Source organism: Monomorium pharaonis, chromosome 3 (assembly GCF_013373865.1).
Source record: "Monomorium pharaonis isolate MP-MQ-018 chromosome 3, ASM1337386v2, whole genome shotgun sequence".
NCBI classification, from domain to species: domain Eukaryota; kingdom Metazoa; phylum Arthropoda; class Insecta; order Hymenoptera; family Formicidae; genus Monomorium; species Monomorium pharaonis.
In genome coordinates this window covers 32,139,349-32,211,437 of record NC_050469.1, presented here as the reverse complement: position 1 = coordinate 32,211,437, position 72,089 = coordinate 32,139,349, and the positions used below count along the sequence as shown (strand labels likewise).

At 31.2% G+C, this 72,089-nt stretch overlaps 4 protein-coding genes and 2 long non-coding RNA genes across 11 annotated transcripts in view; 3 read left to right on the top strand and 3 right to left on the bottom strand.

The window, feature by feature from the left end:
• Positions 1–5,982, bottom strand: part of LOC105838514 (dolichyl-diphosphooligosaccharide--protein glycosyltransferase subunit 2) — a 10,783-nt gene extending 4,801 nt beyond the window's left edge. The window contains exons 1-7 of the mRNA XM_012684130.3: positions 5,851–5,982; positions 3,783–3,991; positions 2,836–2,961; positions 1,910–2,070; positions 1,140–1,279; positions 683–1,058; positions 1–54 (exon numbers count right to left, since the gene is read on the bottom strand). The exon at positions 1–54 is cut by the window's left edge and continues 126 nt beyond it. Of these exons, the coding sequence (XP_012539584.2) occupies positions 1–54; positions 683–1,058; positions 1,140–1,279; positions 1,910–2,070; positions 2,836–2,961; positions 3,783–3,991; positions 5,851–5,860 (1,076 nt within the window). The 5' untranslated portion in view covers positions 5,861–5,982. The remainder of the gene's footprint in view (positions 55–682; positions 1,059–1,139; positions 1,280–1,909; positions 2,071–2,835; positions 2,962–3,782; positions 3,992–5,850) is intronic.
• A 3,194-nt stretch (positions 5,983–9,176) lies between these two features.
• On the top strand, positions 9,177–23,156 carry LOC118644819. The gene is made up of 3 exons (XR_004962596.1): positions 9,177–9,512; positions 22,091–22,255; positions 23,020–23,156. It is a non-coding gene; the product is annotated as an uncharacterized LOC118644819 (long non-coding RNA).
• Positions 14,558–35,491, bottom strand: LOC105834209 (death-inducer obliterator 1). Of its 4 annotated transcripts, XM_012676517.3 has the most exons (16): positions 35,291–35,491; positions 34,043–34,178; positions 32,965–33,237; positions 32,108–32,358; positions 31,402–31,570; positions 31,010–31,321; positions 30,524–30,927; positions 30,256–30,439; positions 28,181–28,636; positions 27,180–27,304; positions 24,319–24,623; positions 23,035–23,276; positions 21,986–22,429; positions 20,560–20,699; positions 16,638–19,232; positions 14,563–15,709 (listed from the first exon to the last, which is right to left on the bottom strand). In XM_012676517.3, the coding sequence occupies exons 2-16, from the start codon at positions 34,167–34,169 to the stop codon at positions 14,831–14,833; spliced, it is 6,906 nt and encodes a 2,301-aa protein (XP_012531971.1). In that variant the 5' UTR covers positions 34,170–34,178; positions 35,291–35,491; the 3' UTR covers positions 14,563–14,830. The 4 variants fall into 4 exon arrangements, with proteins under 4 accessions (XP_028047353.1, XP_012531969.1, XP_012531971.1 ...); XM_028191552.2 differs by lacking the exon at positions 35,291–35,491 and adding an exon at positions 35,070–35,265 and having other exon boundaries at positions 14,558–15,709; positions 30,256–30,927; XM_012676515.3 differs by lacking the exon at positions 35,291–35,491 and adding an exon at positions 34,625–35,054 and having other exon boundaries at positions 14,558–15,709; positions 30,256–30,927.
• On the top strand, positions 35,423–36,339 carry LOC118644820. The gene is made up of 2 exons (XR_004962597.1): positions 35,423–35,533; positions 35,638–36,339. It is a non-coding gene; the product is annotated as an uncharacterized LOC118644820 (long non-coding RNA).
• Positions 36,340–43,936: 7,597 nt separating this feature from the next.
• LOC105834210 lies at positions 43,937–62,424 on the top strand. 3 transcript variants are annotated; one of them, XM_012676520.3, is made up of 9 exons: positions 43,937–44,072; positions 45,833–45,987; positions 47,253–47,381; positions 49,013–49,096; positions 49,368–49,595; positions 51,540–51,743; positions 52,116–52,307; positions 53,632–55,103; positions 56,778–62,424. In XM_012676520.3, the coding sequence occupies exons 2-9, from the start codon at positions 45,967–45,969 to the stop codon at positions 57,436–57,438; spliced, it is 2,991 nt and encodes a 996-aa protein (XP_012531974.1). In that variant the 5' UTR covers positions 43,937–44,072; positions 45,833–45,966; the 3' UTR covers positions 57,439–62,424. The 3 variants fall into 3 exon arrangements, with proteins under 3 accessions (XP_012531974.1, XP_012531975.1, XP_012531972.1); XM_012676521.3 differs by having other exon boundaries at positions 47,250–47,381; positions 56,796–62,424; XM_012676518.3 differs by having other exon boundaries at positions 47,250–47,381.
• Positions 62,425–65,741: 3,317 nt separating this feature from the next.
• LOC105834208 (Golgi resident protein GCP60) lies at positions 65,742–71,749 on the bottom strand. Its single transcript, XM_012676512.3, has 4 exons — positions 70,450–71,749; positions 67,821–68,959; positions 66,783–66,842; positions 65,742–66,667 (listed from the first exon to the last, which is right to left on the bottom strand). The coding sequence occupies exons 1-4, from the start codon at positions 70,691–70,693 to the stop codon at positions 66,560–66,562; spliced, it is 1,551 nt and encodes a 516-aa protein (XP_012531966.2). The 5' UTR covers positions 70,694–71,749; the 3' UTR covers positions 65,742–66,559.
• Between the last annotated feature and the right edge of the window lie 340 nt (positions 71,750–72,089).

The window sequence follows — 72,089 nt, the reverse complement described above, 5'->3', positions numbered from 1 at the left end:
TTGTAAAAACCGCGATCGGGTTTCACATTCATAAGATTCATTGTAAACAAAGTCCTGTGTACAAACGCAACACATTATTTCACATTAAAAAATAAAATGTATAATATGTATAGTAATGTATAGTAACATCCAAAATATTTGGTGTCTAACTATTCAGATTTTGTTCTAAAATAATCTTTTTATTAATATTTATTTAGTCAAATCTGGAATTTAATATAAAATAGATTTATCATAGATTGTAAGAAAAAAATTTTTATTACAGTAAAAAAATTTAAATAATAGTATCTGGCAAAAATTTTTAGAATTCTTTATATACATAAATTCTGAAATAATTTAAGATGTATTATTCTAAACAATCGAAGTAAATATAAAATGTTAAAGTTTAAAGTATTTTTCAAAAACCTTCACATACAAAAAATTTCTTAAAAATATAAAAATGTCTTCATATTAACAAAAGGACTTTATTAGCACTAATTTTAATTAGTTATATAGTTTCGACCAACATATATAAGAAAATTAGCAAAAATATTGTATGTTGAATTTCTTAACTTCAATTATATTTAAAAAAGTTAAAGGGATTATTCAACAATTATTACTATACCCCAAGGTATAGCTGGTGTCAGCATGACAAAGCTGATCCAGTAAAGTATTGGGGATTACATTTAACAGTGTGCGAACTTACTTCTCTGTCGTAGATGGCTGCAAATTCTCATTGCTAAGAATAACGACGTCGTCTCCTACTCGCGTAGCGGAATTTGCAATAACTTTCGGCACGTTCGGTAATGCTTGACCAAGAATATCGCAAACCTTGACCGTAACCAATGGTTGCTTATTAGATATAATAAGCCCTCCCTCGGCTAGTGTTATGCAAACAGGTTTTTCAAGACTCTCGACCGCTAAAGCGGTTAAAGCGGACAGCAAATTTGTAACACCCTTCGTCGTTTGCACAGAACGCCGCGAGAGAAGATAATTTCCAAATTTGACAGTCTGTTGAAAGTTTAATGGTGGCTTTTTCTTTAACGAAGTCGATAATTTAAGAATACCGTTAACGAGAAAACCTGAAAATTTTATTTTAAAATTAATTAAAATAAAAAATCAATTTTGGAATAATACAATATAAGTGAGAAGTAAATGTATACTTGTTATAGAAAGACCGCCTTCAAATTGCAAGTACTGGCCATCCACCTCATCCGCTTGTACTACAGCATCTTCGATACGATCAAAAGCAAATGCGGCTGGCGTACCTAAATCTGCAGCAATGTGGAATACGTATCCCAAGCTAATAACATAAAATTTAATTAACTTATACTGTTCATAAAAATAGCGATCTATAATTTTCAAAATGTATTATTCAGTAATAATTATTGTCTTCATATTTTATCCAGAAGAACGAAAGTATTGTAAACATCATTAGAATTATTATGTAATTTATCATAATTGCTAACATATTATTTTATTAAAGTTAAAAAAATTAATATAATTTTGTAATTAAATTACATTAAAATTTATAGTTTCTAAAAGTAATTTAGTTACGTTAAAAGTTGCACAAATAAAAAACTAACTCAATTAAAAGTTGCACTAATATTAATAAATTAATTTAAGTTAAAATTAAAAGTTAATTTTGAAAAGCATTATATTAAATTTAAAGTGTTTATATTAAATTAAAATGTAATTGTGTTGCTTTATTGCGATGTAATATTATTTATGTGCCATATGGATAATTATTATCCAAATTTGTAATTCTTAGGGCCATTTCACGTACATTTCCACAATTGTAAGATTTCGACCAATCATATTGCTTAATTCAGCCGTAACCGATCGAATTAATTAATCGTATTGCTCAATTTCTTATGATTACAGTTACAGAAATATACGTGTAATGACCTTTATGTAATGCATGATAACTTACTTCCAGAGACTGTCATCTTTCCTTAAAACTGCTTGAATTGATTTAACTAACTTGTCGATCCTGGCAGAAGGTACCTTTTGCGACAAAGCTGTTAAACCATTCACTGCATAGTACAGATCAGAAAGTGTAGAAGTATCTTTCTGTATAACATTCGTCAATATCTGTAAATAAATAAAATAATATATATACTGTGTTACATACAAATATTTTTTTATTTCATTCAGAAATAATTGTTGTCTTCATACAGTAGAACGAAAATTACAGATATCATTGTGCTACATATTATCAAGATGTTATTCAAATAAACAATAAAAATAAAACATTTAATAAACAATTTAGTAAGAAATGACTATGACATCGTCTATTATGTCAACAGACATTGTGTAAATTTGTCAGATTTTTTTCTTTGCTTTAAAATAAAAAAAAATAGCACTCAGCAAGACAAACTCTTAGTTACAGTTTAAAAGTAGTACATTAAATTATCAATATAGTACGCCGAATTGAAGGATTTATGTAAGTGCAGTATGTAACTCTAGCTCACTGAAAGTACAGAATTTGAAAAATGTATAAACACACAATTTAAAACAATGTACTGTCTATTGTTAATATTCTATTGTCATTGTTTTTTATAAAAATAACTCATACAAAACATACATGAATGTACGTAGATGTGTATGCTGCATTTTATTACTAATCAATTGTTATTTTACATATTAAAAAATGATCAAAGAAACAAGTTTGTCAGAAAAATGAAAATAAAATTTAAATTTCAAAGTAAAATTCAAAAAATAAACTCAAATATCAAAATTTTTTAAATCTATGATTTTCAAGGATAAAAACAAAATTCTTTGAAAATTTCAAGTTTTTGGAGTAATAAATACCCTGATTATACACATCATGTAATTTTGGTTACTAATATACATCACCTTTGTTACGATATTTGTAGAAAACTCTTGACAGCCTCCGATTGTTTTCCATGTAGAGGCAAGATAAAATGCCGTTTCAGGTGTGATGTTTTCCCCATTGGATTTTATTAAATATTTGCAGATGGCCTAAATAACAAACGTAGACATTATTAATATAAAAATTTAAATTATCATATGTTGCAATTAAGAAAACTCTACATCAGAAAGACTAATCAAATAATCATAATATATCAATATAGCTTTTTTTCATCACAAAATAATTTGTATACGTTACCTTAAAAAATAGTTATAAGATCATTGCACTAATGTCGCTGAACATACAGTCACCAATATAATTTAAAAAAATATTAAAATAATGAGGCTTTATAACAATAAATTACAAATTAATTGATATTTTTAAATCTAATTTTCATTCAGATTTAAGAATATATTTTACTTGAAAATGTTATAGAATTGTTATTTTTATTTGTTCATTCTCCTGGCCCCTCACTGCAGCTATATTGAATTTATGACATCACATGTGAGAAATATGTTAACAGTTTATATTTTTACATCCATGCTATTTGTAAATAAAAATTTGGATAAAATAACACACAAGATCATTTTAATACACTTCTAAAATATAGCAAACACTATCCTTTTTCTTAGTCAATAACCATAAAATAAATATGATACAAAATTAATTTTTGTCTGTTGTAAAGAGAGGAAAACCTTCTTTTTATGTGTACAATAGCTACTATAGTTAGCATTCGTCATACTTCGTGAGTTTCAAAAGTACATTTCACAAGTTACAGCATCAAAATACAGTGACCAACAAAATGGTACAGGCACAAAAGTTAAATTGCCAACATATTATTTCTCACCTATGACATCACAAATTCAGTGACAATGGTAAGAAGCCTTAACTGGTGCAGTAAACCTATATAAAATGAGAGAAAAAAAATTACATCTGTTTTCGATATAGTTTCTCCAAGCAGCTTATATCCACTGACAGCATAGTACACTGACGATATATCATCTAATTGAAATCCCGATTCAAGGATATTCTTCAAGCGTGCTCTATCAGCCGTAGACAAATAAGAATTTGTTGATTGCGTAACTTCTGAGAGCACAGAATGTGAACATAGTGCCGTCAATACCAATAGTAGCACAGCAGCTGAAAAAAAATGCTTTTTAGAAAAATAAATTTCTTAAACACTATTGTGTCTGTGTGTGTGTATACACTGTATACACACACACAATAGTGTTTAGGAAATGTATTTTTCTATGTGATATATATATATGTATATATATATATGTATATATATACACACACATATACACATATTTTTCATAAATAAACATATCACTTAAAATTATTCATATTCATAAATAGCTATAACATAAATATAAAAATCTACATAAATTATTAAAATGTTACATTACATCAAAATTGTTTTTGCATGTTTTCATAAAATCTTATACATATAATTTATAAATTTTAGAATATGCAATTTAACCTTTTGTTGACACACTGGGCGTAAGCCACCTATATAGTAACTTTAATACTCTGTACCTTTTCCTTTTCTGGTTTTTTATTTATCAAAACAGCCTTTACATATGCAAAATAAATATCTTTTTTCAGAGCCCAACATTGTACATTTCACAGTTATTTCAAGATAAACATTGTTTATTAAATATTTTATTATTTATAAACTTAAATATTTCCTGGTTTTCCTAGTATGTATAAGCTTTATTTTGGATACTGTAGATCTGTACTCGAATTAATAAAGAATAAATAAAATAAACCAATTTTGATAACGGTAAATATAGTGATTTAAACTATTTTAAATTAAAACTACTTGAGAATACTTGTTACATTTTCAAAGACTTTCAAGGACTTTTTCCTAGAATATTTTGTATTCTTTAGTGTAATGTTTTCTATTGAAAATTATAGATTTGCACAAAAGGTATTTTTGAGCACTTAAGATTTATTTTGATTAAATAAAGCCTTCTTCACTTATGTCTAATCTACAATAAAGGATTTAAGCTTTAAGAAACTGACCAATCACTGTAATTTTTTATCAGAATATTTAATTGTGATTGGTCAATTTCTTACAGCTTAAAGCTTAAATCTTTATTGTAGACAAGGGTTTATTAATTTATATTCATATATCACATATAGGTTGATTTATTTATTTTACTATAATTTTACATTTTAATTACTATAGTATTCTTATAATTTCTCATTTAATAACTTTATGTGCTGATTTTAATACTTTCTTGACAAATTAAGATTAAAATCAAATTTAGTAACCCAAAAATAAAATATATATTTTGACGCTCCAAGTCAGTACTTTATCTGTCCCTTTTTTTAGATATCTCTAAGGCCTGGTCTACAATAGCTGGAGTAAGCATGGAATAAGATGTAAGAGTAAGGTAATTTTCTTCTGCGCTGTGATTGACCAAACGTTAAGAAAAGTAGGAGTAGGAGTAAGACAAAATAAAAATAATTTATTTCGCTTACGCCCTTACGCCAGCTTTCTTACACTGGATTAATCCTTTTACGCCTAGTCTTAGTTCTTACTCTTCTTCTTCTTTAAAGACCCCGGTTGGATATCCGACTCATACTTCTTACTCCATGCTTACTCCAACTATTGTAGATCAGGCCTGAAAACCAAAGATTTTTTTTCAGCAATGCATATGTCTAATATAGTTCATAGAGTTAATCCAACAAAATCGCGATCAAGTCCGACTGAATCGAACAAGAATAATCAAATTTAGTAACGTAATTGCTTTAAATAAGACCCGAGGAGACATATAATTTTATTACGGCACGTGAATAAGGCAAATAATAAGCAATATATCTGTAAAACCATGTAATGATGTGGACAAACGGCGCATAGAACCCAAAGAACCGCTGTTATATCAAAGTATAAAGAGCCATACTTTTCTTTACATCACACAATTTCGTTAAAAGACAAGCGTACAAGCAAACGTACTAGATAACTACAGATATTTTCGCGCGATACTTACATAGAATCATATCGAATTAAGAGTCGCCAAGCAATCCGGCCGCCACGTCGGACTTCCAAACAAAATGGCTCAACCTTCATTGCGCGTGTCAGGAAAAATGGATGGAGCGGATGCAACTGTGCAGCATTACAGCGAAATGGAGCCAGTGTTGCCAGAATTGAAAAGCTAATGTAGGGACGGAGTTCATTCGATCAGGGCAGCAATCATCATGTAAAGGCCCTCACACATGAATTGACATAACCGTAACAGTAAGGTTTCGACCAATCACGTACTTGAATTAGCCGGTTACGGTTATGGTCGCCCAATCCGACGCGTCAAAACCTTACGTTATGGTTATGTCAATTCATGTGTGAGGGCCTTAACTTTTTTCTTAAAGCGGAAACGTGAAAAGTGAAAAGTTGGTAACCCGACAATTTCCTCAAAAAATGGAGGAGTGATGTTGGTACTAACGAAAGTCCGTAGGCACTAAATTTTAATTTTTGTGATTAGTAAGGCCGGAATTCATAGTCGAATCTTATTCAAGTTCCAGCTTAAGCACGATCTTGAGACGTCATTGCTCTAGTTTACACTGAGCACTTGGTACGCGTATCAAGTAGTGAATTTAAGCTGATCAGCCAATGCTCTAGTTTACACCGAGCACTTGGTACATTGACTGATCAGCTTAAATTCACTACTTGATACGCGTACCAAGTACTCGGTGTAAACTAGGGCAATGATTAAACACATTCACTAGTTATTTACTATTTGATACGTGTACCAAGTGCTCGGTGTAAACTAGGTCATTCACTAGTTAAGGCCCTCACACATGAATTGACATAACCATAACGTAAGGTTTTGACGCGTCGGATTGGGCGACCATAACCGTAACCTGCCGTAACCGGCTAATTCAAGTACGTGATTGGTCGAAATCTTACTGTTACGGTATGTCAATTCATGTGTGAGGGCCTTTATTTACTATTTGATACGCGTACCAAGTGCTTGGTGTAAACTAGTGGTCTGTTCTTTCTAGCTGCACTGTTGCAATAAGTTAGAATGAGAAAAAATATACTTGTCTTACTTTAACTGATTGCACCGGTGCAACAGTGCAGCTAGAAAGAACAGACCATAGTCATAAGCTGCATAAGCATAGCATAAGACCAGTGAACCAATCAGCTCCCAGCATAAAATCGTCATATTGATACACGTAAGATGCTTATTGGCCTAGAGCTCTTGTGCTATGCGATATATAGTGGGTGCTTTCCATTTAATGACACAAGTCGATACAAGTGTCGTTCTATCTTTGTTACTCATTGAACATAAAAAAAGATAGAACGATGCTTGTGTCGACTTGTGTCATTACTAAATGGAAAGCACCCAGTTTATGTTATTAAAAATAGTTTAAAAGTTAAAATTGAGGTTAAATTAGGTTAGAGGTTCGTTTTTTATTCCTGCACTGCTGCACTAGTGCTATAAGTTAGAATGAAAAAAAATATATTTGTCTTATTCTAACTTATTGCACCAGTGCAGCAGTGCAAGAATAAAAAACAAACCTTACAATAGATTAAGTTTATTAATCTAGCTGTGTAGAGAGTGGACTTTGCGCATACGCAGTTGGAAAATACAAAATTTAGTAGAAAAAAATTTTATATCTCGGGAATTAAATGTTTCCGCAAGTTAACACTTGGGTATTCCACTTCATTTAGGGTCGGTTGTTCCAACTTCTTGGTGAACTTATCTACCAGGTAAGCATGTGTCTGTCATCATTTCTTTTCTTAAATAAATAAAGACAAAATATATTTACCTGTTAGGCAAGTTTACCAAGAAGTTGGAAGAACCGACCCTTAGTATGTACTACATGTCTGTAAAATTTCATAAAAATTTGTGGTAGGGTCTATTCAAAAGTCTTACCAATTTTTCCTTCTTAAAAACATATGTATGTGCACTTGTTATGTACAGTGATTAATTGATTACATACATCAAGTATCCTGTGTAAGTTTCAAATAAAATTTTAGAAGAGGAAAAATTATCTCAAAATTAAATTGGGAAAACATTTTAAAGGTAAAAAGTTGTTTTACATTATCCTTATATAGAAAAGTCATTTTTTAGTCATAAAATTATAAAATCATTATAAGTTCTTTAAGTATTGACATTTTTATAGAATACATTTTAGTAATGAAGATACACTGCACTTTACATATAAATGCGTAATTATAATACAATAAGTGCTATTACTCAAGTGCGTAAGGAAAAAATGATTAAACAAATCACCAATTGCAAATTTTTTTTATAATCAAGATTAATATTAATAACAATATGTAGTGATAAAGTACAATATCAGAAAATCGCGGTAAATGTGTACAATAAAATAAGACAGCTAATTTTCTTAGAAAATAAGTATTGAATGCAAGAGTGTGTACAAGTGTACAGTAATGTGTGAATATTATATATGTTAAATTATGTAGTGATACGTGTTAGTTGCATATTTGAAATTAAATTGCTAAATTAATCTGATAGTATTATGGCCTGAAGTTCTACAAATAAAAATACAAGTTTTTTTACGTCATTAAAAAAAAATTGCAAGTGTTACTTTGAAACATGCGTTCGTAATTATTTTGAGCAATACCATTCCGATGATCGAGCTATTAAAATTATATTGTACATAAATTCGAGTCGTACATTTCTTTTTTTTTTTATCTTATGTCTGTACACACACGTCATATTTTGTACTTTGCTATGTAATCAATTCAATAAGAGCATATAAGAAATTGATGAGAATATATGTATAAAAAAGTATACTATTTTTCTTCTTTCAAAAAAATATAATGAAAAAACTCGCAGAATATTGAAAAGGACAAAATTTACTTACATTTCAATATCATATATTAATATGAAAACTTTTAATATTATCGATATTCTTCTAAATCTCTTTGAAAGTTATCAGAATTTAAATAGTTTCGAAGGATTCGTAGTAACGAATTTTACAATATAAGTCACATCATTATTTATCATACCAATACTCGTAACTCTTACAAAGTTGTTAAAGGGTGAATTAACGATATTAGAATTGCGCTATGTTACATTATACGCATTTTAATGATATTTCATCACATATACAAAATTAAATACTCCAAATGTAGTATCGATTCCCAATAGCTAGAGTTATCGTGTTATGGAAGAGAAAGAGTAAAAGTTAAAGTTACAGCAGTAGTACATACTTTGTGTTTTATATACATATACATGCATGTATACATGACACGCATGTGTGTATGTGTGTGTAATGTAGATTATATATATATATATATATATATATATATATATATATATATAAAATGTATATCTTTATATGTACAGGATGATTTCAAATACAAAAAATTGAAGAGAATATTTATTCTTATTACTCTTATACAAGACATAAAGAAGAAAGTCTTGTAAATGTATACTTCTTAAATTGCTTCGTTGAACACTTAATATACTATTATTAATATTAAATTTATTTATACGCACACTTAATATAAAACTGTTTCACCAATACAGGGAAAATTTTTAATATATATGTGTGTGTGTGTGTATGTGTGCATGTGTGTACATGTATATACTAAATTTGAATAAAATATGCCTTAGTGTTTTCCAGATTTTCAACAAAACATGTGATTTTGACATAATCTAATTGTAAAGGACTAAAGGTATAATTATTTTCATTTAATTTAAATTCAAAAGAATAACCAAAACTCACAAATTAAAAAAAATACTAATTCTTACTTATTATAAAAATGAATCTTTAAAGCAATCTTTTTTAATTTGTGATTTTGTTAATGCAAAATGTTCTTTTCTACTTTTTGATTTGAACTTAGAAGCTTACATCTCTATTCTATCAATAATAAGAAAAACTGCAAAAATCTGTTCTTTTTTTTCACATAACTAAAAAATGCCAATTTTGAGTCATATATGTCATTATTGTAGCAAATAACATTAATTCTTTTCATTCGAAAATACATCAAAGAATATCTCTTTCAATTTTTTGTATTTATTTAGGAATATATATATAAAGCTATAATAACTATATGTATAATATCTATTACTATATAATATTATATAATATTACTATATAATAAACAATCATTTCCTATAATTCGATCATTTAGAATTCCTCTGATTTTGATGTAATACGAAAAATTGTTCGTTTTAAAGGGGCAAATATTATGATAGGTAGTATTTTTTATGCTTATTATTTTAAGAATTACGAGATCATATCAATATTTTTTTTTATGGGCGTATTTTCACTAACTTAGCAATGTAGTTCATAAAAGAATAAATTCAACTAATGTATGTTTAAGTCTTGTTTCTTGTAACGATCTTAAAATATTCAACATATTTTATATGGTTGAATTTGTTGTCTTTTTATAAGTTACATTACTGTGTTAACGAAAATATGTTCCATCCCATTAAAAAAAATATTGATCTATAAAATAATCAAATTAAGAAATACTCTGTGATATTATGCAATATGATATACAATATTATATATGTATCATATATGTATACAGCAATATATTGGATATGTATATATCAAATGCGCATATATACATCAGCTGTCTTGTATATATAATTCGACAATCTACTTTCGTGTGCGTATGCGCGCGCATGTGTAACTGGAATCAGCGTTTTATCGGAGCAATATTGTGCGCGAATTATATACACCGCTACTTGTTTTGAAGTATAGAATTTAACATGTTTGCGTTTTCACATTACAATTGCTTATGGAAACCAGAGGCATAAAAAAGATAAACCGAACGAAACTTGAAGAACACATAAAAAGAGGCGGAATTGACAATAAAAGAAGGAAGAGAAAACTGCGTGATTCAAAGAAATAAAGCAATTGTTTTTTTTTTTTAACCGATCTTTATTATTTGATGTTGAATGTTCGATCTATTTTTACTATACCTATGATGGCTCTTCCGAAAATACCGCAACTAATATTTTCATTTTTTTCAATCAGAAGTACTTTGAACATATTAAGAATAATTTAGTTATGACAATTGAATTAAGAGGATGCTAAAGTTGTTCTGTTTTACCAATCAATGTGATTAATTTTGATTCATTAATCGTTTGCGTTTACAGAATTAAAAATACTTTTCCATAATGAAAATACAAATAATAATAGTTGGTATGTAACGATGTTATATGAAAAATAAAAAAGAATTGTAAACTTGTAAAATTTGTCTTACTTTTTCGTACGAAATTATTACATGCCGACTGTTATCGTCTGTACTTTAAATGTGGAAAAGAATTTTTAATTCTGTAAAGATAATTAAAAGATTAATAAATTCAAAATAATTACATTGATTGGTAAAACAGGATAACTTTAGTATCTCCTTAAATCTCCTTAAACTGTTCTTTGTTGGGTTTCTATCTACAAAGAAAATAATTTAAACACAATAGCTTTCATCATGTCCAAATTACCTTCAAATTTTGTAGCTGTATATTTTAAATATGTTATATATACTTATTAAATACATATATACTTAAAGATCATATGTACGTGTGTTACGTAATTTTTGTCGTATGTGTGTGTGTGTGTATATATGTGTGTCTACATATACTTTTTTTCGAAAATCTTTATCGGTTTTCTTTAAGACAAAATAAAATGATATTGAAGATATCTTCGCATATTTTAATACGAGAAAGCCACGGCTATCTTTGCCAATCAGATGAAATTCTTAATAAAATATATTACAGAACTTGTTTAGAATAGCATATATATATTTACATACATGAAGATGACGCGATTGCATTCGCAGAGTTTCGTTTCGCCGACCTCTTCGCTTTGGTATTTACAAGAAAATTTTTTTATGAGCGCGTACAGATGTATTTCACACCAAACGGAATTTTTAAACATTGCTAATGCAATCGACCGCCTTAGTACTTAACATCCATCCTTTGTATTCTAATATTTTTATAGCGTTTCAATATTTTTTTGACTCTGTGGTCGTATCGCTCTTAGTTACTAGAAAAGCAGATACCATTAAGAATAAGATATTTACAAGAACAATAATTCACTCCCAACGCTATTGATTCGACACATGCACGTACAAGCTTCGCGTACATATTACGAATGCATCGATATGCATACACCTTCCATGGTGGTATATTCAACTGTAGATACGTCGACGTCGTGAATAGTCTCAGAATTTATATATGATTCTTAAGTGTTCTAAGGAATAAAAAGATTCTTTACATTAATTCGAGACAAAAAGCCCCGTATATCATTATACATTGTGCCCTAAATGTCGCGTGGCAACGATTAATGATAAACTCTCGAGATCGTTTTGGGATCAAAATCCGAACACTAAAATGTCGAAACAGCAATGGTTTCTAAGTGAGAAGAGTTTAACCCTCAATTGTACTTGTTTGACAAATAAATATTTCAAAATCTTTAACAAAAACTGTACGAAACAAAATTAAGAAAAAATCACAAATATTCTCTAGAAGTTATCAATAAAGTCAGAAAGTTTCGGAGTTAATTTTTATGTCACATATATGTGCTAATAAGAAAAAAGTTAAATGTAAACTACATTTGCCTTATTCGAAAATAATGAAAGACTTTAAAATGACAAATCAAACTGTCTAAAATTCGCGCATTCTGACATAATACATCACGGAGTAAGATATTCTCAAAAACAAATTTTATTTTTACATTGATATAACTTTGCGTACATCTTCATTGGTGTTTAGCTCAAAAATTTTGAAAAAAAAATTTTATTATATATTTTTTGATTTCTTTCTTTGAAAATAATGTTCTTGTTTTATATTTTATTGTTCCTTATATCATATTAATGGTTTTAGGATTCTTTCATATTTAAGAGGTAATAAGTAAATCAGTCAATGTCATTATCAGTTTTTTTTTCCGGAAAAAACAAAAGCCTGGTTTTGTTCCTCGATATAATAAATTTTTTTCGGGAAAATTAAGAACACTAATCTTTGTCATTATTATATCTACGACGGTTAAAAAAAAAATATATATATATATATAATTAATGATATCCTTCGCCATTTTTTTTTAATTAAGAGCACTTGGGTCATATCAAAATACTTCAATTGTGACAATTATGTGTTATTCTTTGACAAGTTTTTATCTACAAAAAAATAATTTAAACACAATAGTTATTATAATATGGCATATAATATATAAAATTTAAAGGTAATTTGATCATAATGAGAGCTATTGCCTAAATTATTTTCTTTATTGATAAAAATTCGTTAAAAAATACTAAGAATTGTCATTGAATTATTCTACCTTCTGAGCGTACAAATTTCGGACAGTTCAATCGATCAATTTTAAAATCTTATTTAAAAATCAATGTTGCTTTGATGCTGGTATTAAGATTTGAATCTTAAAAATTTATTAACGATCGTCATCACACCGAGTTTTGGATACATATCATAGCTTTGAACGCGATTTAATTCTCAGTCGACATATCTTACAAAACCTGCTTTTACACTCCTTTCGACACGTGAAAAGCATCATCAGTAAACACTCAATTTCATCTAGTCATAAGGTGATTTTGTCAAAATTTTGCAAAAAAAAGGATATAAATTTATTAGTTTTTTCTTATTCTTCTCTCCTTTTCCCTATTTCCTTCATCTATTGGGATTTACAATACATAGCAGACCAATTACAACTGTTTTATGACTAAATTCCGATTATTTTTTAAGTAAAGACAACATTCTAGAAGATACGATCCTTTTTTTCACAGAATAAAAGTTTCAAAGAATTCGTTCTAGTGTCGGCAGACATGAGAATACGATGGATAGAGAACTGTGGAAGGAATATTATTTTGTCCGAGTTTTTTCGCAGACAAAATTCTAACACGCACATATCATTGAAGCACCGCATCGTAGTTTCTTTTTCGAGAATACATTAGCGGAATAATGCCTTCTTGCTTAAAATAGTTCTGCTTTCCACTTGCACATGTGTTTCATATATATATGCAATATAGAAAATTGGAAGATTTTTAATTTTAAATGAGAAGATATTACTGATGGTTGTGTGTACTCGAAGAAACTTTATCTGGACATCTCTATATTCGTCACTGAAAATATTCAGTGTTTTTTTTTTATTTTAATTCAACAAATGCTTACGGAAATACATATATTCGCTACTGTTAAGCACGCTAGTCTCACGTATACAACTTCATTCATTTATTTATTCTCTCTCTCTCTCTCTCTCTCTCTCTCTCTCTCTCTCTCTCTCTCTCTCTCTCTCTCTCTCTCTCTCTCTTTCTCTCTCTATCTCATACTGACATTTTCGCATATATGGGTGAAATGTAACCGGAAGCCATCCCGTAATAGAAAGATAGAAGGGATCGAGATGAACATAAAAGTCCAATATTGTCTTGGGTTTAGGTCCACCAATAATCGAGATATTAATTTTTAAAATTATGCGAATGAGAGCGCGCCGAGAGAAGAGCTCAATCTGCTCGAGCCATAACACGGAAGAAAAAATTTATCGTGAATATATGATAAGCTTTCATTAAATTACTGTTCACAATTACGATAGAAATTAATTAAATTATTTGCCGATTTTATACGTTAATATCTCGATTATTGATGGACTTAACCCAAAACAATATTGAACTTTTATGTTCATCTCGATCCCGTCAATCTTTCTATTACGAGATGGCTTCCGGTTACATTTCACTCGGTGTATGTATATATATATATATATATATTTTGTTTTCATTTGTTATTCATTAGCATACAGCCATATATTACAGTCCTACTCGGAAATAGACAACGGAAAGATCGTCTTTTACTACATAGGTTACAAATTACAACAAAACTCGCGTTTTTATCGCTCCGTTAGATCGTTTTTTCTTTCGCGCGTAAAAAAAAGTATATTGTCACTCTGTACACGATAAACGTTCACTGGATAACGCACGTAAAAAGACGCATTACGTCGCCATGCTCGCGAATCACGTAAACTCCAGGATCAGAAACCATCTTATTCGGATGGCCTTTGACCCCAACGAGATTTTGTCCTCGGTAATCTAGAGGGCTCACCACTGTCGCTCAGCTTCCGCTTAACGTTCAGCACGATCCCGCTCTTAGACGAGACCTTTGAGTGAGATGACGTACTCGCTATCTTAGAAACATCCATCGTCGGCGGAGTTGACGGAAAGGAAGGGAAATCTTCGTCCTCGAGACCGGGCGGCTTTGGTTGTTCGGGGGTAAAACTCTTCTTGAAAGAATCCGAAGAGCTTGATTTGTACGATTTGTTCGCCTCCGTCAGCGTAGGTGATTCTGTTGAGAGAGAAGACGGGAGAACTTGCGGTGACACCGGTGCCTCGCTCGCAGAAACGGCAGGTGGCGTTAAAACGAGTAAGGATGACGACGACGATGTGGAAGAGGCTGACGGTGGTGGTGGCGGCGGTACCGGTGGTACCACGGATGCTACTGTTGCTGTTGTTGTTGCTGTTGCTGCCTCGACCGCGGCCAATTCTTCCTCGGCCTTTCGGATCAAATCAAGGTCACTCAAAGTACTCAAAGTGCTTCTGTTCTCCTTGGGAACTTCTGGCGGCGTTTTCTCTGACTGACTGATCCTGGAGGAAGATGAAGGCGAGTATCTCTCTGAGGTCTGGTATAGTGCGGGTAGAAACGACGCACTAGGCTTAGACGGAAGGTAAGGGTCCACTTTTGAGGATTCCTGCCGCTTGACGTTTGCCAGGATTTCTTGTAAATTCGGCGGTATAGTGATATCCGAGACTTTATCAAGAATAGGCTGCGCGAACTTTGAGATGGGCGGCGGAGGCGTAAAGGATCGTGCGTTTGACGGACTGTAAGCTTCCTCGCAGTCGTCAGTAGGCGGATCGAGTCCCAGACCCTGAAAGAATCATAAATTAAGAATAAAGATCCAAAAGTCAATTGAAATGCCAATTGACAGGAAAAACGCGAGTGTTTCTTGACAAATCCGTCTATTTCACCAATGCGAGATTATTTGACAAATAAGAAAAAAATTGACATGTAAATCTGTTACACACAGCTTCAATCAAAAACTTATCACATAAATATTTTTTACACATTCTGCATATAGTTAAGATATCTTTCGATAAAAATCATCTGTGACAGAAGATATAGAGCTACTAATAAATTTGTACTTCAATGAACACATCAAATAATAATTTAAATACTATACAAGACATTTTGGTTGAATTAGGATCATTTATTTTAACTCTAAAAATAAAATTTTAGACTTAATTTATTCTATTTTTGGAAAAATATTTAAATTTTTTTAAATAAAATAAAATTTAAAAACTATTTTCAGTACTTTTTTAAAATTTGAAAAATTTCATATAGTTAAAAAAAGTGGTCTTAATCCAGATACTTTGTATACCCAGGTTTTTAATTTCAGGTATTTCACATAGTTGTATCAACATTATAGAGAATATAATGATCGTTAAATCGCGATATTACACATTCCTCGTGGTAATACACACACATGATCGTTATATCATTTTTTTTAATATAGGAAAATAAGAAAAATTATTTACAATTTATTTTCTACATGTATGATTTTGACTAAATTCTCTTATACTAGTTAAACGGTAAATTTCAATTTTTCATGATGACTTCACAACGGCTTCAATGTCTTTAAATCATTTAATCAAGTTTTCAGAAGTAAGAATCTAAAGCAGCTCAGGAGATGGGATCGGGATATGTGATAGAATTTAATTTGTACAAGACAAACGAAAAGACGCAACAACATAATAATAATCGAGATTGCGAAAAATAAGTCTAATGAAGATTCTCACCGGCAAAGTGGGCGTCGCTTCGTCGAGGAATGACGAGCTAATGTTCTGTATTTGTTGCCTCTGTTCTTCGATCTGTTGCTTTTGCTCTTCGATCTGCCGATTCAACTCATCCATTTTTCTTTGTAACTCTGTAGAGTTTTTACTAGATGAAGACAAAATGTTGACGGCGTTATCAATCTGAGTGGTTTGTAGATTGTTCATATCGTCGTCCATCTCACCAGGGCTATACGGCTCGTCTCCATCATCATCCAACGTGACTTTACCTGGCGACGAAGTCAGGTCGATCTTCGATGATAATTCCGGTACGATTTTGCATATTGTCGCGGTATCTATGACGCCGCGCGACATACCTATGTGTGCCTTGTTCAAAGATTCTAGGGTCATTTGCGTCACCGTCGCCGCTGCCGTTGCCGTCTTTTCTTTCGTCAACTCTAACGTAGCGGTTTTGTACAACATGGGGGATGAAGATGGCGATGGTGATAAGGTTTTCTCCTTCGGCACGCTGATTAATGGCGGAGTATAACTCCTATCAGACGTCTTGGGTGTTTTTGTAGGTAATGCCGGTGGCACGGTCAACAGTCGTTTCTTCTTATTACGAACTATAATACCGAGAAGTAGATGCGGTCGGTGCTCCTCAAACCCGGGACCGGTGAGCGGCATCAGCACCGGCGGTATCGTACTTTGATTCGAAAATGGCATTATATAAAAATCTTTAATATTTTTAGAAACATTACCTACAACGCCTAAACGACTTCTGCTATTCAAATAGCTGTATAGAGTTATGTAAGGAATCTTTTCTTCGTCATTGGCAGCCGTTAATCTGATGACTAGAATCTCCTTCGAGCCACTTCTTTTCATTTTCGAGATGTAGTCCCAAACGGTTTCGTGGCTAATCCTACCGACAACGTCGACGGTGTCCGGTAAATCGTCCATGAGGTCCTTGGCATTGCCGCTTACTTCCTGTGCGGTTATGAAGAACTTTGCGACGTCGACCATATTGACGAAACCGCGCCAGACGGTTTGCCAACTACCCTTCGCCGATGTTTCCTTGTCCGTCATTTGTTCCTTGTCCCTTTCAGTTTCCTCGTTTATGTCAGGCGTCTTGATCGTAACGGTAGAACTGGGTTCTCTGTCCGACACATCAGAATCGTTCCCATCAATTGTGTTTGTTGTCGCTTCGTCCTCTATGTGCCGCCAGAGGCGATCCTCTATCGGTTTTTCCACAGGTGCTGGTGAAATTTCCTTTTTCTTCTCCGTTTCCTTTTTACTTCGTTCCTCTTCTCGTTTATCAAGATCTTTGGGTTCTCTACTGCCGCTGTGATTTCTCGAACAACTATCGTTACGTTTATGCCTATCCTTCTCCCTTTGCCGATCTCTCTCTCTACTCTCCTTTCTGCTTGATTTATCTCGATCTTTAATCCGATCCTTATCCTTCTCTCGTTCTCTGTCCTTGTCGCGTTTGCTCTCCTTGTTCCTATTCAACTTTCGCTCCTTGCTCTTGTCTCGCGTTTTGCTACGATCCCGATCTCGACTATGGCGATGCTGACTGCGACTTCTTTCTCGTCGATCCTTGTTCTTGGACTTAACGCTGTCGTGTTCTCTCCCTTTCTCTTTGTCCTTCCTCCTTCGTTCATCCATGCTTTTGGATTTTTTTGTTTCTATTTGCGTCTTTAGTTTATCTTCATTGCTCTTATCCTTCTCCAAATCGTCGACCGTAGAACTTATATTGTTTCCATCATTCAATGCGGAGACGATATCTTGCACCGGTGTTTTAGGATCAACATGATCGATTCCGCCGTCATTCTCGATTATCTGTTCGCCCTTGTGAGTTTTGACGACAATCGATTTAGCCTGGGTCATCAAGTCCAGTTCATTTTTCTTTATCATTTCTAACTGATGCTTTGTCTCTTTCTCACGCCACTCAGCCAATTCCTGACTGGCCATTTCGTCCGGACTTAATCGTACTACAGCGTCAGGTGTTAATGAGCGATCTGCGATTTTCCTGAACAACGTCAGATTCTTGGTGTCTTTTATATTGAACACAAGACTCCTGTACTTCGCTTTATACTTAGAACCGGTGTCCTTGAAATATTTATACAGTTCGAGTTCTATGTTGAAAGCCAAGTCGGCAATTTCTTCATCGGTTAATTTCAGATCTTCAGTCGCTTTGATACGACTGGATAGTAATACCGTCAGCGTTTTACGGATATTCACTCGTATAGGTTCCGTTTCTGGTTTTTTTACCGGTGTCAATTTAGTTTGTTGTTTCGATTGAGCTGGTGATGGCTTTCCTTCTTGCTTTTTAATCGACGTTGGTTTTGGTGAACCTGCCGCTTGGGTTTTTGTATTCGTGACATTTTTCGACGTTTTTGATATTGTGGGACTTTTTCCTGGCGTCACGGTAATCGTCGTCTGTTTTAGTGTCGGTTTACTGCCCGACGATACGCTTGGCGAAGACGTTGATTGCTGTACAGCGGGAATTATTGTGATTTTTTTGTTAGATGCTAGAACAGTTTGCTTTGATCCAGGTGCCTTCGTATAAATCATCTTTGGCACGTTTTGCGTTTTAACCGGCGATAGCTGTGTATTTTTTGCCTGAAAATAATTCTTTTCGTTAATTTTAAAAATATCTTACAAAAATCTCTAAATAATCTGGAAATTCAAAATATTTTTCATATTTTTACATGTTTATAAAATCAATAATAAATAAAAATCTTCAAAATTTAGTAATAATTACAAATTTAAATGGAATTTTAATCAAAACATTTCTAGTTATCGGAATTAGAATTATCTAGCTAACTTATAAGTTAACTAGAGATTTCTTAATTTTGTATATATTTTCCGACACTCGAATAATAATTAAAATTTAAAAAATTTTTGTTTATCGGTTAAAATAATAAATTTTAGTGCTGATAGTAGCCTAAAGTATTAATTAAAATGGCAATTTGAGTTTTTTATTTTACTCTAGAAATTATGTCTTACTGAGAAATCATGGTCATACCATGAATTGCGATCAAATTAATTTATTGTTAATATTATTATTCGTATTATTATATTTAAAAAATATAAAAATTAATCTTCTAATAGAGAGCAAAATTTTTTTTTAAATATTTATCAATACTCTATTTAAAAAATCTAAAAACTTGTATAACAAAGTAAACAAAATTTCTCAAGCTGAGTAAAAAATACCTAATAAATATAGTAAAATAATGAACTATCAGACAGAAATTATTTCATCATATTAGTAAAAGCAAATAATTTGCATTCTTCTATTTATCACATGTAACATAAAAATAAAAGACATTGATGAAAAAGATCAGCACTAATTATATAATTATAATCTTATATATTATGTGGTATAATTATATAATTTTTAAATATAATTATAGCACGAAATCTCTTCATAGAATATAAAATTTTCTAACTTAAAAGTTTTCTTACATGGAAATGTCATGTGGTTGCAACATCTACATTAGCATAATTATATACAAAATGCATTTCTTAAACTAGATGAATTGAAATTAGATCGATAATTAATTTTATTAAATTCAATTTGGATAAATGTAGAACAAACAAATGTGTTTACAAATTATTGATTTCAAAAACAAGTAGGTAACTAACTTACTAAAACAAAATGATAAAATAATTTCTTGTTGTGTATGGAAATAAAAACACACAAAAGATATTTTACATCAACAAATGTGTGAAATAATTCCATTTTCATTTATCGTATACAATAAACAGAAGCAAATAAATCATTTGCTTTCTAATAAAAATAATTTTCAAGTCAAGTTAATATTTCAATTTGTTTATCAGGCATTTTTTGCTTACTAAATATCATCTATTTTATTCCGATTTTTAAAAATAACATTTTATGTAATTTTAATTTAAACTGTATTTAAATTTGTTATTAAATACGTACGGTTTTTCCAGTTGTTTGAATTTGCGTGACAAGCTTTCCACCTATTTGAAGTGTATTAATATTATTAGCTTCTACTATTTCATAAGTTGGATTCTCTTTCAACCATGCTCGTAAATTGGATCTTAGAGGAGCATCTGCACCTAAAATAATAACAATTTATGTATATCACATATAAGAGTGCCCCATTTTAATTAAAGTAAGCAAATATTTTGAAAATTATAAAAAATACGAATAAATGTTTCAGATAAAAATTGTATAATCTATTCTGCATATAAAAGTATTGAAGTAAAAAAAAATCAATAGTTTCCGAAATATTTTCTATACTTATTTTTTCTTATTTCATTATAAAACCTAAAATATATTGTAAACCATTAATTTTTGGTAACCTTAATACTTCTATCTACAAAGTAATAAGACAAAACAATTGCTATAAAAAATAGTTGTTTAAAAAATGCAATTTGCGATATACAATTACATATCTTTCTCAAAGAGCAATATTGTATTCTTTTACATCAACTGATTTACCTCATTTATCTATACACAAAAGTATTAAAATACATTTATCAATATAATAATAATATACAATATATTTTATATTAAAGTATTAGAATAAAGTATATAAAATATCTCGTAAAAAAAAACTATTGTTTTAACTACAACTATTGTTTTATATATGCAGAATAATTAAGAAGAATTATATATTACGTAATAATATATTACGTAATAATTCTATTTATATAAAAAATAACTTTTATATAATTTGAAAAGTGTTTTTAAAATTGATTTTATTATTTCTCTCACAATTATATAACTTTCTTGTGTTTTTTAAGTCATTTATCTGCAATTAAAACGGGATATCCTGTATATATACGCGTGCGCACACGTGTATATCTGAAGAATACTTCTATTCTAAACAAACATTTTTATTCTCGATTTCTTTTTTAATATACACTTTTATCTAATAACAAATCATTCATTTGTTACAAAAATGACACAACTCAAAAAATAAATTTTTTCAGTTAGAATTTTAAAATCATTAAAGTTTTGTAATATCATTTTTAAATGCAGTTTTAGTTTACTAAAAATTTTAAAGAAATAAATGTATAATTAATTCGTCACCCAATTTATTGAATTGCCATCATTCTTTTTTGTAGATAATTCAAAAATTTCGAGTTATATGATTACAGCAAATGAGCAAACAAAATATATAGAATCAAAATGTACTTACAATAAATTTAGAAAAACAAAACGAGTGATAAATAAAAAATATCGTATTTGTTGATATTTACAAGATTTCACGCGATTATATAACAAATAAATATTAAAACAGCGTAAGAAAGTAATATTTATATGAACAAGCTTACTTAGAATAACAGAGATTTAATTGTATTTTTTTAAATATTTAACATTAATTAGAAATGCTTACCAGTAAGAACTTTACCAGTTTTTCTGTCAAAGACTACTACTCTACTTTCGGATTTTGCCTTTGCAGTCTCCGCAGATAATTTCATAGATTTTGTATTCGATCCAGATGGTACAGGTTTGTCCTTGGTTAAAGTTTCCTGAGCATGTGCGAGAATACACGTGTCCGAACAATAAATGCTAGAGGGTCTGGCTTCCTTCTTACAAACAACACACTGCATTGTGTTAGAAGTTGGAGTGGCGTCACTGTGATCAGTGGAAGAATTCGATGGAGGTATTTCTTTCGCTAGCATAGCTTGCGACGATAAACTTTCACTTGCTGATTCAATCTTTGTTTTTTGTTTTCCAGGTAATGATTGCGAGTTTGACTTCATCTTTTCTTCCTCAGCTTTTTTCTTTAGACAGTTCGGACAAACCCATTCTATACCCTTTTCTTCCATTTGTTGACCTGTCACAGATTTGTATAAAATAGATATTGTGTAAACATAAATATAAAGTTAATGTTTTTCTCTTGCAATATGTAATGAGAAAGTCAAATTAAAACGAGCTCCAAAAAGATTTAGGTTATAATCATGAAATGTAAATTTATTAATAATAATCCAATTCAATTAAGACGTTTCGACTGTATTTAGTCATCATCAGACCAAGAAGATATATAGTTGTGGATAGAAATATAATTAAAATGAGAAAGATACACAATAAACTAAAAAAAAACCACATCTAGAGTCAAATAAGATAAAAAGTGCAGTATAAATTAATAAATATAAAATACAAAATATGTATTAATCCGGATATATTAAATTATTGATGAATAACTGATGATAACTACTAAGTACAGTCGAAACATCTTAATTGATTTAAATTATTATTAAACTTTTATAAACTTCATATTTATGTTTACATTTCATGTTTATAATCTAAATCTTTTTGGCGATCGTTTTGATTTAATCATCTCATTACATATTGTCTTGTAAAATTTTGAGCAGTTTTTATATTGTTTTTTTTTCGTCATCTAAATAATTAATTATAATAATTTAGATTACAGATACTTACCCATGGCTTTGCTGACGTGTACACATTTTCCATGGAACCAGTCTTCACAAACGTCGCAGCATATCATAAATCGATTATTATGTGGTCGTTTGCAGATACACCATAATCGGTCTGGATCATCTTCTGAATCTGAATTATCTTCCTCATCATCTTCATCGTCTTCCTCTTCTTCTAAGTTCATTACTTGTCCTGTTCTGAACTCGTCTTTGTTATGTTGTATTGGTTGCTGAACTGATACCTGACTGTAAATTAAAACAATATTAAATTTTAATTTAGAATATACACACACTAGATTAGTATAAACAAATGGTAACTATTTATTTTAAAAGAGTCACCATTAATAATCTTGACTTTGCAACATTTCTCTGAATGGTCTTTAGGTTTTAACCCATACTTGTAATTTATTAAAGTTATAAACAAAAAAATCGACAATATAAACATGTTAAAATGATATAATCCACAATTAAGGTTAAGAAAAATAAGTTTACTGTTGTAGAATTAATAAGTTTAGAATAGTTTTAAATTTTATTTTTTCGAATGAAATATTGTGTTAATTTAAGTAGTATATAAATAAGTATATGTGTAATTAAATATAATAAGTATATAATTAAATTATTTATATTTTATATTTACTAAATGGTTAATTAATAATAATAAACCAGCAAACGATTCAGACATTCTTAAAATAGTTAAAGCAAAATTTTGACATCGAAAATAATGCAAAATATAAGAACATTTGTATTAAATAGTTAATCATTCTCACAACTTTGTATATCCTTACACCGGAATTTACACTTAAAACATTAAACAATTATAGTGTGATACATAGTAACCATATTTCTTATTTTAAGAGAGAGAGAGAGAGAGAGAGAGAGAGAGAGAGAGAGAGAGAGAGAAAGAGAGAGAAAGAGAGAGAGAGAAACAGACACTCCTTCCACAAACAAGTATAATGTAAATATTTTTGATTAGTTTAAATTTATTAGAGTTTTGTCACTTCATCTTTTGCCAATTTTCAATCTCTAATAATTAATAACTAATTAACGAATTACAAACGCTTGCTAAAATTTTTTGGAGGTCACTCAGACGAGTGACTTTGGACATATGTTAAAGTCAAGAGGTGCCCCTGAAGTCAATAATTATCAAACATACTTATTTTGTACTTCATCATAAGTAACGAGTTACTTTTCAACTTTATTATGTATACATATATACATACATATACACGCGCACGCACGCACACACATTTTGTGTGTGTGTGTATGTGTGTGTGTAAAATGTACTTACGCAAGCTTCTCTACTTTCTTTGCTGGTTCAGGATTTGTCTCAACTTTCGCTTGCAGTCGTTTACTTCTAGTAGCAGGTGCTTCGATAGGTGGTAACTTAATAATACGATTGCCCCGAATAATTTGAATCTCCTTATCATCCTTTGAAGGCTTTTTATTAGTTTCTTTCAAAACATGTGTTTGTCCTGTTGATACAACCTCTGTTGGTTTAGAGTCTTGCTCGGATGTTATTAATGTAGACATAAGCATGCTACCTGATGCTAATGGTTCTGGTATCACTCGTTGCCTGGGATCATTTAGCGTAGCCTGCAATGTAAACCACCATAAAGAAATCCAAAAATAAAATACTAATTATTTTCATTTCTAACTGTCTTTTAAACATCGTAGTTATCATTTATAATATTGTAATTTATTATAAAATAAAATTACAATAATAATAATTCTTTATGTAAGACACAATAAGATCACGTTTCAAAATTAAATTAAATTTATAGAACGCCGGTTAAAAAAAGCACCCTTATGAAACTATAAACAATAAATTATATAATTTTTATTTTGGACTTTAGCGCAATAAATTTTTATTCAATAATTACAATGATGACCAATTACAATAATTTTTTTATTAACAAAAGTAAAAAATAAAATAAGATAATTATAGCTTATAATTACAAATACTGCAGTGCAGGCTACTTTAGAATTCAGTTACTTTTAGAGAATCCATGCTAAAATTGTTTTTCTACACAGTTTTGAATAAATACATCCATATAAAAACATTTACATAAATCGAGTAAATTAAATTGCTATTTTAAAAGAACTGCCTTTTAAAAAAATAATAATTATTATTATTAAGGCTCGACATGAGAAATATTTATTGAAAACAGATTTCTGTTTAACCGAATTTCTAAAATATTAAAAAAATTGTGTAATTATGTTATTCATAACTAGGAAAATTATTTGCAGCCTGCTAAGTTTTTTCCAATAAATTTTTTCCAAAAACAACTTTTGGAAAAAATTTATTGGAAAAAAACATAAAATAAACATTTATTCTATTATAGAGAATTCGATTAAACGTACTGGTACACATTTATGTTTCTTAATTGTAAAAATGTTTGAAAACAAAGTTTTTAGGGATTTTTACATTGCACTATTTTTTGTTATTATTTCAAAAAATTTTCCTGTCAGGAAAGATTAACTTGGAAGTTAAAACTAAAGATATACTCGTTGTTTATATTAACTTACAAGAATTTATTAGGAAAATCATACTAAAACTTTAAGAAAACTAGTAATAGTCTTATATAAAAAAAGAAGCGCTATCAAACTCCCATCATTTCTAGCATAATTTTATAAAGTTCATTCCACGCTCGCAACACTACTAGGATCATTATATCTTTGTTATTGAATATGTTTAATATGCCGTGTATTACGTGTACCGCCGATGGCACATGTTAAACTTTTCATTCATATAATATATTTATTTAAATGTGTTCAAAACAAATTTTATAATAAATTTAAGACCAAAAAATAAAAAAGTTATTTGTGTGATCAAATTTTATTCATCTAAGCGTTTCACTACAGATTTCAAATAACTTTTACAGCTTTCATAATTTAATGAAAATTGCCTTGATCTTGCTGATAAACTTGTGACAATATATATATATATATGTGTGTTGTTTCAATTCGAAATTGTTCAAGATAAATATATGGCAAGTTGCCAGAATTATAAGCAAGCAGAGATTTGTGCAATTTTACTGACAAGGAAACCTCGCGAACTCAAAAATTCAGATTTTAATAAAACTTGACATAAATGTAAAGGGAGTACATAAAATGGATGAAGTACAGGAAATACATGAACTTATAGAAATTTTCAGTTGTGGCTAAAAAATATTTGAAGGAGTGCATACAACTACCTTTCAAAGCAAAAGTGTTTTTACCTTTGAAGAATGGTTTCATCCCTTCAAATGTAACATGAAAATATATAAATTCATATATTTATCTTATCTACATTACGTCAAGTTTGAAAACCATAAATAAAATCTGAATTTTTAGGTTTGCGAGGTTTTCTTGTTAGAAATGGAACGATAAATGCCACGTGTTTACAAAATTTAATCAATTTGTCAATTAAATTAATAATAAACGATTACAATTTTTTAATTTCCTTAAAATAATTTAAAATATTAATCAATTAAATTTTTAACTGATTAATATAAAATAAATTGTGTACAATTTGTTATTGTAAACCTTTTTTATCTTATCAATTATTTCACTTAAATAAGCAAGTGTATCGTTTCAAAAATTTAACAGTACTTTTCTGGACAGTTAAGATGTATTATTGTAAAGTTTCACTAACATCTGTTCATTACTTCTATGTTTAATACGACAATAAAAACTGAAAAATCCTGAAAATTCATCGATTTCCACAAAAGCCCATGTTAATAAAATATTTAATATCTAAATAACTAGCTAGTACAGCTTTCTGAAATTTTGAGTCAATTTATACACTAATTTGAACTTCTCTACAAAGTTTCATGAAAATCTATTCATTTTGATTTAGCAGCGGAACTCCCTTAAATTTGAATATATTACATGAATGTATATATTGAAAAGTTACTTTTTGTTATTTAACTGTACTTGTAATTATATTTAGCTACACATTTTCAATTAATCTTGTGTCTTTTAATATGTGTCAAATTTTTTATCTGCTTGTATTCCCAAGTAGATAATTATAAAACCTTACAACTTGTATGTTTCTCAAAACTTAAACTCATGATATAAAATTTCGACTTGTATCACTTTTTTGCGTGGATACAATACATATTATTAGTATAAATATATTTTAAAATAATATTACATATATACACTTACATGTTCAGTTAAATCGACTCCAAGTTCCTCCTGTAACAACAATGCTTCGGCAAATAGCTCTTCCTCGTGTTTGGTGGCTTCCATTTCTAAAGTAGCTAATAAATGTTCTTCTCCTTCAATCCCACCTTAAGCAAGTAAAATGCTTTTAATAATTATTTTAAAGTAATTTCTAATTTTAGGATAAAAGAAAAAGAGAAAAAGCAGGAAAAATTTAAATCATAAATAGAAGAATGTGCTTTTTAAGTTAAAAAAAATACAAATACAAATACAAACACACTGATATATTTTTATCGGAAAAGAATGCAAATTGACAATAAAACTTGTTTTTTAAATATAACTTAGAATATAAAATCATATTAAATTAAGTAATTATCTTTAATAAAGCAGTTCTTGGTACTAAAGAAAGATAAACAATAGCAACATAAAATATAAATTTTAGTCGTACAAAGCATCACTGCACTAATCACTAAAATATTATTTACAGTTACAACTATTTAAGGAAAAAATTAAAATAAGACTTCAAAATAATAAATTGCAAATCGATATTTTTAAATCCAATTTTTATATAGTTTATATTTAAATTTCTTCAAAATAAAATTGTAATATTGTTACTTTTACTTGTTCACTGAATAGTGCAGTAATCCTACTGTACACTAGATGTTAAGAACAATGTTAAAAATATCTTTTAATTTTTAATTTTTATTTAACAATAAAAATATACAAATAAAGGAATTAAACGAGAAAATATAAAATATGTTTATTAGGATAACATACATATATGCATATAATAAAATAAGACATAATAAAAATAAGAAAACAAAATAATAATGGCATAGAAAATGTTCTATACATTGTAAAATACGAGTAGAAATAATAAATTCTTTTTATTAAGAATTTCTAAAAAATTAATGTATAATTAATTTTTTAGAAATTAGTTGTAAATAGCACATTGAACAATACTAAGAAGCTAATATTACAAGATATATTAGATATAATTTTACCTGTATCTAATGATGGTTGTAATTCTTCCGTCAGAGGCGGTTTTGTTTCCGATTTTTGTTTGTTTTCGCTTTCGGGCATCACATCGGGCATCACATTACCTTCGTCGAGATTTAACTGCGGTTCTAACTGGACAGGCTGTTCAGAAGTATCAAATATTGTTTTTTTGTTAGAAAGATTGGAAGTGTTCTGTACGTTCTGTACGTTTGAACCAGCAGTAATGCCGACGTTTAACGAAACAGTTGTGGGAATAGAACCGGTTGGCGATTCAGATGTTGATACTACTGTTGTGAAAGGTGACGTCGGAGTCATAGATGTTGCAGCATTATCAATGACTTTTCCGTCATTATTCGAACCCACTCGTCGAATTATATCCGGTGTTGAAAAAAGCGCGGGACCTAGGGTATCGGCTACATAGCCTGGAACCTTTCGATTATCTTTTTTAAGCTTCTTCGCACCTGTAAAAAAATATTTGAAAAGTATAATTAAATATATAGGATATCGCGTGTGGCTTCATGTGAGAGCGACAAATTCGTAACAAGTCTGGAGTTCACACACTGGATATCACATATATAAATTTTTAAATTCATAATGTTTAGCGGAAATTACAGAAATATTCAGAACTGACATATAGATCGATAAAGTCCTACAACCCCATATTAAGTGTCCAGCAGAGTTAACAAAGAAAAGAAAACCAACCTATTTCTCCACGTTTTCTAGAACTCTGAGTTAACTTCTCCTTAATTTTTTAGTATCTTTTTTCATAATGCATAGAATATCTAATACTAACAATTGGACTAGCAAATAATCACTATTTTTTAATATCACATTATGTTTTACATTATGTGATATATTTTAATATATTTAATATCATAATAATTTTAATAACATTTTTGCAATAAAATTTTTGAACAATGCTATTTATATTAACAAACATATGTTAATATGTTACTAATATGTTGCCATTAATATTTTTTAGTATATTTAATATTGAGAACCAAGGTTTATACAAAATGATGATAAACAAAATCTAGAAGTCATAAAAATTTGACTTTTTCCTGACATTTCCAGATTTATAAAATTCCCGGTTTTTAGATTTTTTTGACCATTGGACCCTAAATTACTACAATTTAATATCCTTACTTCGATTTGCTCTTACATGAAACCGGTCACAGATATGTAACTCAGATATGTAAGAATTCAAATCTTTTAAAAATCTGTTGCTAAGTAAACAAATTTACGATATATTTTTTTATATTAGTCCAATTTGGAAAAACAAGTATTTTATCTAACATTTTAAAAAATATTAGATTAAAAAAAAATCTGAATACACAATTATAAAATAGATAAAAATTTTGTTTAAAACATACTTCTATGTTCTCACGTTTTGTTAATACAGTTAAAAAAATACTAAAATAAAACCATTAAATATCTCTTAAAATTTTTTTGAATGCTAAATATAAATCATCAATTTGTTGTTACATTACAATTTTAAAATCAAAATTGCAAAACAAATTACTATTATGTATTTTGTATTATAACTGCAATATATAACATGCTGGAGAAATTGAAAATTACAATACTGTATTAATAAATTGTCAATAATCTGATTTGCAATTTTTTCTCAATACATTTCATATTTAATTATAAATATTTTATAATAACCAACACAAAAAATTTCTGGAAGTCTTAACATACTTAATTTTGATTGCGACAAAATTTCGCTAGTACGACACGTAACGATTTTATGATTTAATAAAAATAACTTTTTGTATCTTTAGTTGTAACTTTCTCAAAATTTTAACGTAAAAGAACAAATTAAAAATCTGAGTTGATTTCAGCACCCAATAAATTATAGAAAATGAGTTCCGGCGTTTAAGTTTTTTTAACTGTGTAATTGCTTGAAATTAAGTATAAATCTTTGAGGAATTGTTTCACTCCTTAAATCTTAAATAGACTGATAAAATCTAATTACAAAGGAAAGACGTGTCTTTTAGATTTTTGTTTTAATAACACATTTAAAAAAAATCGAATTAATTTTGGAAAATTACTGGCAATGAGATAAAAAAATACCAACTATCTAATGTCTTGATCTCTGCAGTTTTCGTAGAATTTTCTTCTCCCTTTGAAAGTGATTCTATGCTGGCATCAGATTTTCTCTTTTCCCTCTTTACATCACCAGGCTTGATCTTTATTGGTGAGTTGGCGATAGATAAAACAGTTTTCGGTTGCTGCTGTATTGGTAAGTCTGGGGTCACATTCTGTTGTTGTGTCATACACTGATGTAATCCGACATGTTGCGCCACTATCGTTTTCGTTGGAGAAACTTGCATGTTTGGACTTACCGGACTTTTAGATGTCACTGGTATTTGCAGTAATTTCCCATCTTTGGTCGTAAAGAATTTTGTACCGGCTTGACTTGCAAGCTTTTCCTTTGGAACTAACACAGTCTTTTTAAGACCAATATTCTTATTAAGTTCGTTCGGTTTCATAGGAACTTGTTTTTGAATAAACGTAACCTTCTGATTGTTTCTTCCTTGACCAGGTTTGGTCAATACCATGTCACCCTTGATCATATTAGCATTAATTATATTTGCTTTCACTTGATTTGTCGTTTGTAGTGGCTTTTCGTACACTGGTGGCGATTCTTGAGACGCAGATAGAGACATCTCTGTAAACTGCAATTCCTCCTTTTTCTTCCCGCCGAGTGTTTTGACTTGTCTCTTACTCTTAGCAGGACTAAATCTCTCTGATAATGAAAAATATGACATTATTTTCCTCAGTTTCAAAAAATAAAATACTTTATAATAAACTAATTACACATTACATACCCGATTTATCGTCTTTCTCCGGAGTTTTCATTGCATTAACGGCAGCAGCCATCTCCCTGTCTAATCGTCGCACTTGTTCCATATCCAATTGCTTGTTTTGACCTCTTCTTCGAACAGCTGTCATGCTACCACCTCTTGTAGTAAGACCTTTTCGTCCTCCTCTAGATCTAGCGTTGCTTCTCCTGGAGCTACGAGGACCAAAATCTGAATCATTATCATTATCGGACGGTGGTTCTGGTTCCGAAGATTCCGTAGATGATTCTGTGAGTTCATCATCTTCTTCTTGCTCTTCCTTGTTGTTTTTGACTTGTACTGTAAACATTAATAATTCGTTCTTAATAATCTTATAAATTTAGTTAATAATTAAAAAATAATAATTGTTGAAATAATACATTTAGCTGTTCCTTGTTGAATATTTGTTATATTTTTCGGCACTGAATGACCCGGCAATTTCGGAGTCCCAACGATGCCTGTATTAGTTCTAGAAGATCCAGTTACACTTGAAAGTGTAGACACAGGTTTTCGTACTGATCTGTTTATCTGTTTGCTTTGTGAAGGTATCTACAAAACACCAAATAAATATATTAATTGATCATACATAATATTATGTTTACTATATAAATATTTAGCAACAAAAATTTAAGAAGTTATTTTAGATAATAAAATAATACAAAAATCAAGATTAAATTTTTAATTATAATTATCTAAATATTTACGTAAAAAATTTCTACTATATAAATATTTAGCAACAAAAATTTAAGAAGTTATTTTAGATAATAAAATAATACAAAAATCAAGATTAAATTTTTAATTATAATTATCTAAATATTTACGTAAAAAATTTCTAAAGTACATAAGTATTTAAATATTATAATTAAAAAACAGTCTCCACTAAAATTGTTATTCTCGATTTTGTAATTGTAAATACTTAAATATTCACATAAAGTGCCTAAAGCATGTAAACATTTAAAAATATTTTACAATTAGAAAACAAATCGCAATTTTGTTATTCTTGATCTTTGTTTCATTTAATCATCTAGAATTAATTAAATTCTCTATCTGTTACCAAATATCTTGTGTATATGTAAAAATACTTACAGTTATATTCTTCATAATATTCTTGCTTTTGACTCCAGCATTGTCTGTGTTATTAATGGATGGTGGCATAATAGTTCGAGAAGATGATTGATGTATATTGTACTGTGTATCATTGGATTCCGACAAATCATCCACAACTGGTAAAGGGTCCCTTGGCACTGGATCACTAGGTGAAAATCTGCTCGTGTAACAATGATCCAGTTGTATATTATATCGCATCGTGTTCTGTAATTCTTCTTTTGATAACATATCTAAAAAGAATTAGTACATAGAGAAATTGTATAAATTAATTATTAAGCCAGAGAAATATATAAAAAGTACATCAGTGCAATCGATAGTGAGACGGCAAAGAAGTGAAAGCGTGTTTGACTCGCAAAATGAGTTTGGACAAGCCTGTTGTATAATATTAAAAAGAATTATAAAATTTAGAAAATCACAAAATTTTTAGGAAAAAAATTATTTTAGATTATAATCCTTAATATTTATTATAAAATTAATATTTAGTTTAAACACAGATTAACTTCAATAAGTAATTAAAAAACAATTTACTATTTTTCTTAAAAATATAACTCTTATAATATTTAATTTTATAATATTAGTATATAATTTGGATCGTATGATTAATGAGTTACTTTATTATAATCTAGTGCTTATTTTTAGTCAACAACATGCCGTCGTAAATTCAAAAATTCACAAACCAAAAGTTGTGAGTAGAAAGATATGTATTTCCAATAATAAAATTATAAAGATTGTTGAGCAAGCAAAAAATCTTTTGTATCACTGTAGTCAAAACTTAGAGAATAAAAGCAAGTTTAATAAAAAAAAAAAATAAAGTTTAACATAAAAAATATATATACCAAGCATTGCAGTGACATTTTCTCCAAGTATCTGCTTTGCTTCTTCACTTTGAAGAGCTGTTTGTAATGTTTCCAATTGTTCTGGATCCATCTCCAGATCCATGAAAGGATCTACCAATCCACTTGGGTCTGTACTGGCATTGGCATTTACTGGACTTGCTGTAGAGTGAGAAAATGTTGGTGGATCTACTGTCAAAGTAATTTCCCCATTTTCAGAGTCCGGGTCAGCCTGTTCCATTCTTACCACGTTAACGGTAGCAGTCGATTGATTCACTAAAACAGCGATTTAATATTGTTATATATTACTTATCAAAGATTATACATTTATGCCAATCTTTTCGAGAGATTATTATATACACAGAAAGATGTAAATTCTACCACTAAGAAAAAAAGCAATTACTGTTCTTTTTATGTTCAACAAAAAATATTTCTTGCAAATAGTCTTAATTCTAAAGTGTTTCTAATATACTACTATAAATTTTCACTTGGGTGCTAATTCAAATTTAATCGTTTTTGTTATTAAAATTTTGATAACTTAAAATAACATTTAATACAATATTTTTACATTAATAATATTAAGTTATTTAAAGACCTTGCAATCTGTAAAGTAGAAAAAATTCTTGATTATACAGGTGTTTTCAACTAAAGTAATATTAATAAAAAAAATATTAGTAATATTATAGGATTAAAATATATTCATTATGTTATAGTAGAAAATTATATATATATATATATATAAACTTTCTAATAACAATAATAAATTATTGTTAAAAGATATATTTCTAATAATAAATTATTAGTAAAAAAATATTATATTAAAAAAATATATATATAAATTTAAAAGAGTAAACAAATTTGTGTTACCTTAATATTCTTAATTAAAATGTTCAATTACTAGAATTCAGAATATACTTTAAATAAATTTGTTTACAATAATCTTATGATAGATTTTCAGATATATAAACTTATAAAATATTGTGTTTGAAACAAATAATACTCATTTAATTCTAATAATTTATAGTATGTATTTTTTGTGTGCATTTCTTATTTTACTCAGTTTGCTTGCTTAATAACTTACTTATCAGATTTTGTAGAGTTGTCTGATCAACTGTTATTGTCCCATCATTATTGAGAACAAAGATTAATGTATCATCCTTTTTCTCAGAGCTGCTCTCCTGCGGCTCAACGACGTATGAACTGGACATTCTGCTTATCTGGGAACAAAACATAAGGTTGTAAGTATTAAACAGTATTGCTTCAATTTACATTTCACAATTACATCTGTATGGATTATTTACGATTATGGTCTACATTGTTTATAATCTTAATCTAATAAATCTTTCTCAAGTAGATAATGCAATATCATATAATAATCCTTTAAATGATAGCTTCTGAACAAGCAACAATATTAGTGCAATAATAAATTTTGTTCCACACTCTAGGACATGATTTTTCACACGCTTTATTCTTTTTTCTCTTTTCTAGGGCTGCATTCAGGGATATCTAATCTTTAATGTTCATCAAATGTTAAACAAGGATGATAAAATAATACTTAGGGGTACTCAAGTAACGTTTCTGCTGAATGCAGTCTATAGGATGAAAAGGAAGAAAGATAAGTTTCATCGGGAGCGTCGAAAGACCGCTATAAGGTTATGGTTACCTTGGCGTGAAATCGTTCACGTTCACAAATTAGGCGAAAATTTCACGAAATTGATCCCTTCGTCGACCGACGAAACATCCCGGAGCACGCGATCGCGACGTTGAGCACGTTCTTCGGCGATAAACGGCCACGCTGTCTACGAAATCGCGTTCCCGCGTCAAGGTTCACCGTCGCCGCGTCGCAAATACAAACGACCCTCAATAATAATAATAATAATAACCACCAGCACCACGAACCACGACACGATACCTCTCGTCTCTGCGGAGAGAGATGGAGAGAGAGAGAGAGAGAGAGAGAGAGAAAGAGAGAGAGGAAAAAAAGAAGCGGAAACGAGACGAGTCGGTGAGTCGGAGTAGAATCGAACCGCGATCGAATAGAATCGAATGCAAGTTGCCGCACCGTCGTCTCGCGTCACAATGTGTGAGAGAAGCAAACATGTACATACGTGACGCGCGCGCTAGCGATGGAATCGATAAGTTAGCGTGCGGGCAAGCACGCGCTTCGCCTCGTCGCTCACGTCGTCGCGTCGGAAGACGTCCGCCTGAACGGGTAAACAACGGTATACCGCCAAAGCCGCCGAGCGGTCGGCCATTTTGTTTGGCCTGCGTCGGGTGGTAGCGCGACACCATCATCGGTTGTCGTTGTTGTCGACGTGTTGCAGCTTACCCGTTATTTTCCCCTCGCCGTCGCCGATTCGTTCGACCACGAACGAGTCCTCGATGATGATAACAACGACGACGAAGCCGTCCCTTCACGCGCAGCTCCCTCCGTTCGCTCTCACTCACGATATCCGTTCCAAATATTCATCGCATCGTCATTCGTCCACGCGAATCGGCAGCCGATTACAATACATAAACGTCTCGCACGCGCACACACTGTAGTGCACTGCACTGACTACGTATGTGCACGGTAAGTTCATACATACTTACATGCGCGCCTCGCATCGCATTGCGCAACCATCTGAAGCAAGGCTATCGAGTGGCGCGCAAATTTAAATCCCTCTATCTTTACAGTGACAAGAAAGACCGAGATCTTAGACTCTACGCACAATTGAAAAATATTAGATATTAGAAATAAAAATTAGAATTTTAAGCGCTCCTATAAGTAGCGCCCTTTTTACGATATTATGTTTAGTGTATGAATTTACAATAACATTGTCATAATCCCAATGAGACATGATCCATTGAATCGACGTCGAAATCATTGACATATCGAATCGAAATAGCGTTCGAAATAAGTTCATTTTGATGAGTTTTGTGAATATCAATTTTTTTAAAGATACACATTATTTGCAATACGTATTTATCATTGGGATGTTAAATAAGTAAAAATACGACATTTTTGCTAAGATATTGTGAAAAAAGCATGTTAAAAAAAGGTCGATTTTCCGATTAAAAATGTAACCTAGTTTTGTGTGTGTGTGTGTGTGTGTATGTCGGGGGGAGGAGTATACGATTATGTCATATTTAAAATAAATCTTTTTATTGTAGCTGTATTCTGAAATTCATTGCCAGTACTGAAAATCTATCATAATATGAATTATAAATTTTCAATATTAGCAGTGAATTTCGGAACACAGCATGTGTATATAAGATTAAAATTGTTTTAAAATCTTTTTAAAAACTTTGTATAAAAAAAAGGCGCACTTACTGTATCGGTCATATATTTAACGCCTAAAAATTATAAAAAAGAAATAAAGTTTTTGTGCTAAAAAAGTCGTTTTTATTGACTTTTTTAGTGAACAGCATTAATATTGTTTTAATATGTTTATTCCAGTTACAGAATTACTAATGTATATATAATATATATGTGCGTGCGTGCGTGCGTGCGTGCGTGCGTGCGTGTGTATGTGTGTGTGTATGTGTGTGTGTGTATGTGCGTGCATGTGTGTGTAATTAAAAATCGTGTGCCGGTTATCGCTGACTAGCAACTTAAAGAACTTATTCAGTTGTTACTTTATTATATTTATTTTATATTAAAGATAACTAATAATATAGAAACAGTGGATTAAATATCAGTATGAAGCAACAGACATCAATCGTGTTGATATCAATAAAGTAGTAGGGCTGTGCGTACAATACGACCGTAGAGAAAGAGTTGATATCATACATAAAATGAGATCTTAGATCGCCTTATTTTGTATCTAGGTGACATCTTGAAACCGCACACACAAAGATATTAAGTCAATTTTATTGACTGAATTTGGTTCGCACACAATTTTATTAACTTATACACGTATGATTTATTGGATTTACAATACATGAAACATGAGTATATATTGCTACCTTACTACTACGTTAGTACACATAAACACAAAATTTTCAACCACCAATTTTTTATATTAAGTATTTAAGTTTAATTCAAAGAATTTAATATTGTATTTTCGGGTAATTCGCACTCAAAATTGTTTTTATTCATATAATTACATTAAACAATTTTTATATGAAGCAAATTTTGCACATTTTTATAACTTAAAGACACCTAAATATCATAAATTAAATATCATAAAATAAATAGATAAACAATAGATAAAACAAATAAAAATTCATTAAAACTTTTACTTTTTGACCAGTCAATCAATTGATCGGTTTGAACTATAATAATCTTTATACGCATTATTGTAGAAAAGAATTTTAAAATTTAAATAAATAATAGTAGTAAAACAATAAATATTATATATGCAAAATCACATTTATTCAGTAAAACAGAATTCTTACACAAATGTAATATAATAAACTAAAATGGACAGTTACATTTGTATAAGAATTTTATTAGAATTCTTTTAATCCCAATCTTGATCTTAAATACAAAACATTAACTTGTACATACATATAACTATATATATGTATACATCTTTACACACGCACACACACATATATGTATTCATATATGTATACGTAGAAGATCGCCAATATTAACATAGACCTCCTAAAGCGGCACCGTTTTACTTCTTGCAATACATGTTATGAATTATGATTAGTCAAGAATCCGCCTTAATGTCTGATTCAACAGTTTTTACAATATTATAAAATGCCTTATTCATATAAATTTATGAATACGTGTATAGGAATTTAAATAATGAACTTTTAAAAATCTCTTACTTTGTCCACTTTATTTAGACATCAAAGGCATAAAAAGATCTGAACAAACTAGTTAATTCTTACTGCTTTATCCTACATCTATTATGTATAAATATGCTCGAAATCAATTGGTGTACATAAGCATGCGCGCTTGTGTACGTATGCACATATAGGTATATGTATACGACATTGAAGAGTCGATCTATAGGCAGAATGCGGGTCTGGATAGATTCCAAAAAATTAAACTTAGGGTCGGTTGTTTCAACTTCTTGGTAAACTTACCTATCAGATAAATATATATGTTCGTCTTTATTTATTTAAGAAAAGAAATGAAGATAGACACATGCTTACCTGGTAGGTAAATTTACCAAGAAGTTGGAACAACTGGCCCTTAATGAAGCAAATTTATCCGTTTTTTTTCCGGAGATGTACAATTTTTTTCACTTATTCTTAAATCTACAACAAATAAAATAAAATATTCTTTTGCATCAGAAAAAAAAGATTTGTGTATAAACAAAATTCGCGAAATTATGTACACACATGTTTAACAAATATAAAAATTATATATGTGTGTGTGTGTGTGTGCGTGTGTATATTTTGTCACAAATTTATTCATGCGACACTTTGTTGATCTTGCTTACTTATTGATCTGGCTAAGTATTTATTAGTAGAACCTTCGTCTATTGATTACTCTGAAAAAATAAGGTCAAATCGTTTAAAACGTGTTAGAACAGCTTCCTAGATCCTACGAGGCTTTCATAAATAATATTAAAGAGGATCTATCTGTTTAAATTACACACGCGCGCGCGCACACGTATGGCTTTTATATATATATATATAGTGTGTATGTGAGCGCGTGCGCGTTTTTGTTTATCGTTATTAATAACATTTTATGTTTTGGTTCATTATAAGAGTATCATAATCAAAAAATGTGAGTGAAGATTTTTTTGTAAAATGTGCGATCAAATGCTGAATGTAAGAATAGAAAGAAAAGTATGATACATAAAATTTTTGATACATATTTATTTTTGATACAGAGATATTTCAGAAATGTTTAAAATAAAAGGTGAAACATTTTATAAAAATGGCGATATATGTCTGCAACATTTCTGAAATAATTCTAGAATAACAAAATGTTAGATTATTAGACTTGAAACTCCTTGTAGAAAGTCGTTGAAAAGTTACTAAAAAAATCTGAAAATAGCATTTTTTTTTATATTACTAAAATTTTTAAAGATTTGATGAATTGTTGAAATCTTTTTGAAATATTGCTAATCGTAATTCTCTAAATATAAATTTAATAAAGAAGAAGGATCTGTAAACGCAAAAATGATCAATATGGGTAACCGACTGAATTTTATTTATATAAAAGGATGATGAATATACATCATATTTTTAGAGTTATTATTTCGAAAAATGCTTACGCTTATTATGAAAATCGAAGATGTTTTAAGTGATTCCGCATACAATTCCTGTAAGGGTCGATCTTCTCTATCCAACGTTTTACAAAAAAAGAAACTAATATAAATATATATGGACATATTTTATATATGTTCATATATATTTTTATATAAAAAATTTTTTCCCAAGATGTTATATACGCACATAGTGAAATATCTGGTTTTTAATTAATTTTCTTGAGTTATTTTATTAAATATTCCATGATTTTGTTTCAATTTAGCTCTAAATTTTAAGAACAAACAATTACAAAAGTTATGATAGGTACGATCGATCCTTATAGGAACATTTGCATGTGTATATGCGAAATCACTTGAAACATCTTTAATTTCATAATAAGTGCAAGCGTTTTTTGAGATAATAAATGTAAAAATATGATGTATATTTATCACCCTTTCATATAAATAAAATTTAGTCGGTTATCCATATAGGCGATTTTTTGCCTTACAAATCATTCTCCTTTAAATATCATTTCACAAGAGAACTGAAATATCACTTGAAAAATTCTGAAATACGTTAATTTTATTTTTTAATAAATTTTAAGTATTTTTTAGAAATGTTTATTTATAATTATATTATATTTTAAAGACTGAAAATACAAAAAAGTTTCGAGAAAAATTATATATAAATTATACATAATTATAATAAATATTATTATTAATTTCAATAACTACCAACAATTAACATTACAGTAAGTTTAGCTATTCTTGGTTTATTATTTTTACTTATGTATGTACCTTTTTTGTTCAAGTATTCTGATATATATGTGCGTCTGTTCTTTTGGCTTATCATCTCAAATTGCAATCGATAGATAGCCGTCAAGACGGCGCCAAAACGCGTGCTTTTATCCTGCATAGCTATATAACTATTATATATTCCCACAATTCTTGGTAGTCGTCTTGCCAATTAAAATGTTCCTGCTAGTAAAACATTAAACTAACTCGAGTAATACCGATGTTGTCTTCTTTTTTAAATATCTTATTATTTTAAGAAATCTACTATTCATTCTACACGGAAACGGAACAATAACAACTCATGTACACGTAGTTTTCAATCTCTCTGGCAAACAGACTTAAAACTTTTTCAAATCGCTCGCGACGCGTGCAACCATTTCGACGAGGTTTCGCGAGAAAACTTTTGATGAAATAGAATCGAAAGTAGCTTACAAGAAGATTGAAAAAACTTGAAAACCTGCGAGCGAAAACGTAGTTGTAATATTAATCGATTGATTAATGATTGATCGATTCTTAAATATACAAGAGTGTCTTGTTTTAAGTAAAAGCAATTTATTTATTTATTTCTTGTATAGAAAAGTAAGATAAGTAGAGCATTAAATTAATATTATTCGTCCACTGTGTCTTTTTTGCTATACATTGGATAGATTTCAAATACAGTAAAATACAACAAAAATTTCAAATACAATAAAAAAATTTTTTAGATACTTGTTAAGCTACTCATTCACTTCTTCCTACTAGTAAAATACATTGGCAGTACATTGGCTAATAATAGTTAAACATTGATTATTTGGGAATAAACACTGAATTGACCAATATGTTCCCATATGAAGCTAACAGTGGTCATAAAACATTTATTTCAAATTAGGATCCAATTATAATGTGTAATATAAAAAACTGAACGATCTAACATTGATCCAATGTTAAACCAATATTGAATCAATGTTGCTGCTTAGATAAATTTACTAAATAAACTTATGAACCGTTCACAATATTGAGGATATTATGCATTTACATTATTTCACAATATTGCATCAATGTTTTGTGCTTGAAATTTTAAATTTCTAAGTTTTCTTTGATTGCATGTGCATGAGACTTTGCATTGGTGCAGAATTACGTTTTTAAAGCAGAAGTTATTAAATAGGTAATACTAATTAGCTTTTTCGTTTGAAGTTAATTAATAAAATGGATCGATACTACATCAATATTTATTCATAATAATATATCATGGACAACTTTCTTTTATTATTGTAACAAGAAATTCAATTAATCTACACACATATACATATAAAAATGCATTTATTTCTAAATTATAATGTAAAACTATTACAATATGAAATATTACATGCATATTCAGTATGGCAAAATTTTAAAAACAGTATTAAAAGGTTTTTGAATTGTACAATATTTATACCTTAGATTTGTATTTGTCTAATTTTGACAAATATTATTTTAAAATTTTACAAAACTGCTGTATTATAGAGAATGATAATTATGCAATTATGGCAAAATTTTTCTCACTTTATGACGCCATTATTGCAATGTTTCTACAATTTTTCTATCGAATTAATACAGTTTTAAAAACAGGGCATAACTTATTACAAGTAACAAGGGATTATTTTTTTTATAATTTAGTGATAATTTAACGTTACAATTTTTTATGATAGTAATGCTAAGGAACAATCACTTTTGACAAGTAATTTTTTAGTATTATTCATTGAAAAAACTAAAATAAAATACGTATTAGTACGTAACAAGTAAAATTTTTTAAAAATACGTAAGTATTGAAGTTATAGGAATAACACACGTAACAACTTACTTGTCAAAAGTGATTATTCTAATCCCGATCTTACCATTGCATTATAAAATTGTAACGTTACTATCAAATCGTTGTTATAAAAAGTTATAACGATAACGGAGTTACTCGTAATTCGTTACTCCCTATTAAAATATGAATATGTGCAGATTAATAGGAAAGTATAAAACGTGATTAGTAATATTATTTTAACAAAGTATTTACTATGGGAAGTTTATTTTGGAGCTGTATATAACAAACAGAGCAATTAGTGACGATCCCACTTCTGCAATTTAATTTAAATGGAATATCCATGCAATTTATTAATCTACGTACGGGTATAGATGTTATCGTATCTATATGTTTATGAATGAACACTAATGAACACTTACTAACAACGTTTGTGTGGCAAGCCTAGTCATGATGGTTAATTTATCAGATCGAATATTCAAGGAAAACATTTCTCCTTCAAAAAGTTATTAATGTAATTTTTTGCATGTAAATTAAAGATACAAAAATACAAATTTAGGATTTAAAATATAATATACATCATTATCATAAAAACATTTCATGTACAAGTCAAATTCAATTTCTTGTATAAACAAAACAAATTTGTAGTATAATTTTTAATAAATAAACAATTCTCTTAGATATTAAGTAATATCTAAGTAACATTTACTATATTGTTATGTATATATATATGTGTATAATTAAAAAATTATTAATTTATAAAAAATAAAAATTATATTTTAACAAACGTTGACTGTATTGCATAAAATAGTTTTTATAATTGGTGAATGATTTACTTAATAAGATTATGTGTTTTACAAATAAATACAATTCCTTATTTAAAAAAAATGTATTTACAGTTGCATACAAACATAAAATTGTATGTATTTACAGTTGTATGCATAATTTATTAAAGTTAAATATTAAAATGTACTTTTAAAAAGCTTTTTTTTAAAACTCAAATAAAAATATCTTATAACAACGTTGGTAATGCATATTGGCATAATAGCGACAATAACGAGGGGCTAAACAAATGATTCCGTAAATAATTATGACAATATTACGACTGATATTTCCGAAAGTTATAATGCATATTTTCTCCTCTACTTAATATGTATATATTTTTTATACACCCATTATGTATCAATATTGTAAATTATACATTATATAATGTATAATATACATATATATGTATACATATATGTGAGTTACACATAATATACATTTCATTACAAGATTGGTATTGTGTGTGTGTGTGTGTGTGTGTGTGTGTGTGTGTGTGTGTGTGTGTGTTGTGTGTGTTGCACGCGGCACGCAGGCACAAGGGGTGCGTCACCACTTAACGCTCGCAACGACCGGAATCATTTCATCCCCTTATAAAAATGTAATACTGGACAGTATTAAATCTGTCAACAATTATTACTTGTTTTGAATATTAAAAGTACTAGCAATAATGCTTTTAATACCTAAAATAAGTATTAATTACTGGCTAATTTAATACTGTTTAGTATTACAGTTTTATAAAGATTCTTGTTTATCAAATATTAAACTAGGACAAATGTCGCTCACAAGCGTGAGCGTTAAATTGAACGCTCCTAAGATAATTGAGTAGCTATGTCTCCAGAAAATCGAAAAGTTAACAACGCTCGCATAATTGGGGAAGCTCTGTTCAAAAAGATAAGTATCTCGGTATTCGATATCTTTCTCATTTGGCGCCCGTTCATCTGTAGTCTTCCTACATGTTCTTACTGAGGGTGTTATCGGAGGAAGGACTTGACTCGTTTGTATGCGCAGCCCTGACCGATCACCGGCCAAGGCAACCAAGGATTGTAAGGAAGAGCAAACGACGCGCAGACATCAGCGTGACGCATCGCGACGCCAGGCGCGCAGAGGCAGCAGCGCCCGCTAACGCCGACGCCAACGCCGACGCCGAGCGTCGACTTCGTCTGTCCGTCCGTCAGTCAGGGCGCCGTCGCGGGGATGTTCCGTACGGTGGATGGTGGAACGTGGAACGGGTGGCAGTGATCGCGGCACGTTCCCTGGGAGTGGATCCACACCCATGTCTCACGGTGACGCGCTGCTACGCAAGGGTGTCGGGAGCGCGTGATCGCGCGCGAGATATATATCACCGCACTTAATATTACTTTTTGCTCTCTCACCATCGCTGTCTCATCGTTTTCGTCGATCACGTCTGACACACGGGAATTTCACGTGAATTTCCTCCTTTCTCGATGCACAGATAGGTCCCGAGTTCCACAAGCGCACAACAAGGGGATCGTAATCTTCGGGTCGCGTGGCGCGCGTCGCAGGGATGTGGCGGTTGTCGTCCAGATGTCCACTGAAGTGGCGGTAAAGCACGATAATCGCATATGGTAAATGCCCACAAGATCTCGCGTCCTGATAACGTGACTTGTCCTCTTTCTTTTTGATATTGTATCTTTTTGATACATGTATTATTTTTTTCTCTCAATTGAACGCTTCGTAATCTCGGATTCATAAAACGGAACCAAATCGACAAATAGTCAAACTCAACGCTCAAACTCAGCATTTTCTAAAAGTCATATTTTTAAAAGACATTTAAAAGACTTTTTTAAGACACTCTATGTCCTGTTTTTGAACAGTGTGTTGTCTGAGAGACTAAACACATTTTTACTCAATTATAAATTTTGTTCGCTTAAGTATGGGGATCGAGAGGATTATGGGTTCACGAGGTTCAATATTCAATGAAGGGAATCGAATGATCGTTCGATCAATCGTTCAATTACGAGCACAACTTCGTACAGCACGGAAATTCTAGCTAAATATTGCTGCAATATTGCCGAAGTATATTGTGTTCTGTGCTGTATGGGACTCTTCTAATTGTACTCTATAGCGAATCGAATTGTATCAATTTGAAAAGTAGTTGGGAAGACTACCTACGATGAATTATTCCCGAACGTGCTTGTTCGTTCAGGAGAACGTGACGTCGCGTGCCGTAGGATTTTTCACGCGTTACACTCCGCTGTCACTCTGCAGAGTTATTACGCTGGAACGCGTCTCCAAGAGCATTGTCGTTAGGGAATGCTTTTCACGGGATACCGCGCGCGTAATCGAATATATAAGCGCGCACGAGTGTTCGGTTTGACGAGGCTAAATAATAAATTGCAAATTTCGTACCGACACACGTGCTCACGCGTCACAGCTGAACTCGTACAATCGAGTGATTGATTTTGCAATCTTTACATAAATTACGCAAATTGCACAGTTACATGTGGCTATCACGTAACTAACACTGTATTTTCTGCCAAAAACGTTGATATGATGGTTGCTTCGACGTTACCCCGATCGCAGATAACTTTATATTGCATTTGGTCTACAAAATAATAAATGTCATTGAAATATATGTATGTGTGTGTGTATTATAAAAATTAAAAATATCTTACTTTAAGAAAAAAAATTCTTTTATTAAAAATATATATAATAAAACTTGCAAAATTAACAAAGAAAAATGAACACAAAACAAGTACGAGTCAAGTAAAAAAATAGTGCGCAGAAATAAATTAATACAAATAAATTCAAGCTAATATATATAATGTATATTTCTAACTCTCTCTGCAAATTCTATCTTTGACAAGTGTTGATATGGAGTGTAAAAAAATCATCATCGTTATAACAAAGTAGAAAATTTTCATCAAAAGATATAAAAGCTGCTAAGCATAGATATAGATAGCGAGTAAGCATTTTTTGTTATGTAAATAAGTAAAGTAAAAACGTTTATATACATACATATCCTCTAAAGATATTGTACTTTATATCTTAAAAAAGCATTTTTACTAAACATTTCTACTTTACTTATTTACACAATGAAAATAGGTATTATTAATTATATCTATACCTACATAGTTATTATATCACACACACACACACACACACACACACACACACACATATATTGTATACGGATTTATTGAATATTAAAATTCTGATATAAATCTTTTTCAAGCGGGTAATTCGCACAGAAAGTTCGTTTGTGTGTGTATCTATAATGTCGCAATTGCACGTTTTTTCGCATGACGTAATTGTGACGTAATCCTTCGAACGTTTTCAGTGAGAAAAAAATAATAGATTTATGTTGTTATTGCAATACCTGCAGGATCGTAAGAGAAAGCCTACGTTTCGGCGAGGAGCGAGCGGAAAGGTGGTAGACGGTGCTGAAATGACGCAATTTGCTCCCTAACGCCTGTTAATCATCCAGTTTGAGGGTGGGCCGATACCATTGTCATCATAATGAATCGAGAAAACGAGGAAGTACGTTTCGCAAATGCGAGAACATCCTTGTTTCTTTTTTTAACTTTTCTAATTTTTTTCATTTTGCTTTTTGATTCAGAATCCGAATATGAAATTTACTACAATTGTATTAATTCTGTTAATGAAGAATTTGTTTTCGATTGTTGATAAAAATAATAAAAATAATTTTAAATGCATTGCATTGTATTAAAAAATAGATATCTGAATATAAAAACAATTAAGAATAGAGCGAGAGAGAGAGAGAGAGAGAGAGAGAGAGAGAGAGAGAGAAAATATGTCTTCCATATTTAATTTAATTAAAAACTATATTCACTATATTGCTCATTAACTACAACAACAAAACTTAAAAACAAGTTTTTCAATCTTTGAAAATTTTGTAATATTGTTTTTAAATGTGACTTTGATGTAATAATAACGTACTGTAGAGATAACTGATTGTCGATCTAGTTAATAAAGGTACACAGAAAAATTTCCAGAGAATAATGATCGGATTAGCGCATCAAAAAGTAACAAACGGATATTTATAGAAGATAGAAATCCGACTATGGTTCAATGGAAATGAAATCATCGGAATGTCCGAAAATGAACAAAAAAATAAATACCTATATTTATCACTTTTTAAATGGATAATTTGTTTTTTTTAATATCGCGGTGATTTATGATACTAATAAAACGTAAGATTTTTGTTTGATCTAAATTTGTTACTTTTTGACAGGATAATTTGATTGGACAGTTTTCTCAGTGTATTATTAGTTTTATTTATATGTATTAAGTTCTTTTTTGCGACTAAATAAAGAAATTATAATTTTTGAATGATATCGTTGTGGCAAGTGAGCGATATACTATATTAAACTATGATATTATATATGTTCGGTGACAAAAAAGGCAATTTGTAATTAATACTTATAATTTTTGTAATTAATACTTATAAAAATTAATATTGATAATTTGGTAATAAATTTCAGAGATTACAAAATTCAAAATTTGATTATTAGTTTTATTAAAGAAATTATTTAAAAGATATCCTTACCATGCTATATTTATCTAGGAAAGCTCTATTTTTATTAATAATTGGCGGAAAAGTATATAGAAGATTAATAGTGCTAATTTAATATCATACAAAAATTACCCAAGACAAATTTGTTACTTTTATTAGACGTAACGTTATTTCTGTCGAAGATTAATTTTTGATGGGTTCGCTCTTTTCCGCTCTGTGCTCGCAAATAACCGACGATCCTCGCACATTAATCTTTTACCCTCAGCAGCGACCGGTCCCTCAGACGCTGTGCGGCGCGCTGCAAAAGGAACCGAATTGCAAATGCCTGGTACTGACGGTCCTTATATACGGCTGTCTCGCGGCAGTAACATGGTGCAGATGTGCCAATGTTACCAAGGTACGTGAGAGAAGTTCCGCGACTGATCGATTTCTTTATTCAGAGAAAAATTTATAGTTGTGACAACTATAAAAGTGACAATAAGTTTTACTCGTAGAATTATGTTGTACATAGTTTAATCAACTATATTAGAGTTATTGCTATAAACTCAAAATTTTGTTTTGTATTATAGCTATACGCGAAGTTTTGTATTTTAGTTTCAATAACTATAAAAATAGTTTGTATTACTATGGCAACATTATTTATTAAATTATTAATTTAAATTTTATATAAACGCTATCGACTAGATATAAATAATAAAATAACACCTCAACTATAATTATATAGATATATAGACTTTATACAAATAAAGTTATAATTATATTTTTTATTTTGCATACGTCGATTAAATATATACTTAATCGAAATAATTACGAGCAGTGAATTATAATAACATAACACCTTAAGTGCTAGGAATGAGAATGAAGGATTCTGAGTTCGAATCTCAGGCGTTTTTTCGTTACTTACTTTGTATTACTATTTCTACACAGGAAAAAATATAATATAGCCAATAACAACAAAATATGTAATTGCGGGCTGCCAGCTACATAAAATACTCAATACAATAATATTTGCTATTAATGCAAGTACAATGTTGATACTGCAATAGCATGTATTATTGTATTGAGTATATCTGTAGTTGGCAGCCGCAATAACATATCTTATTGAATATATTACTTTTTTTTCTAGTGTAGTATATTTATATATACATATTTATAGTATTTCTAATTACAAATTTATTATAAATAATATTATATTTTCTTAGTTCATACAACTACATTTTATACACATGTTATATATTATTATTATTATTTGTTTATCTTAAATACACAGTACATCTCAGAACTCAACAAACGGAGTTAATAAAAAACTAGTTGAAAATAGTTAAACTTTTTTGATGTTTTATTTTTGTTTGTTTAAAACAATCTTTTTCTAATATATAACTAATAATAATTTACAAATGATTAAAATGACTTCCAAAGAATTGTAAATGAAAACATAGCTTTCAGTAAGTGCACGTAATACCAAATCAGGCGAGTATGGTAATTGTTTGCACAGATTTTTTCCGATCTAGAACAACAATCGAATCGTAACACTCTTTGTTCCATTATAATTTACCAAGTTTTTTTATCGTTACTGTGAATATAGATAATATTATACATTCGTCATTTTTGCATTTCAACTTCAAACTGAAATAGAAGAAAAATAGTTTTTTTTATCAATGACATATACCTATATTTTCAACAGATGAGGTTACAAATATTTGCAAACGAAACTCAATCCTGTTCTAAATGTACTGTGTATTTGAATTGAAGAAATATCGCTAAAAGTTAAAAATATTTAGTCAAGTTAATAACTTCTTTTTTTTTAATATAGACATGTAAAATTTAAAGAATTTTATAAAATTTTTGAAATTTTTTAAAATTAAACAATTTTTTACTTTGAATAATATTCAGAATAATTTGAATGTTTATACAATTAAACTGTTAGGAAACTCTCAGAAGAAAGATTCAATGTTTATAATACATGTTGTATATGTGCTAAGAGTCTTTTTGTAATTTTACAAGCGAAAATTTTTTCTCTTGTCTCAGATTATGGTCAACTACACCAAGTACCCCATCAGAAGTACGAGGCACGTATCATCGCCCTGTGATGACGGCTATATATATATTCCGGTACGTATACGGAGGCGGGAGGAAGGGAGAGATATAGGGGGATATAGGAAGAGAAAGAATAGGAAACGACCATCCTGCTTCTTCTGCCTTGTTACAAATCAACCCTGTGTATTGTTCCCCTTTAAAAAAAAAATTACTCGACGAGAAGTAATATCGATTCCCCTCGCTCGGATCTCTCCACTGCACTGCACGTACGCTTGAATGCACGCTGCGCCGCCCCCTCAGCTCTTCCATCACTATCTCGGCCTCTTTCTCTCTCTTTGTTGTATAGGTGGCATTTATGGGGATGCTGTATCTGGTTTATCTGGTGGAGTGCTACCACTCGCCAATCAGAATTGATCTACTGCACGCAGAGAGCCAGGACAGCGTACTGTCCAAATTGGCGCAGCTAAAGATGGCACAGCCGCGGATATGGTGGAAAGCAGTTTCCTACCACTACGTGCGCAGAAAACGACAGATCACGCGTTATAGGAACGGAGATAATTATACTACCACGCAGGTGACGAGCCGCATCGCCCTTTTATCGGGCATGCTTTCTTCTTTAACCCTTTTGCGTTCCCAGGAACGATCCCTTGGAATATTTGCAAAAGTCGCTTAAAAAAATTAAAAAGAAATTTAATTTCTTAAAGCAGGAGTGGCCATTAGTGGCACGCAAAGATATTTTCAATGGCAGTCTTAAAGAAAAGCAGCTCTCCTTGTTAAAGAAAAATTAAATAAATAAAAATAACAATAGAATAACAGACGTGTTCCGCTAAAATATATTTTTTTATACTTGCTCCTCTGCTTATGCAGCACAGAAACTTGCAGCATTGGAACATTACATCTGACAGTACAATATTGCAAAGACATTGCAAAGATTTTTTAATGATATTTACTTTAACAATGCAGCAGTATTTCAAAAATAATGTCTTGTTTAATCTTATTTCTGCAATATATGTTGCAATCTTTCTGTACTGTATGGGTTATTATTCGTTTTTGAAACATGGTCTCAATGAAAAATGATTCAGTAAAACGACATTGAATCGACGTTAAATTGATATCTTTTTGATTATCACCCCTCATTAAGATTCTTTTTAATTTTTTTTACAATAGAGTTTAACACTGAGATTTGTAAATAATAAATTTAAAGATAGTATTAAAGATTAAAACATATTTTGTTCTATTTTGATTTGTTATAATTTATTTAGTTTAAAACAAATATTAAATAAAACATAGTAGAAGAAATGAACTTTTAAGCAAAAAAAGTTTTTTTTTATTTTAATGTAAGAGAAGAAAGTATAAGTAACCCTTACGGAAAGAAACTACAGCCAATAAATATTACAGTTGTGTCATTACTACAGGACTCTCTGTAGTTATCCAGAAAGGATTACAGTAATCTGTAGTTATTACACGCTGTTGTTACTACAGTGCGTGAAATCCCTGTAATACGGAATACACGTCCGAGGGTGTAGTGCGAAAATATTACAGAATATTACAATACTTCAGCCTGTAATTTTGTATAATTTCGTGTAATACTTTTATGTAGTTTCTGTAATATAATTTTCTGTAGTTTCTTTCCGTAAGGAAAGATTAGTCTTTTTTTTTCTTTATCTACACAAAAAAAATTTTAATTGGATCAATCAGAAATCTCGACGTATAACGTATAAACCAGATTGTCAGATGAAAAATAAACAATCCAAACTTTCAATTAAGTTAATGAAACGAATTTGGTAACGCGTTTCTAGTAAAGACAAATAGTCAAGTTTGGTTTCACATATTCAGATGTAAATAATCAAATAAATTTGATTGCTGGTGAAAGCAACTATTATAATCTAATCTTAATTATAATAACCAAAAATTTGGTGAATTTTTTATCAATTATACGTTTCACATTCTTTCAAACATGCTATGTATTGCAGTTAAAATAACTATCAAACCCTATATAATTAGATCAATAATAATTAAACTTCAATAATTGTTATTAGATCTAAATGTTTTGGTTTACTAGAATATTTTATTATAATAATTGAAAATTCTGTTCAATCTAATTAAATTTTATTGAACTAAACATGCTTATTAATTCAACTATGGTTGGTTTTTTTTGTACAACACAATGGCATAATGAAACCAAAAATTTTGAATCTTTTTAATAGTACGTCAAACAAAAAGTTTAGTCACTTCTGAAAGGGCTAGAATAAAATTTGAAATTTTTATACATGTTATACATGTTGAATATATGTAAGAATAGCTTTGTTGATTCAAATGATAAATCTTCTAGTTTAAAACAGTAATTTGAAATAGTAAGGTCTTGAGAAGCCTCGGATAACCAGTCCGATAAAAATCAAAGTCAATAAAGATGCAAATATTCCTGTACATTGCAAACACATAGTGGCAATTGATGTCACGATAGCGAAAGGGTTAAGGACGCGCTTGACGAACCACCTCTCACCCCCTCGCTCCGCAGGTCTATTACGAGAGGGTGAACACACACTCGGCCACCACCCACTACTATTACGACTATTGCGGAGTGAAGGACATCAGTAAGGAACTGATACTCGAGGCCAAGATACCGATTACGAAGATCACGCTTACGAAGGGCTTCGCGTTTTCAAACATAAGGTCCGCTACGGAATTCGAGGAAGCGCGATCACGATTTTTCGCTGAACAAGTACGAAAATATATGTATGTGTGTCTATGTGTGTGTATATGTGTGTGATTACTGTATTATTGTTTCGTGTTATACAAATTCAAATACGAGGCTCTCCCGAGTGAACAATACTTAAATAAATCCACAGCACCCTTTCTAAGGACATCTTGAATACATACTTAGAACGTCCCTGGAAATTTTATAAAAAGTCTGTTCTGTATGAGAAGATAAGGGGAAGAAAACATCATTTATTTAGCGTTCAGGGACAAGTCCCCTCAAGCGTAGAGACTTTTGTACAATTTAAATACAATTTAAGAAGAGGAAAAGAGAGAAAGAAAAATATCTTAATCACTTCATATAAGTAATTTTTAAAAATTACATTTATCTTTTTAGGAACTTAGTGATGATTACATGGAAATGAGAGAAGGTCTTGATCTCGGATACAATGTCAACACAATGTTGGTTGCCGTTCTCGGTAATCCGTGGTTCACAAATCGTTACGTGTATTGGTGTCTAAGTGCCTTGTTGCTTAGCTGGCCGTTAAGAGTAATCATCGAGTACAAAACGCAATACGTCGATTATCAGGTAAAGACAATCTTAAATGAATAATCTTAACATTTATTATCCGAGAAGAATTTTTAACTCAGTTATTTTGTTGAAGATTTAAATTTTTATTATTAAATTAATCATTGTGTACGCGTTATTTTTTTATTTAATATTTTGATACTCTATTTTTTTCTTTGTTTTATTACATTTGTTCTTTATTTATTACTTATTACTTAATTCTTAATCATTAATATTTTATTTTTTTGTATTATACTCGATTCGATACGTACATACAGGCATGCAAGAGAGAATACATGTACTCAACACACGCAGCGTAAGAAAAAAAGCTAAATTAAATAATATACAAATAACAAAATTCCTTTAATCGCCTATAATAATTACATACTTCTCCTATGATAACCAATTCTATGAACAAACTTTAGGAGCGGCTATGGACATTCCCATTTTTCTTGTATTTTTAATATCTTCGTGAAGCACTTTGAAAAAGTAGCTTTTCGAAAAATATCTAAAAATCAGAAGTTTATTTCTGTTATACAGACGATAAATTTGTGGTTTTGGATACGACAAAGCTGAATTATGTAGATTTCTCAACAATTAACATTTTAATATCCGTTTTTTATCATATACATAAAAAAAAAGAAAACTCCCCTTTCTGGTTCTTGTTTTTAAAAAGACTGATGACCTTAATCAAGTGTACAAAAAATAGATTACATGCTGAATAAAACCATTATCCAGCACAAAACAGTCAGCAATTAATTCTCTTGTGGATAGAGCATTCCAAGGAGCATTCATTGCCTTTGATAATATCTATAGATAGAATTTAAGGCTACCTGAAATAAGGCTTACAACAAAATGGACACGACAGAAAAGATATTTTAAAAATCAGCAAATACACAAGTAAAGCAACAAAAAGCCGTTACTTAGCGAAACGGATAAGAAAAGTTTATGTATGCAATTGAATTTTTGCACTTTAATTGTTTTCGTGTGTGCAAACAAAGCTGTAGACAATCGGGACCACCCCCGAAAATCTACTGGTAATATATTGACTCAGTATCGACATTTAATATATTTCTTTTGCTAATTTCAGTACTAATATAATACCGAAAACCTATATCGGCAGTAAACTGGACCAATTTAATGTTAATTGAATATAGGGATAATATTGAAATGTGAAAATGTGTCCTATTTTATATTCGGTACAGAATCACCTCGCCAATATTCAATATCGGTTTATTGTATTCTATTTCTACTTGGAAATTATTTCTTTTTAAATAAAGTGTACAATAAAGTCTGGGGGTAATAAAGTGTACGATAAAGTCTATATACAAGGATTCTCTATTAGGTTACCAAACTGTTTGGTGTAAATTACGATACACCGACCTCCGGCGAACCCATCCACGCATCTATAAGTCAGTTAAGCCAGCCAGGCTCCTACATGCTGGCGCCCAGTTACAGCGAAGCGTTACTGATGGAACCGGCAACACCTCGCAACGACGGATCGGAACAAAGACAGGAAAATTGGCAAAACCGAGGTGAGACAAACGTCGCGACTGACATGGTGCCCAGTTACTCCGAGGCACTTCTTTACGAGCGTGCCGAACCGTACGATCGTCGGAATGTCATCGCGAGTAACGTCGCTGCTGGATGTGCGAGCAACGTGATAATACCCTGCAGTCCCGTGGACGATTCGAGACGAATGCTACCGATGCCATGCGAATGCCACTGTCCCTGTCCGTGTCATGGACATACGAATGACTATAACGACGCGAGGATGGACGAGCGTAGCTACATTGAGATCGCAACCAGTCGAGAGCACTTGCCAAGCACAAGCACCGATGTCGGCGATACCTTCGAGAGTGAACTGGCGACACTACGGACGACGGCTGACGGTCGATTACATCCCCCTGCACCAAGCAAAGCACCACCACATTCTACGAACGATCTTCAGGGCGACGCGTCTCCAAGTAGATGCAGCAGCTGCGGCAGAATTTCCGCCAGCACGCAAACGATCAACACTGACGTTATCCTGCCTCGCGTTACCGCTAAGAACAAGTCTAACGAAGGTTCACAGACCTTGTCAACGGATTTCGCTTCCGGCACAGCATTCGAGAGAGAACATCGGACTATATCGCGCGACATTTCTGAACCAAACTTGAGATCGCGATCGGAACTGATAGATACGCTCCCGAAGGGCAATGTTAGGAGTCTGGAAAATATACTGGAGAACGAAGAGGAGCTACCGAAACCTGGTAAAACCAGCTTTGCCCATCGAATCTTCGAATCGCCGAATGTAGAGCAACCGAATCTTCCGTATGATAGAACCCATCCTCCTGAACGCCAGAGGAGATTCCCGACTTCCCTTCCGCCTTCCTTGACTCACCATCGTTCCCTCTCCCTTGACGAGACGACCGTCTCCCCAAGGAGTACAGGTGCCATTCCGAAAATCGAGCCGCGCAGCAGAATAGTGGTGAATCCTATGTCGAACGAGGCCTGCTGGAAGCTACCCAACTCGAAGACATATTTCTGTTTGAAATCGATCCTGAAGCAAAACAGACGTAGTTACACGCTGGTGACCGCGGACGAATTTCAGAATCTTGCTGAACAACAGGAGCATGCTAATCGTGCTCTCGGCGGATATCCCGATGGTGCCAACAGAGGCGAGAAGAGTGATTGCGATGTTCAGGCTGACAAAGCGACCGAGCGTTCGCGCTCGAGAGAGAGACTAAATCCCAGGAGGAGGATGCCATCCTTCGAGGAATTTATGTCGGGAAGGGACAAAATGTATATCAATGATCAGAAACAAGAAAGCACCAGGTAAGTCTCATCGTCACCCTGTTAATTTTATCATATTGCATTATTGAATGATCTCGGCAATCTTTCTAAGTACACGCTTATTTTTCGCAATAATTGTAGCAAGCTTCATCAATTATTATTGCTGAAGTTTTATTTACTGCTTATTAATAATTAACATTACGCTGTGTTTTGTTTCTGCTTACTCATCGCATAACGGCTGTATTGCTCCGGTGTATTGTCGCTGTATTGTTGTTAATTGGTAATCATCTCATAATTATTATCAACTCTCTATTTGGCAATGTATTTTACAAGTATATGCACCTGTATCTCATTCAGTTGCAATCTTTTATCTTTATTAAAATATATTTTTAAATTCTTAAATACTTCCTAAAATCAATTTAAATTAAATGTATACTCTCTTCCATACATTATTTTAATTATTGATTTTTAACGATTTTTCTACGTTTTTCTCAAATCAAAATTCTGGTGAAACTTTAAAAAATAGAATATAAAAATTTTTATATCATACTTTTATCTCTTTTTTTACAGAATAATTTTTAATTTTTAATTTATTTACATCAAATTGAGAGTTAACATTTATATATGACTGGGAGTTAAGGCAATTACTACTTACAGAGAAACGAGGAATGCCGTGTAATGTGTGGATCAGTGTTGAGCATTAATCAATTAATTTGGTAATTAAAATAATCGATTAAAAATTATTATCAAACATAATTATAATTAATTTAATTGATTATTTAAATTAATTAATCTTATTACACGAATTACAATTATTAATTATATATTGAAACAATCAATCGTTACAATCAAGAAATTTTAATATTTTGAAAATTGTATTTATAATTTGTATATAAACAATTACGAATGTGTGTGAGGCATGTGTCATATCAAAAAGATATTGAAATTGATATTAGTCTATAAATTATTTTATTTATTATATTAATTAAATTAAAACACATACACACATACACATATGTATTCAACTACCAATTAGTGTTCAATTAGTATGTAAGTCAGTGGCCAAATTATCAATTAATAATGAACAATTTACTTTTAATTAATAATATTAGTTAATTGTTTTTAATCAATTAATTAAATTAATTACAATTGTACACAATTTTTTTTTTAATTGATTTTTTTTTATATTAATCAGTTAAACATTTAATTAATATTTTAAATTATTTTAAGGAAATTAAAAAATTGTAATCGTTTATTATTAATTTAATTGACAAATTAATTAAATTTTGTAAACACGTGGCATTTATCGTTCCATTTCTAATAAGGAAACCTCGCAAACCTAAAAATTCAGATTTTATTTATGGTTTTCAAACTTGACGTAATGTAGATAAGATAAATATATGAATTTATATATTTTCATGTTACATTTGAAGGGATGAAACCATTCTTCAAAGGTAAAAACACTTTTGCTTTGAAAGGTAGTTGTATGTACTCCTTCAAACATTTTTTAGCCACAACTGAAAATTTCTATAAGTTCATGTATTTTCTGTACTTCCTCCATCCATTTCATGTACTCCCTTTACATTTATGCCAAGTTTTGTTAAAATCTGAATTTTGAATTCGCGAGATTCCCTTATAAGTAACAAAATAATTGCTATAACTCCAGAATACAGAATATTTGCGAACAAATGGAACAAATTGATATTGTCTTTGTAGAACGCTTATTTTCGCCAGTCCGATACAAGAAGTCTTCCCTGGTGATCCTTTCGGCGGGAAGGACATCGTGCCGGTGAGAAATTTGAGGGAGCGTAGCGCAAGAGATCTCGCTCTCGCGAACGATCCGGCGACGCTCCCTCGACCAGGTCGATCACTAGCCGCGCGAGGCGCGAGGCCATGCCTTCCGACCGATTATAGTAGAAGTCCATTCCGGCCCGACAGCACCGCGTATCCACAGCCGCACGTTATGCATCCCTCGTATTGGAACGAAAGAGAGCTCCACTATCTTTTACGTGGCAAACACCCGCTTGAGTCAACTAGCGGTTCCGCTAGAATGGTGGAGGAGACACCGCGAGCGTATCGAAACGACGTCTCGTGTCCCACCCACGACGGACTGCAGCACTCGGAACGCGCGAACAGATGGTCCACGAGCTCGAATGAGTACGACGATAGACCTCGCGAGGGTTATCCTTCGACTAATTCAAAGTACATGTCGAACAGAAGACGTCAAGCTGGCTTAACCAGGTCGCTTACTGAGAGACAGACGCCGAGGGTCGCTCGTCTCGACAGGAACTTCCGGCGGAGCTTCACAGGCCGAGTGGAAGATTACAGAATGGAAAACGCCAGACGGACGAATCTCAGCATCGAGACGTCATTGTAACGAGCGCGTCGATTCTCGGGGTGCCAATTGCATCGATCTTGGTTAAACGTAACCGCGGTTAATTTCTCTGCTGTAGAATGCTTTTCTAAAATCGCCGTAAAAAATTTATTCAGGCCGATATTCATAGTCGAGTCTTATTTTAAGATCGTCTCAAGTAATGTCTTAAAATGCTAAATACGGCTCTGGTTGATGACATCTTAACACAGTACTTAAGATAATCTTAAATATACGATTCTACTATGAATACTGGACTCAGTATTAAATATTCGATTGTGTGATAATTGACCATCAAGGGAAAGAATATTGTAGCTCTGTTAGTTCTAAGGCCTGTATTCATAATTGAATCTTATTTCAAGATCATCTCAAGCAATGCCTTAAGATGCTAAGTTGTCGATGCTATAAGTTATTGATTCTTAAATTTCAGATCATCAGTATTGTTTTAAGATATCGCCATGATGATATCTTAAAACAATACGATGATCTGAAATTTAAGAATAGACTATAAATACTGGTTTAAAGTTTACAGCTATATAAACTATTGGTATCTGGAGAATTTCATGAAACAAAAGCAATCTTAACTTTGTATAAACAACGACGTAAATTTTACGATATATTTTATGAGCATCTTGATAAGTAAATGAACAAAATGAATTAAAATGAACAAAAAAGAAACCGCAGATTGTTAACTGGGAGATCGATTAATCCAGATCGTTAGTGCAACTCACTCCTAGATAAGTTTGCTAATTTTCCTCCCTGTCTACAGTATTATAAATGAAACTATAATCTAATTAGGACAGGGAGTCACTGGGGATTTAGCTGACACGAACTGTCGCGATGACTCAGCCTTAAATTGTTACTGCTTTGTTCCACGCTACTTGTATCGTAAGTATCCGTCCTACTACTTTACGAATTAATCAGATACGCGAACGGGTTATGCAATTTTTTCAAAGGACACTCCAATGCGGGCTATTGCCCTTAGCGCCTTCGCTTAAAGGCACTCTCGAAAGAGGACCACGTTACGCACATTTTGGAATTTGACAATCGGTTGTCGAAGAAGCTTGAAAAATAAAAAGGTTCGAGCGTATGTACACGTGCATTTAGTGTTAAATACGAATTATCGTTAAGAATATTAAATTTATTTTTTTAATGTTTATTATAATCGAGGATAGAATTTTATTTATAATTTTATGTACTATTATATAATATAAGAAATAATTTAAAAATTAGAATTTTTTATTTAATGAATAATGAAGTAATAAATTTCGTCAAAATTAGGACTATATCCAAAATTAAAATAATATATTTTTATTTTGGATATAGTCCTCTTACAACAATTTTCTCTTACGACAATTGCATACATTTTTACAATTAACTTAATCTAAACTTATCTAAAACTTATTCTAAACTTAATTTGTTTATATTATTTGTACACAGAGCCAGTCATCTCTTTTCTCTACATACATTGAAATTGTCTATTTACATCTCTATATACTTTTCCCTTTCTTTTTCCCTTATCTCCTTCCCTTTTTTCCCTTTTTTTTCTTATATTTTTTGTTTTATCTTTTTCTCACCTCTCTCTCTCTCTCTCTCTCTCTCTCTCTCTCTCTCTCTCTCAATTTTGAATTTTTTTTTTGTTGAGTGTTATTAGTTATAATCGCATTTAATGTTAAATGTACATACGCTGTGAATACAGAACATATACCAAAGTGAATAGAAATCTGATCGTTGGACAGAACACGTCAAGCAAAATGACGATCATGCTTGAATCCATGTATGTATTATACAATTAATTTTTTGGGACAATGTGCCTCGCTAATTTAGTCAAGCCAATTTGAAAGTTAACGCGCAATTTACAATTAGGCGTATACGCTATTTGAAAGTCAATTACGTATGCAAGTTGTTACGATTTGCGGTAAGCAATGTTTCCTTAGATTATTAGTTTAATTGACTTTTATGTTTAAATTCGTTGCCTGCGTTTCGTAAATATTGCAAAATTTACGAATATTTTGTACATTTTGAACGAATTTGATTGATTTATTCGCATTAAATATATTCTATAAGTCTCAAATAGAATTCTAAAACGATTCAAGCATGTTTCATATGTTGTTATACACGTTTTTAAGTCTCTTTATTCAAGCAGAACAAAAAATAATCATAAAATCAAAATGGCATTAAAATAATATTAAATGTCACTTTGTGGTTTAATTACAATAAAATTTAACATCTTTTTGACGTTATAATACTGTTTTGCTTAGGTATGTTTTATTAATTATTTATAACAATTTATTAGAATTACTTATAAAAATTATAAAGAAATTTATATTATATATAAAAGTAATTAATTGTAACATTATCTTTCTCCGAGTTTTGCTTGTTTATATTTGCCTCAGTAAAATGAGCACAGAAATTAGTTGAAATGCTGACAACTAAAAATGTATACCGGATGCATAGCGATATCAGCATCCACACTTCCTCATACATTTTATTTTAATAGGTCATGTTTAAACATAAAACATAAATGATAAATCAAGGATTTTATTTGTCACCATTGTGATTGTATTTAAGTTTATATATGTCACGCTTTATAGAAAATAGATGAAACGATAAGGATTATAAAAATTCGTTCTATATATGAATCAAATTTATTTTTTCTTATAGATTTTCTTTTTAAAATTCTCATTTTAGCAATATTGCTGTAGAAAAAGCAGTAACAAAAAAAAAGTCTATTTATTAAACCGCTCAAAATTAAAAGCTCGATATCGTGGAACGAATTTTATTGTTGACTCCTTTCGAAACGTCTATTTTTCTCGTTTGTTACGAAACTAGTTTACATGTAAACAAGTATAGATTCGTTGAAGCCAATTGTACATTTTTCCTACAGATAAGGTAAAGCGAAGTAATCTGATGTTAAGCGATAGCTCAATTAATTAACATTGCACGCGATTATTATCGTCAAGTTAAATACGCGCGATGACCAGAAGAACGCGTCGAATTTTTGATAGTTCACTTTCAATCATTAAAAAAAAAATCGGCGCGTACGGACGCGCGCTTCGCACATACATACACACATACACGCACACGTTTTACCAACATATGCCTTCGTCGTGTATTTATACGTATACTTTGAAATTGTAATGTTAAGGTTAAAAAAAAGAAGCAGCGTCTCGCAAGAATTAACGTGAGTCTAGAGTTTGAAATGCCTCGACCTTAAATTCATATTAAGTTCATCACATCAGTAAAACTTTTACAATTAATTCATCTCCATTTTTTCCCTACAAACAGCAAAAATGGATATGGTAAATAACAAAAAATTGATTATTTTATCTGCGCTAATAAAATGTTACTGGCCATTATTGGATACATCCCAGATAATGCTAAATATTCATGAAATAATGTTTATAAAGTCCCAAAGTAACATTCCAAGAGTATTTTAGTGTGTTCAGAAATATTTGCAGAATGCAGGAGCATTATTCCAATATTAGTGAACATGTTTGTATCCATATTTTAGATCAAAGAATATTTAAAGAACATATAACATATATATATATATATAATTGTTAAATATTCGGATGTAATTCTTTAAGGAATACTAGGTTTCTAAATTAATTATTTAACAGAGAGTTAAACAAAATTATAATATCAAAATGCTTTATTTAGGTCATAAAATTATAAGTGCTGCCAAGAGCCAACGTAAAATAATCACTAATGTGTGCATAAAAATTTTATTTATAAAAAAATAAAAAAACTTTAATTTTTAGTTTAGGACATCGAATTGATATTGAAGCGCAGATAGAATTTATAAAAATCGCACGAAATAAAAATATGGTGCATTTCTATTTCTTTATTAATTGAATACTCATGTTTTAATCCAATATTATAAGAAAAGACTCAAACAGTACAAAATACAATGTGACATTTCCGCAATATTACAGAAACATTGTAACATTGCTGGAATGTTTTGTTTCATATGGCGAGACAAAATTAAAACACATTGTGCATAGTATTGGAAAAATCATATTTTATTTACTTTTATTTTGAAGCTTATATTTTTGAGAATTCATTTTCAAGAAATCTTTTTATTAGAACATCTCGTAATGTGGTTTTTCACTTTATTTCATAATTTTTATCTATAAGAACTACAGCTAGGTCCGTCGCGCATTTATCTGGCGACAAAGATATATACTGCTCTGAACATTTTATTAACATTTGAACATTCCATGAACATTAATTCTTTTATTCATCTGTATATACATATGGAATACATCGAAACATTTTGTTAATATTTAATTATTCTGGGATAATATCATCGATTAAATTAATTGGAATATTACAAAGTCATCTTTAAATCGCTGCTTCGAGGCTGATTTGTAGATACATGGAGTGTCTTTACACACATCCTTTTATTTATATGTATCAATTTAAAAAAAAATTAGGACTTCCTGTGTAGATTATACCCACGTTAAAGATTCTAACGATACGTGACGGATAATATGTGATAACTTAATCGTTTCAGCCTGAGACATTAAAGGATACGATAATCAAATGTGATACATCAAAACAATTTTAAAAAACATCATACATTGAGAAACTTTAGGCTCATGTTCATATTCGGTGCGTTAAAAGGGCATGTATGTACATACACCTACACGAGTCAAAACCAAATCTAACTGCGAATTTTTTACGAAAAAGACGGAAAGAAATAGAAATAGCATGTATGTTTATTTTACTGTAAAGATTAGATTTTCTCTTTATTTAACATTTTAATTTTATTAAAAAATAATATAAAATCGCTATTAAGGTTTTTCTAATTCGTGTTTTTAAAACGTATTTACAGTGACTACTGCTTATTTTTTCATGGAACTCATTAGTAAGCAAAATGGCGTAAAAGTTTTATAAAGTTGAATATCCCTGGTAGCATAAAATATTGGCGCAATATTAAAAAGTAATGTAAGGCAATATCCTTAATAAAGAGTCCAATATCGGAAAGTTGACGCTTTCATATCTTATTTAGCCAATTTGTCTGACAGGGACAGCAATATTGATTTAATATTGGTTCAACATTGGCAAACATTGTTAAAACATTCAATTTTTCATGCTGGACATTAATAATTGCATCCTAATTTGAAACCAATATTTTATTATTAATATTGGCGTTACATTGAGAAACATTGGGAAAACTTTGGCCAGCCAATGCATTCCCAATATAACCAATGTTCAGCCTATTTTAGCCAATATACTGCTAATGTACTTTGTTATTAGGGATAGATCTAGTATTTGGTGTAGTTTTTTTATTGCGACAAAAAACTAAATTAAAATAATCGTTAAAAAATCCTCCGTTGAGAAATATTTTTTTTATGTCTAAAAATGTGAAAAATTACAAGTCAGTCGGGTCCAAAGTTGTTAGCTCTGACTCGACCCCTCTTATAGTTAAAGACTGTGTAGCCACTATACTATAGTAGTAGCGTTAATTGGGCTAGTGCCACTATAGTCACTAAATCCATCAAGTTTATTACTGTAGAAAGGCTGAAGTATATACTACATTTGGATATCTACATTTTTGAGAGATCGACTCTTAATCAATCAGATTCATAGACGAAAACAGAGCTATTGGTGGCAATTTGCTATCTCACCTACTTTTTTGAGGATTGATTGCATATTATAGAACTTAGTAAAAATTACAAAAACAAACGAATTTAGTAGAAAATTTTATTGATCAATGTCTATAATGAATTTATTCACTTCTGTACATTTGTATCATAATGCAATCGACCCTCTGAACCCAGTTTCGCATATGAATAAAATAGGGATGGCACAGTCTATGCTCTATATATATATTGATGCCCATAAGTAGCCATCCCCATGAAAGCAACACCCCTTTATTAGGGTCTATAACTATAGTAGTACTAGTCCAGTTAAGTATAGTAGCTATAGTTTCTAACTATAGGAGAGGGCATCGCTGCAGTGGAGATGGTTGTTTACGAAACAGAGTTGACAACTTCGATCAAGTCGTCTTCAAGGTAATAGTCACGCATTTTGAAAACATGATTTAAATAATGACATTTTATATAATTTTTTTATAAAATTTAAATTGTCAAATAGAGAAAAATATTATCGTTACAATAGAATAAAATTCTCTATCTCTTTCCGTTTTTCCATAATAAAATCTCGCAAAATTCTCGTCGAGGTATATATGCCATCATGGCTCCCCTTAAATACATGTGTCTAAATCTGAACATGTAAATCGGTATATACCTGTAAATTTTCTAGAAATATATTTCCAAACTTGTTTTAATAGTCAAGATTTATACGGCGTTCGATTCTCGAGATGAAGAGACAGCTGAGGTGAGGCCGTCACGAGAATCTTAGAGCGACGAGTCTGACGAGGACGAATAACTTTTACTTTTTTTTTGGCGTAGCGATATCCGAAGATCGCATTTTTATTATCGCGTTTAGATCAAACAGTTTAGACGAGTCTTTCAACCAGGCGATCTTCGATGGATGCGAAAAACGGAAGCTTTGCATCGTTTAAATTTTCAAGTAAGAAATGCGAACGCGTCATTACTTATTAGAAGCTTTCGTAATTCGTAAACTGCCATACTATTGCGTAGCGATTATACCATGCAATATGCGAGTACATAAACGATCTGTTTCAAAATTTTCGTATGCGCAACACCGCGACGATACGTTCGATTCAAGTTCGGTGATACAAGATCGATTCGCATTTACTACAGAAAACACGCGCGCTTTGATGAAAAATTCTTATATCTTATAATATACTTAAGAATTTTTCATATTTTAAATTTCTGAAAAAATATATCTTAAATTTTTTGAGATCTTATAAGTTTTCTTCGGAAATTATAGGACTTTAAGATATTTTAAAATTCACATATAAACAATTCTAAAAAAATATGTAAATTTTTTTCTCAGCACTTCTAAAGTGTTTCATTTATAAAAAATTTGAAACATTTTTTATAAAATTGTAAAGTTACACAATTAAAAAAAAATTTTTAAATTTATACAGAAATTCTAAAAAATCATATTAAAAATTTTTTTTTTAATTTCTTATCAAAATGGGGAAAAAAGAAATAGGAATGAAGTAAAAATATGCGAATCGTGATTTTTTTTACGCCGAATCGAATCGAATCAAATTTCATGTCTTTGTTCGAAACCGAATCAAATCGACAAAATTTTACTCCGATCGAATTGAATTGTTAAAATATAATTTCTAATTAACAGTATAATTATTGTTTTAGGTTGAAAAAATATATATATATATAGATTTAAATCTTTATGACAGAAATTAAAATCCGAAATATTCAAAAATTGCAAATTTAAGAAATTCGAATACGATTTCTTAAATTCGAAATTTTTGAATATTTCGGATTTCAATTTGTCATAGGATCGGTTGTTCAAACTTTTTGATAAACTTACCTATCAGGTAAATATATATGTTTGTCTATTTATTTAAGAAAAGAAATGAAGATAGACACATGCTTATCTGGGGCTCAATTCTGTACTGCCTACCGACAAGTATCGGTGTCGTTGCGCAGATATTTTATATGGCAAAAAGCCTGCGCAATGACACTGATAGTTGTCGGTAGCCGGTACAGAATAGAATCCCTGGTAGGTAAGTTTACCAAAAAGTTGGAACAAATTTAAATCTGTAAGCATAAGTAAAATCTTTAGAAAGAATTATCAAATAGCTTTCTTATGGAGAATGTTCATACAACGAAACCGAATTTTTTTAGCGAAGCGCAACGCACTTGGCGCTTAGGAAACAAAGTTTGGCTCACATCGTTGAAGATATGCTTGTTATAGGCTATTACACAAGTATGTATATATAGCGATTGCGCTATAAACCAATGAGCAACTCCGTCGTTTAATCGGCGCTTATTTAATTTGTTGCGGACAATTCACGTGTACTTTTAGGGCGTGCATAATGGAATCGATTTCGCTCTGTCTTCGAATAAATTAATGATACAAAACTTATGCCGTCTCAAAAAAGTGCTCTTCTAATTAAATGTCATTATAGGTTGAAACTAAGCACGCGCGTAATATAAAATGGGAATACGATAATAGCGAAATTACGTACGCATACCCGTTAGTGTAAGTCGTCTGTAGTTGGATGTGTTACAAGATGTGCTTTATTATTATCATTATTATTATTATTATTACCATTATATCAATATCATGGATAATATAAATCGCACGATATTGCTGTACAAACGACTTAGCTATGTAGAATAATAAACGTTAACAGAAGAAATAAAGGGAGTGAGCTTTATCGTTAATAAAACAAGAAATGCGCACTGCATTCTGCTGCTGTATTTAAAGAAAAATAAGATGATTTTAATAAAAGATATACAGTAAACGCCAAGTGATAAAGTCTGCATAACATCGAGTCGCAAAAAACATTCCACAAGCCGGTATTCACATAGATAATACAGATATATAACGTGCATGTACACTTGATCCTTCGCTTTAAAACATCGTTTCACTCACTCACTCACTCACTCACTCACTCACTCACTCACTCACTCACTCACTCACTCACTCACTCACTCACTCACTCACTCACTCACTCACTCACTCACTCACTCACTCACTCACTCACTCACTCACTCACTCGCTCGCTCACTCACTCACCCTCCCCCCCCCCCACACACACACACACGCACGCACGCACGCACGCACGCACGCACACAAAGATTTGCACGTCGATACGAATGTTCGAAAACAAGATTTGCCTGCGTCGAAAAACGGTGTGCGCAAGAATCGCCGCAGGTACACAATATTATGCACGTAGGAGAGTCGATCGCCAACTTATATTTTACGATACACACCACAGAGACTTCTTTCGATAACAATTTAGAATCCGTTTTCTTCTCGCACACGCATTTTTACTGCTATAGAACGTGTTTTCTTAACTATATAATAAATATATCTTCTTTGTATGTATATATGTGAACAGTTTTATCGCTTCCGCGCGAATCAAATAAGGACAAATAGGACTCTTTATTTAGTTGGACTAGCGTTATCAGTAAGACGATTATGTCAAGGCTAGTGCTCAACAGATAACATATACTCGTTATACATCTCGTCTTAATATGCAACGTAAAGACTAATTATTATTCTTCGTGAAACCCTGCCGTGTGTAGTACACTCGGTAGTAAAGTGTTTTACTTCGCCAAAGCGAATATGAGTTGTCGAACTTTAGAAGGTATACTCCCTGTAAGCAGAACGGTAACGACAATAAATAATTAATTATCTTCAGTGAAACACCTATGGACGCACATATGTGCGCGATTAAATAATATACCGCGATACATCTTTTGTATTCTTACCTCGCCTGGATATTGATGACTTCCAGCATAAATTTCCTCTTGAGAGTCTCTCCTATATATCTTTAAAATATAATATATAAAATATATTAGTACAAACCTCGTTTAAGTTAAATTGAAACTACAGATACACTTCTACTTACAACAAGGTCACGTTCTTAAACTTTAGCCATACGTCGAATCGATTATAAGTAGAACAATAATATAGCATTAGGTGTGCTAAAGTGCTAATATATCAGAGGTTCCCAAACTTATTTTATATCGCCAACCGTTCCCTTTTCAGAAAAAAATTACTCAGTGCTCTCCTGAAAATCTACCTTCTTTAAGCGCACAAACAGAAAGATGCAGTGCCAAATTTGCATTCTTTCATGTATCTATATTTCTATGTCTTGCAACATAAAGAAAAGTATTGTAAAAATAAGATATCTTGAGAAGCTTAAAATTATAAAATTTATTACAATCAACTATATAAAAATAATTCTAATCCTGAGAATTATACACCTGGTGCACCGCTATCAATTTAATAATATTTATAAAACATGTAGTTTTTAAAAATTTCCTTATCTTCTGTCTTTATGTTTCCATCGCCTTCTTATTTTTATTCAACACGTTTTAATTGCACCCAAAACTATTATCGCTCTCTCCTGGATTATTCCATAACCCTCAAGAAGGTGATATTGTCTAGTTTGGAAACTTTTGCTATATATGTACATATAATTTAAATCGTATATTAATGGTATTATTTTACATAAATAAAACATGAAAAATACATAAAAAATAATTATTTCAAATTACCAAAAAAATAATTACATACTTTAAAAAATAACAACGCAGCAACTATTTCTTTTTAAGAATATACATTTTAATATAATATTTGATGTTATAAAATTAATATTTAGCTTGAATATAGATTAATTACTAACAAGTAATTAAAAAATTACTGCAACCGCGCATACTCGTAAATATTTGTAAGTAGATGTATACCTGTATACAATTTTATCTGCAAAAATGAGTACACAGGTGATATTCGAGTATACTTACAGGTACTATAACGCTTATAGGTGGTGTGGTTGTTCTACGTTCAGGTCGGGCGTTATTACCATTCACCGATCCACTTTCCAGATCTTCCCGCTGCTCGTACTCCTCCTCTTCGTCCTCGTCTTCCTCGGATTCGCTTATGTACACAGACACTTGGTTCGTCTCCGGTTTTGACCATTCGAAATAAACTCCGAAACCGATGTCGTAACCGTCCGTCGCGAACTCCCAGAACAGGCACGTACCATCCTCATGCGTCGGCACTCGCACCGTGACAGTCTCACCGTGACCGACCTTGATGACCGCGTCACCTGTCTCCTTTCTGATGGTCTGCTTAAACTCTTCTACGCCCTTTCTCGTCCACATCTCCGCGGGAGAAATAGGCGGCCAGTCCTCCATCTCATCCGAATCTTCATCATTGGCGTTTTCGTTCGCGTCGTCCTTATTGTTGATGTCATCGTCATCGTCGTCGTCGTCGTCGTCGTCGTCGTCGTCGTCGTCTTTGCCCGTCGCGTCCTCCAATTGAACGCTTTTTTTCTTCGTCTTTTTCTCTTGTTTTTGCTCCTTCTCTTCCTCCATTTGGTCCTCAATAACCAACTGATTCTGGTGAAGCTGCTGCATGTACTGATGATAATGCTGCTCTTGCAACTGCCTGATTAAAACACCTTGCTGCTCTGGATTACCGGGATACTGCTGCTCAGCATATACTATGAACTGATAATACGTTTGTTGGTTCAAAGCATCCTGAATTTGCCGCCTTTGTGTCTCCTCTTTCAATCTTTCCTCCTCCTGTTTCTTTCTCTCCTCTTCCAGCTGCTTAAGCTTCTTCTCCTCCTCCAGCTTTTTGGCCTCTTCTTCCCTCTTAAGTCGTTGCTTCTCTTCAAAATCTCTTTTCTGCGCCTCAACTACAGTTCTGAATAGAGGGCACAGCTTGTCCAGCAACACTATGAAGCCTTCCATCGCCTGCTCTTTTGATATATCTCCCAAATTTTGCCACGCCAAGCGCCGGTCTCTTCCGATCATGTCCAAGACGCCTAATGGTGGTGCATTTTCAGTTGTGCATTTTCCATGTGTCACTTGTTGCGTGAACGCCACCAGCTTTAGTTTATCCTCGTAAGAGAGATGAACGGCTTTACCTTCTTTCTCTAAACAAATATAATTCTTTAATAATATTTTGGTGATTTTAAAAAGTATGATATATGTATCTTAAATATGACTTATTTACTCGATTTATTTTAAACTGTATCACAATATCAAAATATGTATATGTTGCTTCAATATATGACAATAACAAGCAAAGTAATAATATGGTTGACAAAGTGCAAATTTATGTTGTCAAGATATTGTTTAATTTTAATGCATTATAATAAATTATAATTTCAAATGTTTTAACTCGTTTTGAATAATTTTCATAAAAAAAATATTTTATAAAAAAAAAACTTTCTTTGGTCTTACGTCGTTAAGTCACTAACAAATTGTAAAATCCGAAGCAAATTTGATTTAGTAAAATAAGAGCAAAGTTTCTCTCTGAAATTTAGATGTGCCAATGTTGATTATAATCGATAAGATATAATTAATAGTGTCAAAAAATAACTTATCAGTGAGTCATTATAAGATTTAAAAAATACCGTTTTAATGTTTCTTACATCTTAAATATATATCTATTACTATGTTTTACTCTTCCATGTTGTGAATCATATAATTTTTAAGATAAATTATCATCAAAGCTTATCATAAAAACTATTCTAAATTCTTGTTTTATATGACAACTTTTATTATAACTGTAATATATTATAACTAAATTCGACAATACTCAACAAAAATTTGTAGATACAATTACAAACTAATTGTTCAAACACAGGATTTGGGAATTTATTTTATGCTACAAATTCATCAAATATCAAAATGCTTTTTTTAACATTCTAATATTTGAATACTCAATTGGAAATGAAAAACTCTTGCCAATAATACATTTCTATTAAAAATAAGTTTTTGGTTTTGTAGTATAAAATAAACTCTTAATATGTGTCCAAATAATTAATTGTAGAAAATTTTTAAATTTAAAATAATTTAATAGATAATTTTTTGTTTAGACATAAGATTGTCCTGTTTATTTAAGTATAATATTGCTCTGCCACTTCACAATCTTTTACATACAATTTCAGATTTAAATAAAACAGACAGAAATATAATTTCAGCATTTTGTCACAATTTTATCAAAACACATCACATTTCGTTAACAAGGTAATGAATCTTTTCAATTTGTGAACACAAGTTTGCTTTTGATGAAAGCGCATCACTTAGAAATCACTCCACACATATTTCTTTAGATTCAGCAATTCTAGTAGTTACAAGATATATAGCATTAAAAATTCATAGATTGAACAAAAATAATAAAAAGTGTCCTCCATTTAAGCCACTTTAATAAATAATACTTGAAGGAAAATCCACCAAAATTCAGTTACCTTTGTTGTAAAAGTCAGCATAACAATAAAAAGATATGTAGAGTATCTACCGATTATTTGTGTGGAAGAGCATTAAGAATCTTTTTTTTTTTACGAAGCAGTTTGATTTAGCAGAATAAACGCACCGCGACACCGCGACAAGGTTCAGGGCTAGGATGTCGCACTCTCACCTTTGTAAAAGTTGAGCGCGAGCTTGTAGAGCTCGCGCGTCTCGAAGCCCCAGAGCCGCGGCGGCTCGCAGCTTCTCGTCGCCGCCCGTGTGACGACGTCCGCCTCATTGCCGCGGTCATGGACCATTCTGCCCGGTGTCGTCGCGGCGTCCCCTACGTCATCCTTCTCCGTCCTCGCGGAGACGCTCAGCTCGCCAACCCGCTGGCCGAGCACCGATAAGTCTTCCTCGGCAGCGGCCGCCATTTGCGCTCGCTGCTGATGACACGTCGATCGTCGAGATCGCTATAAATCGCACGCACCTAACCTCCTTCTCGTACTCGTCGCCAGCGTCGTCGAGCGAACAACGCGCGACCGTCAGCGACGAACAGCGGCCGCGGTGACATTATCTCGCGATACGCGACATAACGGAGATTCGGGAGCGTGCGCGCGCGTGATAAAAACGCAGAATAATCGCCAACAACCACGACGCGATCAGATTGTCCCGCTGTCGGTGCTGCTGCTGCTGTGTTGTTTTATTGTCGAGTGGCACTGGGTGCGACTGGTGGCTAACTCCAACTCGGCGTTGTCAAATTATACAAGTATTTATAGATACACTAACAAAATTAACGTATTACGAGAATAATCCCCTCAAAAAGATAATACAGATCTCTCTTTACAATTTCCCCCCTTGAGAATTACGAAATCGAAATTTTCCTTTATCTTCTCGGAAAATCTCGCGACGATAAAGAATTCGAATTTGGGGGAAGACCCAACTTGGCGATTCAGATTGCGCGTCGCAGATCGACAAAGAAGCACCGAGGTGAATAAGCACAACGATCGGTACGAAGGCTCGACGCAATGTGCAATTGTGCACCTGTGTTATCTCTCACGACTGCTCACGACTTAACCGAGGTTCACAAGGCTACGGCGTGCCACGGTGAGGTCAGCGAGTCGGACGAGTATAACAATATTAACAATAGTACATACATATACATACATGCGTCTGTAGTGTCTGTACGCCTGACCCTCAGATCTCCGGTCCCCGCTCCCTATAGACGCAGTATTTACGGCTTTAGGTCTTTACAATGTACGTACATATACGTCTAGAATCTCCCTCGGTGTTTGTCTCGCGCGGTTTTTTCTCCTGGCAACGCGCACGCGGTTCAATAGTTCGATACGGAATACGGATCCGTATTCCGTATAAATAAAAAACTCAGTGGAAGAATAGAAACTCCCTTGCGAAACGTTGGACGATTCGTTTAAATTTTATTGTTTTTCCTCTCGCCGGCGAGCAATGTCGACGGAGCCATTTCGATAAAGATGTTCCTTGGATAAAGTTAATGGTAATTTTAATACTTAATAAAAAATTAAATGTTGAAGCTATATTATTTTTGTCGAGAAAATACAGATTTTTAATTCCCAACTAAAAATTCTAGATTAGAGAAGTGCTTAATGCTTCAAAGATTTTTTTTAAGTAAAAATTAACATTTTAATTTTTAATTGGATATCTATAATACTTAATATTATATATTTTATATTCGTGTTGCTTTTATGTTCATATATATGCTGCAGAACAATTTTCACGTTTTGTTGCATTTAGTAAAAAAATTGTTATTTTTTTATTAATAAAGCAATTGCTTTGTTAATAAAAAAATAATTT

What these genes read in the sequence shown, in the direction of transcription:
- LOC105834209 (XM_012676514.3), bottom strand. Translation starts at nt 34,169, where the DNA reads ATGTCCAGTTCATACGTCGTTGAGCCGCAGGAGAGCAGCTCTGAGAAA. An exon ending in ACACGTCAGCAAAGCCATGG is followed by an intron (nt 22,430 to 23,034) that starts GTAAGTATCTGT and finishes AATCTGTGACAG; the next exon opens with GTCAACAAATGGAAGAAAAG. An exon ending in AACTGGTAAAGTTCTTACTG is followed by an intron (nt 20,700 to 21,985) that starts GTAAGCATTTCT and finishes TTATTATTTTAG; the next exon opens with GTGCAGATGCTCCTCTAAGA.
- LOC105834210 (XM_012676518.3), top strand. Translation starts at nt 45,967, where the DNA reads ATGAATCGAGAAAACGAGGAA. An exon ending in GATGTGCCAATGTTACCAAG is followed by an intron (nt 47,382 to 49,012) that starts GTACGTGAGAGA and finishes CTCTTGTCTCAG; the next exon opens with ATTATGGTCAACTACACCAA. An exon ending in CGCAATACGTCGATTATCAG is followed by an intron (nt 52,308 to 53,631) that starts GTAAAGACAATC and finishes ATTCTCTATTAG; the next exon opens with GTTACCAAACTGTTTGGTGT.
- LOC105834208 (XM_012676512.3), bottom strand. Translation starts at nt 70,693, where the DNA reads ATGGCGGCCGCTGCCGAGGAAGACTTATCGGTGCTCGGCCAGCGGGTT. An exon ending in CGCGCTCAACTTTTACAAAG is followed by an intron (nt 68,960 to 70,449) that starts GTGAGAGTGCGA and finishes ATATTTGTTTAG; the next exon opens with AGAAAGAAGGTAAAGCCGTT. An exon ending in CTATAAGCGTTATAGTACCT is followed by an intron (nt 66,843 to 67,820) that starts GTAAGTATACTC and finishes TATATTTTAAAG; the next exon opens with ATATATAGGAGAGACTCTCA.